This window comes from Thalia democratica, chromosome 2, assembly GCF_965202585.1.
Source record: "Thalia democratica chromosome 2, ktThaDemo2.hap1.1, whole genome shotgun sequence".
Lineage (NCBI taxonomy): Eukaryota > Metazoa > Chordata > Thaliacea > Salpida > Salpidae > Thalia > Thalia democratica.
Window position 1 is genome coordinate 24,364,152 of NC_139166.1, and position 60,948 is coordinate 24,425,099.

The window sequence follows — 60,948 nt, forward strand, 5'->3', positions numbered from 1 at the left end:
AATTTAAATAAAAAATGGTAAGAACCATTAAAAAAATCAGTCACAGTTTTATACAAGCACTTTGAAGAGATCTTTCGTTTATTAAAAAACAAATATTTTCAATTCTTATTCAAATAGACTCTATTTGGATTCTATTTGAATAAGAATTAAAAATGTTAGTTTTTTAATAAACAAAAGATCTCTTCAAAGTGCTTGTATAAGACTGAGACTGAACTTTTTAATGGTTCTTACCATTTTTTATTTTTGTTTATCTAAAATTCAATCCTGTCCGGTCTTTAAAATCAAAAGAGGAAGACTACCTTCATCCCATTTTATTTTCTAAACCATTAAATTTAACGGAAAATTTTTACAAAACTAGCTATATCTCAAAACTAAAAAAAAAGTTGTAGTGTAACACTAAGCATTTAAATAAAGGGCAATGTAAACCTTGGTTAGAAAAATTTTTGTGTCTTATTATTACTTTAGATTTTTTATAAATCATTCTTTTAATTTGAATTATTTTCTAGGAATGTATGGATTGCACAATGGCTATCATGGATTCAACTCATTTGAAAATGTAAGAAGTTTACCATTTATTCTCAAAAAATCTAAAGTTAGGACAGGAATAGTAGGTAAAAAGCATGTAGGACCTTTAGAAACATACCCTTTTGATTTTTCCTATACTGAAAATGAAGAGTCAACCCTGCAATGTGGTAGAAACATAACAAGAATGAAAATATTAGTTGATGAATTTCTATCACAAAATAAAAAGCATCAAGACTTTTTTCTTTATATAGGGTTTGTGTTTTTTATGTGAAACTATTTAGCTTCAACACTCTTTATTTTTAAGTTACTGATAAACAAATTATTCGTTTATTTTAACATACTGTTTCATGCTATTTTATCGTAAATCTGAATAGAAAAATAAATAATAACAAATATATTTTTGCTTTATGCTTAAGAATAAGCTTAATCAGTACTATTGTTACTAATTTTAGTAAATTTTTTTGTAAAGTACGTAAGGTGTTTTAGTTTTAGTATCAAGGATTTTTTTTTTGTTACATGTTAACTCTTTTTAGAAATCTAATCAAATAAAATAACTTATTTGAGTTGTCTTTAAATTTGAAATACTGTAATTATAAGCTATATTGTCAAATAAAAAAATGTTTCAATGTAATAGCATTAAAACTGAGATAAATTTGATGCAATTAAAACTTTAAAGTTTGGATTTTTTACATCAACAAAAATATTTTATATGATGATTTTTCTGCTGAGCGTTTAACCTGTTTAATAAAGAAATTTTACTGCCATAAAACGTGTGAAAAACAAAACAAGTTAAGTTATTAAAACAGGGTTGCCACAACCTAAGGATAAAAAAGGATGACTCAGGCTAGTTTGAAGTTTACAAAAATTCAGGATGATTTAGGCGAGTTTGGATTTTCTAATAAAAACTTGTATTACTCATTAAATTTTTTGAAAGTCTCAAGTCCTTTTTTAGATTTTAAATGAAGTTTATTTTTTCAGTTTTGATATTTATATACTTCATTACTAATTTTTCCTAAAACTTGATTCTTATTCTTTTTGAAAAATTTATTTAATTTTTTTAATTTATTTAAGATTTCCTTTAGATTTTAAATTAACTCAAGATGACTCAGGATAGTTTTTAGTCACAAAATATTTTTTTTTGTTAGACTCAGAAAGTGGCAATCCTGTTTAAAGGGGGTAGGAGTCTAATATACACAAAAAGACACTTTTGCACAAAGGGTTGAATATGCACAAAGACACTTTTTCACAAAGGGGCATTTTCGCACAATAACACTTTTTCACCAGGTCAATTTTGCATAAGAGGTCGGTTTTGCACAAAGACACTTTTGCACAATGGGTCACTTATAGGTTGAAAATATTGTTAACTTTTTTTATTAACTTTAATTTATAATTTTTTTACTATCACTATTACCCTAACCCTTACCTTGATTGGTATGTTAATCTTTTTTAGTTTTTTTTTTTTTTCATATTAATTTTTTATTTTTTTTTTAAATAATTTTTTTAAGGTTTCGTTTTTTTTTAATAACTGTAACGCCTAACCCTTACCCTTGGTTTGTAACTTTTTTTTTTGTATCTTTATCAGTTTATTTTTTCTATACTAATTTTTTAATATTTTTATTTTTATGTTTTTTACTCTTGTGCAAAAAAGTCTTTGTGCCTATTTGACCCGATCCTGTTTCAAAGATAGTAATTATTAAGTTAAATTATTATTCAGTTATTGTAAAACTTTTTAACTATAACAATTAATGGTACAAAATATTTTCTGCTTAAATATATTTTTAGTATCATAATATTTCTGATGCAATCAAAATTTATTGTTACTAAAATTTTTGAAACATTATTTCCCTAGGCTTAATATTAAATCAAAAACTAAATTGACAAGTATCAAAATTTAAAGTATTCAAAAGTTCATATTCTAAAAAAAATACTATTTAGTTTATGAATTTAACATTGTCTTAATTAATTTTAGTCAAAGAAAATTTATAATTGTTTCATTAAGTTGTTAAATTCTAGTTACAATTTTAAATAAAATGTATATTTTACCTTGTTTAATTTAAATTAATTAACTATTCATTTTAAGTTGTATATTTTGTTATAAAGTATGTTCAAAAAAAGAACAAGAAACATAACTTTAATTTATATTTACTTTTACAAGTTATAAATAGTTTTTATAATGTTTCTTTACATAGTAAAACTTTTAAGTCCTGTTGATATATCAAAAAGGTCTTTAACTTACTAAAGCAATTGATTTTAAGAAAAATTTTCATACTAAGCCTTTTTTTATAATTTAAACACAATTCAAATATAATCTCTTACGAATTTATGTTGCTTATTTAAAATAACTTAACACATAATAAGACTTTTAATTATCAAAAATTAAATGTACTGAAACATAAAAAGTTTTATATATTCAAAACAGGTTTCACGACCCACACAGATGTGGACACACTCACCCGCAGTACGGCAATTTTTGTGAAAAGTTTGGTGATGGCAGTCCTGGCATGGGAATTATCGAGGACTGGACCCCTTTGTATTATGACCCTTCAAAGGTAAAAGTTCCTCCGTTTGTTCAGGACACGCCTGCGTCCAGACTTGACATATCCGCACAATACACTACTATATCGAGGTTAATGTAGTTGCTAGCTATTTTCTTTCCTGCTGTTCATACTTAACACATATATAACAACTGTTTGATATAAGATTAACATGTTTTTTTTACAACTAACATTAATAATTCTTTTTTTTTTCTAATATTTTTAGTAATTTTCTATAATTTTTTTTAAACTAGTATCTGCAAGTTTTTTAGGTTTCTCTATGTTATAGGCTTAAAATACATGTTTTTGCTGAACCAGAAATAGTTTTTAACTTATTCTTTGATTATTATTTTCTTTTTTGTATTGATTCACAATTTTATTTGAAAATATTTCCGCAGGTTAGATCAAGGTGTTGGTCTAGTTATGAACTTGCTGAATAAATATGGCTATCATCAGAACACAATGGTTATGATGACTTCGGACAATGGTATTCCATTTCTTAATGGTCGAACAAATCTGTATAAGTTAGTCTAAAATGTGTTGTGTCATTAACTAAATTTAAAACTGAATTCACATATAGTAATTGTTTTTTAATGTTGTAAAATTATTACCTTTAGTAATATATCTTATTTGATTATATTAAATGTTTTTGTTTTAAGAAAACAAATAAAGAGATCTTAACTACTGGAAGAGAAATAATGAATTTATTTTACAAACTAAGTTTCGGTCAAAGACCTCGTCAGTGCTTAAATAAATCTTATTCAAATAGAAAATAGAATTATATTTGAATAAGATTTATTTAAGCACTGACGAGGTCTTTGACCGAAACTTAGTTTGTAAAATAAATTCTTGAAATAATAAATTCATTTTTTGTTTATATTTTAAGTTATTACACGTTCAAGTTTTACTTTAGTCATTAATACTTATTTCCAAAACCTTATAAAGGTATACAATACAAAGTTAACTCAATTTTTTTTATGTTTATAAAAAATAGTCTTAGGACTTAACAATAAGAAAAAAATATTTGATAAAAGTTTTGTAAATGTTCAGGCCAGGTACAAAAGTTCCCTTCTTTATATCATCACCTTTCCACAAACCAGGAGTAACAAACGATTTCACCTCACTTCTCGACATAACACCAACTGTGCTTGATTGGTTCGGAATCAACTATCCCAAGTACAAGCTGTTCGGCCATCCTGTTAATTTGACTGGTAACTAAACACTATTTTGTTTGCTGTCTAACAAAAGCTGAATAGTTTTTTTTGTTGTTTGTTTTATTAGTGATTTTTTATTTTGTCATAGTAAGAATATTATAGTTTAAAATATCTCAAATCTTCCCTTAGAGTTTTAATACAATTGCCTACTAAAGACGAATTTTTTTTTGAAAGTACTTTAGGCAATGTAACGAGTACTTATAACTTAGTGGATTTTTTTGTAAAATAAAAAAGACTTTTTATTTAAAACGATAATTTTGTTATATATACTTCTAGAAACAGGGTTGCCAAAAAACTTGGAATTTGAGAAATAAAAAAAAAACTTAAAATTTCAAATAAAAATCACTAAAAAACCTGGAATTTTAAACTATTTTTACATGGAAAGTAGCAAAATTTTGATAAGATACGACAAATCTATCATAGAGATAAACAGTTTTTTGTATCATTTAATTAAGTTTTCATTAAAAAACACATAAAAAGTAGCTTACAGTATCTTTTCAATGTTGTTATGAGACAGTTTTTTTTTAATTTAATTTCAATTTTATACTAAAATTTGACCAAAAAACCTGTTTTTGAAAAACCGGGAAGAATTTTCATAAAACCTTTGGCAACTCTGTATGTATATACTTCACGTACCAGAACAAAAAGCATAACAAATCTAAAACGTTTCCTCAACGTGCAAAGGCAGGTCCCTGCTGCAGCCCTCCGAAGACCGGCGAGTCGTTTATTCGAGCCACAGCCTGCACGAGGTCACCATGTTCTACCCGATGAGGGGGGTGAGGCTGGCCAACTTCTCCTTCATCCACAACGTCAACTTCAGGATGCCCTTTCCGGTGGACCAGGACTTTTACCTGTCGCCGTCTTTCCAGGACCTGCTGAACAGGACGCGGGAGAAGCGGCCCACGAAGTGGTTCAAAACCCTCGACGAATACTATTACAGGTACTTCCTACTGCTGCTTGTTGTTTAGTTAGTCATTTTACAGAATAATAAAAACTAATTTTAATTTACTTGTTTTATTTTTTATTTATTTTGTAAGAAAATTTATATATTTTTAACAGTTGATTTGTAAAAAAAAGTAATAAATTTAAATATTTTTGTTGAGCTAAGAATTTTTCATAAACTTTAATTAACTTTGAAAACTTTTAAACAATAAGCGCACAATTTTTCAGGGTTACCAAATAAACCTAGAATCCTGGAAAAAACTGGTAGTATTTGAGAAATTTAAAAAAAAACTGGAATTTTGGACAAAAACCTGGAAAAAACCTAGAATTTTAAACAACTAAATGTAAAGTAAATAAAATTCAATTTAACACAAAAAAATTGTCATATAGATCAAAAATGTTGTTATTGTCAAAAACTAATATATTTAAAACAGTTTTAAAGTAGATTTGAAATATATTTTCAATGTTTTTATAGTAATTAGGACAGCTTAAACCTTAAACTTAATTTTATACTAAAAATAGGCCCAAAATCTTTTACTTTTGAAAACTGGGAAGAAAATCGGATAATCTGGAAGAAATTTCTCAAAAACATTTGGCAACCCTTATATTTTTACATGATTTTATCATTTACAATATATGACTTAACAGGCCGCAGTTCGAGCTGTACGACACATCAAAAGATTCGCTCGAAAAAATCAACCTGGCTTACGACGAAAAGCACCAACCGCTGCTCGGCAAAATGAAATCTCTGCTATCTGATTGGCTAAACGCCACTCGCGATCCGTTCAGATGCGCGCCCTCGGCGGTTTTGGAGGACGCGGGCCGCTTCAAGTTCAGTCCGACATGCATGTCCATGGACAACAACTTGTAAAAATTTTCGTTTCAGGGGTCTTTTTTTATATAATATTTTCCTGTAATTAAATGCTGCTTTATTAGTTATTTGATGTTTTCATCATTGTTTCATCTGTAATTTAACCTTTTTTGTATTATTTTGAAGTTAATGACGGTTTAAAAAGCTCACGTTTTTTACTTTGTTATAGTTTAGTTCGACAACAAAAAGTGTTAATCTTTTACTTAAGTTTCAACTATGTCTTCGACTAATCTGAGTTGTTTGATCGTTTCGACATACTTGAGCTTTATTTAAATTATATTTTTATAATTTATTTTTACTTTTGGATAAAACATTTTTAGTATAGACATTCATCTACTTAAAAATATTTTACCAATCATAAGAAAATTTTTAGATTCTTTTTAAAGCCCTAGTTTTTAACAGAACATTATAGATCATAAATTCATTTTTTGTCTTTAATCGTTTTTTTAATGTTTCAAAGTTGTATAGAACGTTTTAATGTGTTATAACTGTGTTAAGTATATTTTAGAAAAATTAAGTTTACATAGTTATTCTTTAACCTGTATGAAACACAAAATACCTAGTTTTTTTTTTTTTTTTCAAAATATTATATTATTTAATTTTTGTATAATTGTAAAAAAAAACGTTTTGTGTTTTTAAACAGAAAAATATATTAAGCCTAGAATTGCTACTTATACATAAAAGTACAAGATTTTATAATATCTCAGTACATAAGTTTTATATTGGGTACAGCTGTACAGTATAACACTTTTTCTTTTATAATTTTAAACTAAGCAAAATATTCTATACAACTTGAAAATACTTATTTTTATAATAATTTAGAATACATCCAGTAGCAAGTTTTTATATCTAAAAACATTTAATTATCTAAAAAAGTTGTCATGAATCGAATACTAAATGCCAAATTCTCATGAATCTAAATACAAGCTTGTAAATTTTTTAGTAATTGTCGTTGAGGAAAGTTTTCAGAAACAAACTTTAAGACGTTAAAAAACTATTTCAAAAGGATGTTGTGGTGGTACAAAAAGTAAATGCTTATAAAAACGCTTAATATACACTTAACAAGTAATTTTAAATTAATTTTGAAAACTTTTTTATGTAAAAATGTTTTGTTACCTTCGAAAATGTTGTGTAGTTGAGCTTAAAGTATTTTTAAACAAGGTTGTCAAAAAATAACACAGTTAGCTTTAATTACATTAAAAAAGTAAATGGTTTCATAGGTGTTTTAAAGCAAATTTTGTTGACTTACTTAAAACACATTGCAGCAGTTTTGTTTTTATATATTTAGGGTTGCCATAAAGCCTGGAATTTGACAATTTAAGAAGAAAGCTGAAACTTTAGAAAATCCTAAAATTGAATAAAAATCACTAAGCAACCTGGAATTAAAAAGAAAAGTTCTATGTAAAGTAATGAAACTTGGATAAGGTACAAAATATTTATCATTACATACTATTTTTGTGATTATAGAACTTTATTTATTGTAATATTACAGTATCTTTTAAATATTTTATTCTTTTTAAAACAGTTTTTTACCTAAAATTTAGTTTCATACTAAGAATGGAAAAACAGATTTTTACCTGGAAAAAAATTTAACGTTTTGCAACCTTATGTAAACTGCTTGTTTAAAACTACTTAGTTTGTAATTTTCTAATGCATATTCTGCTAGACTAGCTAGTAAATAAAGCATTAAAAAAAACTATATAACTTATTAGGGATAGATACTTTTCATAAAAACAAAAAAATATCTTTTAGTCTTGTTTATTTAGTAATCTATTAGTTTTTTGATGTATAGCTGATTTAGTCTTTGATTATTGTTATCAGTATTTTCAAAAAAAAAATTCTTAAAACATTTAACGAGTAGTGTACGACTCGATAACTGAAAGGTTGCTTTGTACACCAGGTCCTTAGACCAAACATTTTGAGCGTTTTTTTTTTGTCGTTCAACAAACAATATATATTTATCAGTGGTTAAAAAATAATTGTATAAGATTTATATTTCAAGTTATGAACTTATAATATTGAAACTAATTAATTTAAGGATTTGTTTGATAAAATTGTCTAAAAACATCAAAACAAATACTTCACTGAAAAGATTAGAAAAAATAAATCATTCCATCTAAAGGATTATTTTATAATGTGTTAGTAATCTTATACTCGACTACTGTCAAGAAATTTCAAAGATTAGTAAATTAATTTTGAAGTTTTTTTTTTTCATTAAATTTAACTTAAGTCATACAAACTTTATTACTAACAAAGTATAGATGTAGTAAGCTAGCTAACATTGAAATAAAATTTAAACGTATTTGTACCATTAACGTATTTTATTAAATTGTAAAGTTTTTACAACTTTACTATAAAACTGTTTAAAATTTTGTACAGAAATCAATATGGCTTAGAACAGGTTTAAGATGAATTTTTCTTAAATATGCAATAACAGAAATGTATATCAAAATATAACTTTCTAAGTTTTAAACTTTTATAAACTGACCAAAAATACTATAGGTCTTTAAGAGCGATTCACTAAAAAGTATTTTTAGGGTAATAATACTTGAAAATTGTACATAAGTTTGTTTATTCTTTTTACCTTTAAAGTAGACAAATAGTCAATTTATTTATTAAATTTTAGAATAATTTAAATATTTCTTAGAGCATTCATAAAAATTTTATAATACCAAGTATCTAGTTTTATTTTTCAACTCTACTTGATCTACCGTTATGTAAAACACATTTTTACTTAAAAAATTTGACTATTTTTGATAAAAGTTTAAAATAACTCTAGACATAATATAATTACATTGTTTAAATACATTTTAGTATTTAAAATCTTTTTAATATATATAAATTTTGCTAGATATTAAAACAGTAAAAATAAAAGTGTTCGTGTCGGTAGTTTTTCTTTTTTGTAGAAAATTTTTGTAACCTACTCTAAGTTTTTATCATTTTGTTTTTAACAATAAAACGAATTAATAAGAAAAAAATTATAAAACAAATGACTTTTTGTAAAGTAATTGTTTAGTTCAGCGGTTCTCAGAGTTTTCAAAGCTGTTTGTAGTAAATTACTAAGAAATTATTCTGCATACTAGGAAATTTGGTTAATACTTTTTTACTACTAAAAGTAATCTTTGAACAAAAAGTAGTTAGGATTTGTCAGAAATTAGCACTTAAAAAATTTAATAAACTACAAAACATATTTTTGAAACATTTTTACTACTCTATTAAATTACCGTGCTCAGTAAAACAAGTATGATGCAAACAACTTTTTACAGATGCACTTTTTTTGTAAACACTTGTTTATTTTGAAAAATTTTTGAGAGCCAATGCAAGCAAACAATAACACACTGTTAAGTTTAAACTTTCAAGAAAACTAAAAAACAAATATTTTACTAAAGTTTATTGAATGACAAAGAAAAGACGCTCAAAATGTTTGGTCCTAGGACCTGGTGCACGAAAAAACCTTTCGGTTATCGGGTCGCACACCACGGACACCTTTTAACGTCGTGACCAGGACAACATGCCATCGTTAAGGTGTTTGATGAGAAATGTAGTGTTAAAAAAGTATCTCAACAAAGAGGGGGTTGCTTATGGGCAACTGGGTAGATAAGGTATTAAAACATACAGATTAATATGCAATTAAACTAATCTTTTATTTACATGAACTAAAAAGCACAAAAATCCATGATAACTGCATCACACTATACTAAAACTAAAGTTGAACACAAATAATCAAATAATACTAATAAGTATCTTAGAGCTAAGTCAACGAAGCATCTTAAATTTAAAGTTTTTGTAAAATAACACGCTAAAGAACATCGCCTTCACTAATTATTGCAAGAGATTGTAAAATACTCTTTTATAAGCATTTCAAAAAATGTAGCTCCTTGTAATAAAACCAATTTTTTTTAATAATATTTGTTTATGATACTTCAAAGTGACAGTTTAATGATATTTAATTTTACAACAATCCTATATTTATAAACAGGCTTTAAAATTATAAAATGAAATGTTTTGTTATTTATTTATTCATTTATTTTATATACCATAGTGTTGGTATATGTTTTAAAAGTTACACAAAACATATTTGAAAACATTTAAAAGGGTATAATGAGTGTTTACTATGTATCACCCTAGTTAATCATGTTTAAGTGAATCTAAAATGCAGTGCCAATAAGTAAGTATTTTCTTCTTTTATTTATACTTGAAATATTGTTTTAGGTTTCAAATAATTGTTCTAATAAACAGTACAAAAAATTTAGCTAAACCAAGACTTTAGAAAACTTACACTAATAGCCACGAACTCCCAAATAAAAAAATACTTTTTTTTCTATAACACACTGTAGCTAAAAAATACTTCTATATAACGTAATAAACTTTAAAGTATAAATGTGTATATAGGTTGTTTGTCTCAAATAAACTTTTCTTTTATTTTGTAGAAATAAACAAATAGTAAAAAAATCCCATATATATTTGCTGTATCTATTTAAAACTGTGTAATTTTGTAAATGAAACAAAAAAAATTAAAAAAACAATAAAATTAAGAGGATTGACACCAGTGGCGTCGCGTGGTATTTTTTTTAGGTGGTGCAGAATTTTTAAAAATTCCCTACTTTAAAACTCTTTATCTTAAATAAAGACTTTTTTCTATAACAATTACATTAAATTGCTAATGTAATTTGGGAAATTTTGTTAAAAAATTAAAAAAATATTTAAGAAAATAAATTTTAAAATAGGTAAATACTATGAAAATTAAAGTAAATATAGGAATAGAAAAAAAAAATTAAGTAATTTAAAAGACTCAAAAAATGTTAACTTATTTATGAGTATTAATTTTTAAGAAGGCTATAAAGTTTAAACTAACAGTAGAAAAAATTTAGACAAAACAAATTTTTATTATATTGAAAAATACAGCAACTTTATTAGTTCTATTTTTTTTTGTCTCAACTTTATTTAAAAAATATTTGATTAAGCATCATACTAAGAATGGTTATTTTACTAATGTTTGATTTAACAAACTAATGAATGTCTTATTAGACTTGGCAAGAAAATTAAAAAGTCTACGAACAAAACAAAAAAAAGGTTTTGTACAGACTGCAAGTTTATTTTAAGTAAAATTTATTTTACTAACTAGAAAATAATTGCTTATTTACTGCTAAATATTGAAAAAAATAAACGAGTATCAACTTATAACTAATTAAAACTGTTGATGTTTGAAAAAAAAAACAGCTTGACTACTAAGTTGAAAACACAAAAGTAAAATAAGCAAGCTCATAAATATCAAATTTTACGAAGTCTCTAACTTAAAATTTAGATTAAAAAGACTAATATTATAATAAGAAAATACAGCAAATGCAATAGTATTTCTCTTAGCCTCAACTTTAGTTAAAAAATATTGGATTAATTAAACATCAAACTATTTATATTTAGTTTACTAATATTTAAAAAAAATCTATTTATACTTGGAAAGTATATTAAAAATTCTACAAACAAATAAAATGTTGTGTACAAATCGAATTTTTTTTAAAGAATAACTTACAATACTCAGTAGAGAAATTTTAAAGAATTTTAAAATACAATTGAGATTAAAAAAAAAGTTTGACTAAGTAAAAAACTCAAAAGTAAAACAAGCAAACTAAATAATATTAAGTTTAACAAAGGCTCTAAAGTTAAAACTTAAAGTAGCTTACAGTTTAGATATAACAAACTTATATTTTAATAGAAAACACAGTAAGTATAATAATATTTCATTTTAGCTTCAATTTTACTTGAAAAATATTGGATTAAATACCAAACTAAAAATAATATTTTACTTATTTTTAACTAAACAAAAAAGGAATGCATAATGAAGCTTGGCTAGTAAATTAAAAAGTCTACAAACAACGAAAATCTTATGTAGAAATTACAACTTTTCAAAGAAAAACTAAACTTGCTTAGTACAGAAAATGGGTACTACTGAATGAATACCTTAAAAATAAATCTGAAGTTCTAACTTTGCAAACATAAATACTTAAACTCTTACTTTTCTCCTTTGTAACTAAAATTCATTCTTCTCTCCTTTTGGTTGATAAACTTCTCCATCACCTCTTCCTTGAAACTAGTACAGTTTTTAAGTACGTCCCTACCAATTGAAATTACACTTAAAGAATTTAACCTTGACTGACCCATGGTGTTTCTCAAAAGTTTTTTGATCCTTTTCAAAGATGAAAATGTTCTTTCAGCTTCTACACTAGTCATGGTAATAGTTATCAAAATTCTAAGGAGCTTTGCAGTCTCGTTTAATATTTTAGTCAGGTTATGTTCTTCAAGATTAACAATATTTTCACTAAAGCATCCTGATGCATTTCTGTACGTGAATAAAATGTTTTGAGTTCTCTTTCTAACTGTTTACATTCAACTACAGGATATCACTTCTTCACTGTTTCTATAAACTTTAAAGGAAAACAATATTTATAAACAGTAAAATATTTTGCCAAAAATAACTGTGAAATTCTTAAATGGCCTGAAAACTTGAACCTTTCAGTAATGTTGAAGCTGACACTATCACAGACTTCTTTTGCTGAAGAAGAAAGGCTTTTTTTAACATTCTCTGTACTACTTGAATTTCTTATACTGTTGACTGCAGCTTGAAATGTTTCCAAATGTTGTTTAACTTTTTGAACAGTTAAGTCTATGCATTGCATGATGTTATACAAAATTTCAACTGCAGGCATAATTTCCTCTGTTAACTCTGATAACTGGCATGATTTAAGCTTAGAAACTGTCCAATTTACTTGACTAGTATTTTCACTGCATTTTCCTAGTTATAAAATCTAAAAAAATAGCATTTACCTTGTTCAACAAAAAAATGTTTTAGCTATACAGAGTAAACTAATGAACAGTTTCAATATTAAAAAAAAAGCAAGGTTGCCACTCTAAAAACAAGTTTGCCACTCTTTGAGCCAAAAAACTGTCCTGAGTGACCTCGAGTTGGGATGAAACACTTTTTTCACAATTTGATCTTATTTATGTAGTTTTTACTAAGCTACAAGATGCTTTTTACAGATTTAAAAAATTTAAAATATTTTTTTAGATATAGCCGGTCAAAGTCGAAGGCAACAAAAGGTTCCTTATGGGAGGCACAAACTAAAACAGGGTTGAAAATGTTTTTTTAGATGTTTCTTTTATAAAACAAAACAATTTGCTAAAATAGAAATCCAAAACACTAAGAAAAAAAAAGTTATAACAAAAGTAATTTTTTTTTGTATATATAAAAATATATATTGATACTTCAAAATTTAAAACTTCTCTTCAACAAAAGTATAAAATTTTATAAAAAGTAGGATGAAAAAATTTGATAAAAATTGCTTTAAAAATTATGGAGAATATAGGTTTTCAGTAAAATTCTATTTTTTTGCTGTTTTGGTTTGCTCCTTGTATAATAAATCATTGTACTCTCTGGCTTTGACCGGTTTTATCTAAAAGTTTAATTGGAAATTTCAAGTTTATTAAAGAGTAACTATTAGCTTTCTGAAAAAGTTAAAATAAGAACAACATAAAAAAAAAGAGCCTATACACCCCCCTCCTTTACCCCTCACTATTTTGCACAACTTTTTTTTACAAACATTAAGATTTTTATTAATTTTTTTTCTAAATTTAATGTTTTTTTGTTGGAGGTTAAAAATTCAATAGTTCTTTAAGGGTATGTTTTCTTTATTTAAATTTAATTTGTTTTACATTTTTATGACAGTATTTTTATCAGGAGCTCAACTTTTTTAAGTTTAGTTGGTGAGGCTGTTGACTTTTCAATAAATTTAAAGATAAATTATAAATATGTAACCATTATAGCAGTAAAAAAAAAATGGTTAGTTAGTTTTCATGTGGCCATAGGGGTAAAACACTTACTTTTTTAATTTTAAATAAGCTTGTTATTTTCAGAGTAAAAAACTAAAACTGCTTTAGTCAGACTGAACATTTTTCTGATTTGGCCTGTTTTAATTTATCTTGGGTCATCTTGAGTTTTTTTTTAATTTCTAAGTTATCCTGATTATGAGGCAAGGCAACCATGTTTCAACAATTTTATCTAAAATTTTTGCTTTGTTTAACAAAAAAATTAAACCAAAAGTCATATAAAGTAGACTAAATTTTCCTAAAATGTTAAACTACTCTAAGTAATCAAAGTTTCTAAGTTAGGTCTATTTACTTTATTTAAATATGTGACTGTTTCAATAATACTAATTTTTATTTAATATAAATCTAAATTATTTTTCTGTATGAGTAAACTAAAAGTTTATAATAAACTTCTTAACATTTTTTTTCAGAACTCAAATTTTACATTTAAATATAATTTAATTAAACATTTTATTAACTTTTTGATAACAATAATCAGTTATAGTTAAGTTTATGTATGCAGATTAAAATAAAAAATAAAATTTTTAAGACTTTGGTGATTTAGGTTTTTTATCTATTTTTTTCAAAATATGTAATTTATGACAAGTTTTGTTCTTTTATTGTTTCGTTTTAATAGAAGTGATCTCTTAAATTTAAAATATTATGTGGGTACATAAACTTAAGTTTAATCCATTGCAGTAGCTTAGCTTTGTTTTTAATTTATGTTTACAATAGCTTGTAGAATCTACAATGTAGATGATACTTAAGCAAGTTCTGTTTTAGGGAATTTTCAACTTAACTTACTTACCGCAAGATATTGATTTTGCGGTAATTCTTGAAGAAATTTTGCTATTTTGAGTTCATTTGCGGCAGTCAGCTAAGAGTTTGCGGCAGTGAAGTGGGCAAAATGGTCGTTTTCAAAATTGGAGTTTTGAAAGAGATTTCGTTCTAAAAAATAACGAAAACGTTATAGATACTTTTTTTTTTCTTACAAAATTTCAATGTGGTGCAGTTGCGGCAGTGCAACACCCCACGCGACACCCCTGATTGACACTATTTTACGATTTTTACAATTAAATTTGCTTCGGTTATAGTTTATCGACAATATTTTTTTGAATTATAAAAGTGTAGTAACGGTTTATTTTTATCTTTAACAAAATCTAAAAAACAAACTACGAGTAATAAAAAAAAATTTATAAATATTTCCAGCAAAAACAAGAAAGTAGTATAAAACATTTAAGCATTTTATAACCATTTTTAAGCAAAAATAAAAAGTCTTTACTCAGAAACATAGCCATTTCTTATATAAGTCAAAGTGATGAATTGTTATGATACATAAAATCTTACAAATTTTTTTATAAACCAGAAACGTAATACATAAACACTAAAGATCTAGCAGACAAACAAAATCATAAAACCGATAAAACTGTTTAATTATTTTAAACTAGTGTAAGAGCAAAAAAGTTTTTTTTTTAATTTAATGATATGGTATAAAAATAGAAAAAAAATAAACAGATATTCAACAGATCAACAGTTTTTAATAAAAGCATACGATAGTTCTTTGTTCAATATAAAACTAAAATATTACTTTTTTATTTGCAAACAGTACAAAGTTGTACCAATAATAATAACAATGATTAAATGTGTATAACAAAAACCTAGATAGAACTACATTCGAGTATATTTTGTTACTAGAAATTGAAAATTCTACTTCATCATAAATCGAATGAGAAATACTTTGACTATCAAAAGTTTTAATCTCCTTAATTTGCTTCAACCATTCACTTTCTTCTGCTTTGTCGGCTGAAAAATGCTGTTGTAAGTTCTATATTAATCAATAGGGTATAAAAAAATGTTTAATGATAAAACTTATGATCATGGAAAAATAGTTACGTAAAAGACTGGTATGTAAAATAAAAACTTATAATTTTTTATTCAATAGTTTTCAAGTATATCGTACTTTATTAGAAAGTTTTATAAAATTCAGTACTAAATGTTTTATCTATTTTTTTTTAACTTTTTATTACTTTGAATGACTTAAACGGTTAAAATTTTTGTGTTAAATAGAAATAAAATAAATTTTAATTCCTTTTTTCTTTTTGTTTAACGTTTTTAAGTTACTTTTTTAATTTATGGCTTTCAAAAAAAATTACAAATGTTCAACTGAACAACTTCACATAACTAATATCAAATAACTTATAAGTTCTCACTCAGACATTTGTTATAGAAACTTCTCAAAGCTTTCACATCACACAAAGATGTAATTTTTTGGTGATGCGTGATAAATTTATTTTCTAATATTTTCTTTACTTTAATGCAATTACTAAAACTATTTTTATTTTTTTCTTTTGTTGTTTGAGGTTTATTTACTGCATATGCAATAAGTAAAATAAAATAAATTTTGCCTTTCATTTATTTTTTTTCTGTAGAACAAAAACTAAGTTTAAATTAAACTAAAATATATAAAAACTTATACCGCATTTTATACTTATTTATGATTTAGAGTTTTTTAAGTTTTTGTCTTTTACACAGTTTGATTACTATGAATAATTACTATAAACAAAGTACAGTTTGATTACTATGCAGTGTTATTCTTCACTTAGTTTTATCAAAAAAATGCTCAATGATTAGTCAAAAATTTAGTCTTTTATATTTGTTCAAGCTAAATTTAAAAACTGAAATACTTCAAAAGTACTTAAAAAAAACTTCATAAACTATTTAAAAATAAGATCATTAATCGAACCGATTTGTTAAAAAATTTTGCAAGATTATTTTTGTTTTGAAACTGTATAAAAAGATACCTGACTGTATAAAAAGGTTTCCATATTGACAGAAGTTAAAAGTTTAAATGTCTAATAAACGCTTGTTTACTTTAACTAAAATATCGTTCTCGAGGAATCTTGTGGCGATTTCTTAATAACAATCTAAAACGCCAATGTTACTACTCCAACTGAACACTTAATACTTAATAAACCTTTGTGTGTTTTATGTTATAGTTTAATGACCGAGTAATTGTGTGGCTGTTTGCTGATTGAAACCTTACAATTATGTTGTAAAGTGGGGGGTGGACAACGTACGATCCGGCTCGTGAAGTAAAAATGACCGGCCCGCCAATATTTTTTGAAATTTAAGTTTAATCTGACCCGCGAAAGGTAAGACTGCGGTCCACTAGCATGTAAATCTGGATAGTATACTAAACTTTTAAAGTTAAAACAAGGCTATCTGATATTTGATATAAGAAGCAAAAAAAACGGTTAGAGGTATAATGTTATGTAGATTTTAAACTCACATAAGATATATAGTAAAAAAAAATTCATGTAAAATTTTTATTTGTTTTATAGAATTTGTATGTTGTCAAAATTAATTGGATAGTTTTGTATTTTTCGTGAATTTAATGAAATTAAAGTTCTCCGGCCTGCCAAGGAAGGACAAAAGTTTTCTTTATTTGGCCAGCCGACTAAAAGCATTGCCAAACCCTACTGTAAAGAGTAGTTGTCAGATTTTAGTTAGCTAAAATCCACACAAGATGAAACATACAAACGTTTGGCATAGCAATCTGAAACCTAAAGTAAAATAAGTCTGTAAAATGTGACTATTTAAAGTATAAACTAGTTATTAAACTTATTTCTAAAATTTAATTAGTGGTAACCTTTAAGGAAAAGTTGAGCCGTTTTTGAAAGAAAAACTATAAGGATACTAGGGTAGGGTGTTTTCTATTTTTTTTAATCTAAGTTTTAATAAAACAGTATACAAAAATTAAATCACAAATATACAAGTGTAAAAAGAAATACATGTGTATATATAAACAATTCAGAAGAATCTCTAAACGCTCACTTGGGCGACAAAGATAACTTTTATGATAAATCAGGCAATAGTTGACGTAAAAACTTTTCGTTTAAATCGTCAATTAAAAAATTATAGAATATTCATGTAAAAAAGTTTTACTCTTATTTTATTATTTTTTTAAAATCATTCAAAACTCTAATCAAAAAAAAAAAGACATTCTTAGGTTTAACTTGTACTAAGACTAAGGGATAAAGTAATTTGTTACAATTGTAAGGTTAAAAGTTTATTGATTAGATTATTACAAAACATTTAAAAATTCTACTTTATACTTTCTTTTCTGTCACTTAAAAAATTCAAATACTTCTAACGTAAATTTCTACTTTTTTAGTGATATTATAAAAAATCCGTACAAAAACAATTAGTTGGTTAGTTTATAAAATGATTAGAAATTATTTTAAAAAATCACTTAAAAACATAAAGTGGTTTTAAGTTTTTTGAAAAAAGTAAAGCTTATTCAAATGTTTAGTTTTTTACAAGGATTCAGATAAAAACAAAAAAAAATTAACTGCATATTAACTGACTGAAGCTCTATAGAACACATTTGTAGACCAAACTCATTATTATATTAGAAATATTTCTAGACACGTGTTCAAAACTATTTGTGCATTCCCCTGAACAATTTTCTATATAGAACTTTATAATTAATAATGAAAAACTTCTTAAAAACTTTAGAAATTTGGCATTGAATCGAAGAAAAGTATTCAATAGTATTGTATATCTTGAATAGTTTCATTTAAATTATTTTTAACTTTTGCAGCACTTTTTATACTATTACAGTACTCTATTAAAAACGTTAAATAAAAAACATTTTATTAACTTTATAAGTTTTTCTAATTAAGTTTATGTTTTTAAATAACTTTTCAGTTATAGTTTTGAATTACACGCCTTTATTTTGTGTTTAATATGTACTTATACAGTATTGTTTATTGAACGACAAAAAAAGCGCTCAAAGTATTTTGTCCTAGGACCTGGTGTACGAAGGGACCTTTCGGCTATCGAGTCGTACACCACTTAGATACAATTTAATTTAATTGACCAGAACATATATCCCTTTTTTAAAATATTTTTTCTTTTAAATCCTACATATTGCATTAAACTTATATAGTAAGCTAGGTATTATTCAAAATGTATATAGTTAGTAAAAACTTTGAAAAAAATATATAAAGAAGCAAGTTTTTATTTAAAGTTTTTCTGCTGTTGTACTTATTTAGAAAATAAAAAAACTACTAAATCTTATAACACCTTGGAAAAATAGGTAAGTTTAGTCCTGCACCAATTACTAATATCTTTTATTTGTTGAATGAGCTGTTAAAATGAGCTTAGCCACATTACATGAAGTCTTTAAATATTTCAAGCATCAAATTAAAAGTTTTTACCACGGTTTGTTTTATGTAGCTTGCTTAAAAGAAAGTAAGTTTATGAACTGAATAAAACTAAACATTTTAAATTTTAATTTAAAAAAAAGTTTTATTATCTATTAATATAATGTAAAATGTAACCGATTAAATATATACATTAGTTTGTTAGAAAAAACTTAAACACTTTATTGGTATCAAACAAAAGATTTAAGTCAAGTCACGGATTGGCAAACCACGGACCGCAGTTAAGCAAAATCTGCCACGGATTTTTGCACCTGTACTATATCATTTTACTTTCAACCTTGGTGTTGTTTAGTTGTATGAATGTACTACTGTCAGAGATGTGTTTTTATAAAAATATTTTTTACTTTTAACATTGTTTTTAGTTTTAAAAAAGTTTTATTGACTTGCTTTTTTATCATATAGCGAAAATTAATTAAAAAACAAAAATTTGCGAAGAAACGCGCATACTTTTTTATTGTTTTATTAAAAACAGAAATATATTGTACAGAGAAAGAGTTTAAATATTGAAAATAAAATTTTATATAGTTCTAAAGTTTTTTATACTGTTTAGCACTTCTACTATATAGCAAAAATAATTTTAAGGTACATTTATTATGATAAGAATTTTTTTTGTGCGTTTGAATATATCCTTTTAACTCGTTTATAGTGATAAAAGCTGTATATTAGTCTATAACTTTGTTTTTTAAAGGTTAGATTTAAAGAAAAAAAACTTTTAAAATCAGTGGTTGAGTGTAAATATTGGATTAAGATTTTGTTTATGTATTTTTTGATGTTTGTTTTCCTTGAATACATATTTTGCAATCTTTTCTGTATAATTTTGTACTCAAGTAAATTTATCAATAAATTAGTTGTAGCATTTATTTTATTTTTATTTTTTACTATTTTTTTTGTGAGTTTTTCTTTTATTTAAGTTAAACTTCTGAGTGTCAGGTTTTGTCTGTTTTTGGCTCAATATAATTTCAATTTAAGTTTGGTGTACGATTCGATAATCGAGAGACCTTTTCGTACACCCAGGTCCTGAGACCAACATTTTTTTTAGCATCTTCGTTTTAAATTTTTGTTCAATAAGTTTGCTTAAGACCACAAAAATAATTGATACTTTAAAAGCATCTGTCACTCGAAGTAAATTACAAACACATTATGATGACAATATAAGCTAAAATTTAACGAGAGCATGTTTGAAAAACCAAACCCTGCATTAATTCGAAAAATCAAATTCAGTTGTAAATACCAGCATATGTAGATAAATTAAGATTATGCACTATTCCTAAGCTATTAGTTGCAATTCTAATAAAAAATATACAATTATATGTTGTTAATGTTAAATTATTTTTATTTGTGCTAATAATTAACTTATGTGCATCGAAAGATATATTAAAATTATACTTCATTTTAAATAATTCAATTATAGTTTTAGTACTAAATTCTTTATCACAAACTAAGTTTTTGTAAACATTTGTAATCTGCTCAAATATGTAACAACAGTTTAGGTGCTGTAAATATCTATTTCTTTTATTATAACAAAAATTTTACAAGAAAAGTTTTAAATAAAAAGTAAGGGTCGGTTAAGCAACTGCAGAAGTTTAAATTACACAAAAAAACCAAAGAAAGATTACCTTTGATTAGAAATTTAGTAAAATATTATAAAAAAGATGTTTTAAAATGCAAAGTTAAATAAATCAAAGCATAAACTCAATTTTTGTATTTTTATTGTATGGTGTGTGATAACAAACTTTTGTTTTAAATGTTACAGCAATAAAAATATTCAAAACGTTTAATTCAGTTTCTATGATAAGTATAGTTTTTATTAGGTCATAGTATCGTTTAAGTCTTTAGTGTATACAAAATTTAATCTAAACTTAAGTTAATATTTTTAGTATTAAACATGGTACATAAAGTTTATGATTACTTGTAAAAAGCCTTTAAACTTTCATACAAATTTTAGTTACTGAAATAACAAGTTAAAAAATATTTTGTATTATCTTTCAAACTATTAAAAGCTTTTAGTGACTTTTAAACAAATTTTATTGGTACTTTTTAAAACTTCTTTTGTATACGTTTAAAGATGTTGACTAAATCAATTACGAGAAACTGTATTTCAAGTTAATGAGTAATTAACTTAAAATATACACTATATAAAATAAAGTAGTATTTGTTGTATTGTTATTTTGCAAAAATTTTGAAGCAAAAATAGACAAATTGTTTTAAAGAAAGCTGTTAAGTCAAGTTTACTGTTCTTGACAAGACATTAAAAGGTACCCGTGGTGTACGACTCGATAACCGAAATGTTTTTTTGTGCACCAGGTCCTAGGGCAAAATATTTTGAGCGCTTTTTTTGTCGTTTAATAAACAATATATATTGAACGACAAAAAAACAAGCGCTCAAAAAATTTGGTCTACGGACTTGGAAAAATCTTTCGGTTATTCAGTCATACACCAAGATACAGTTAAATTTCTTGTCCAAAATTACTACAGCAAATACTATTAAGAAATAAATTAAGTATGTGCCATACCAGTTTAAAAATTCTAGAACTTCCCCTGATCTAGATCATAACTAACCAACCAAAACAAAATAAATGTTTAAATTAGTTAAAAATAACTTAAAGTATCATTCAGCTTTACGATTTTATTGCTTAAGCAAAACTGTTTCAAATTTTCGATAAAAAAAGACATTTTACAACGGAACACCACCTATTAACAGTAAGTCTCGATCGTTTTTTACTGATTAACTTTTTATAAGTTGAATAAACGTTAAAAACTATGATTCAAAAACCTTTTCTTAGAGTTGCAAAAACAATTTAATCTCTAAAGTATTTAATAATTAGCTGCTATCTTAAATGACATTGAAGCACTTAAATATCTATAATATAAAATAACTGTATAAAAGTTAGCTACAAAAAAGTAAAGAGTGAAAAAAAAATGTGTAAATCATAAAGTTTAAAAATTTTTCTTCTTTCATATTTTTACAAGTATGCTTTCAAGAAATTTTTTAATGTTGCAGAAAAATTCTGCTTTACTTTATCTCACACATAAACTTCCGGTAAAGCTGCATGCATGAAAAAAAATATGAAAACTTGTTTGACTGTCATGCAATCGTGTGTTTGAAATATTTTATTACAGTAAGCGAAGCGAAGCGTAGCATACGAAACAACTTTTATATACTTAAAGTTTTTGGTAAAAAGCTGAGTTTTGATTTTATGTAAGTCAAGTAATTGTAGATAAAACATTTTATAAAATGGACTTTAAGCAGTTTATTTGAATAACAAACATTGTTTACACAAAGGGTAAAACAAGTGCAATGTTATTTTGATATTTCGTTTTTCATATAGTTGAACAAAATAAGGTACTTTAGCAGGATATTACATTAGCTAAATTTTACTACTTAATTTGTAAAGTTACATATTAATATTTTTGTTTAATTGGTTTTTTTACATTAACTAATACCTTAATATGAAAATATTTACTTAATACTACTTTTGTAAAGTTTACCTTACTTTATTAACGATAGACTTTTTACGGTTTTCGAAGCATTATTCTTTAAATTGTTTAAATTAAGATATTTAAAATATACATATATTAATTAATTCAAACAGTTCTAATAAAGCTTAAGTTTATGTTATAGTTTTTATAATTGTTGTTACCTTTTTTAAAACTTTAGTTAATAAGAATTATTTTATGTTTTTATGTTTGTAGTGATCTGGTTCAAAAATCACAATATACACTAATGGTTTTTAATAGTTCAAAGTTTTTGTATTTATTTAATTTAATCGAAGTTAAATTGTTTATTTTTATCTGTTACATTATTTTTTATACAACTACTAAAGAATTTCGTTAGTGTTGTCATCTGTTTAGTTTGTTACAGAAAAGTAAGCTTTGTATTAAAGTATTTACATTAGCTTCTAAACGTAACATTAATTTAATGTTCAGTTTAACTAAAATTGACAAGAACGACGTAAAAAAAGCAAACCTGGCAGTTTGTAGTTAATTATGACTTGAAAATCATTCGAAACAAAAAACAATGGAAAAGCAAGTCATTCTGACATGGGTGACCTCCATACTCGAAAACCTTTTGTTTTCCGGATTCGTCTACGGATGGGCCAATATCCAGCCCGTGCTGGTCAGAGAAAAGTACTTCTCGTCTCACTGTGACGTCACTGAGAACGCAACTGCCGCGAACGCAACGTCACCAGTCTGTAACCGACAAATTGAACTGATGAGCCTCGTCTTCACCCTGTCCACCTCCCTGGGGCAGTTTTCCTGCGTAGCCACCGGGTTCGCGCTGGACAAGCTGGGCGTGTGGACCACAAGAACCATGCTAGTGTTCGCCATGACCTTCGGCTTCCTCTTGTTCGCGTTCTCCACCCCCGAAACCTCGTACCTCTTGCTTGCGGTGTTTCCCCTCATCAACGTCGGCGGCACCGGTCTGCTGGTTTTGAACCACCAGCTAGCGGGCTTGTTCAAGCAGCTTAAAGGTTCGTACTCCCTGACATGCCAGGGCGCGGCCAATTCAGCGCCGGTCGTCTTGATGGTGTGGAACAGGCTCTACTATTCCGGCGTTTCCCTGAAGGCCATGGTTTGGTTCTACATATTTTTTACCTTGTCGCTGCACTTGAGGACGTTGACTCTCACTCCCAGACGTTCTGTTCCTCGGAGCTTGCGCGACGATTACAGGTATGGGTACAGGGCAATAAGCTGTTTGAGCTACGAGAAAGCTAAACCCTTGCAAAGTAATGTGGAGAGTGAAAATTTAAATCAAATCGTCAAAAACAATAGTAGCCCTGACAGCATGGACTTTGTAAAATCGTTAAAGAAAAGTTACTTTTGGACCAACATGTTCGGAACGAGCATGGTTTGCTTGCTGAGCACGTTCTTCGTTTCTTCGTTGGACATATTCTTGCCGCAGGTTCTTGATAACAACGAAGGTTTGGTCATCGAATACACGCGAACATTGGGTGCCTTCGCCGCCTCCAGCTTGATCTTCGCTCCACTCAACGGCGCTTTGTTGGACTACATGTGCCGCAGGTTCAGCAAAGGTTCACGATGTCAACAATCCGCAACGTTCAAAGCGCTGGCGGTGTCGTTTGTTCTGAGCAACACGTACGTCATCGCAACTTACGCTTTCGTGCTCGTTCCCAACGCCGAGCTCCAGTACTTGACGTTGTTCTTCTCGGTCATCGCCAGAACGACCTACGTGGGCTGCTCCACTTTCCTGATCAACTCCTCGTTTCCGACGAAGCACTACGGCAAGCTCGCGGGAGTCACGAGGGCGGTGGTCGGCGTGACGGTACTGCTGCAGTACCCTCTGGTCGTGCTGGTCACTCGCTCGCTGGACGGAAAGCTGACGCTGGTTCACGCGGTTTTGCTTGCTGTTTCTGTTGTGTGCTTGCTTCACCCCGCTTGCTTGTTCAGGCGTCAGTCTGTTGTCATTTCATCGACGCAAAACCAAAATAAAACTGTTGAATTTTTAGAAAGCAGCGGAAATGTCGAATTAAAAAGTGGCGATGAACGAGTGGAAATTTTAAATTAGTATGTAAGCATGAAGGTTAAGTAACACTTGAGCTAAGCTTGATGAGCAGAGTGATTTGATCGAAACCTATTCAAATAAATATCTATGAAACAATTTTGAATCCAAAGTTTATTGCTTAACTTGCTGTGTTTCATGCGCTTAGGTAATGATCACATTTAACAAAACCTATTCAAATAAGTTTTTTTGTTTGTTTTAAAGTACTTGAGTGCTAAATTTATCATTTTTAAATCTTTCAAACTATCAAAATGTTTAAGTTGTATATTTTTTTTTGTTTTATACTTTGAAAAATTATGTGTTTTATTTGTACTTTTTAGTAAAAACAAGTTTTTTTTAACTGAACTGAACGTATGAAAAGAATAAAATTACTTTAACCACTTGATTTTTTTGGTTTGATAATTTATCATTATAAAGTTTTTGCATTTCTTAGTGTTTGGTTACACAATTAAATTATGTTTACTTAGCAAAATTTTTGGTCGTTTTCAATAACTTTTATACGCTTTTAGCAAATTTAGTTCATTACAAATATTTAATACACTTTTTTATTTTATAATTATCATTAGATTATAAACTTTATTTAAGGTTTTACGAGAATATAAATTACAAAAAAATATTGTTTTTCCTATCTTTTAGTTTTGTATGACATCAGTGGTCGTTTTATATTGTTGTTTACTGAACGAAAAAAAAAGCGTTCAAATATTTGGTCCAAGGACCTGGTGTACGAAAAAACTTTTCGGTTATCGAGTCATACACCAGGATACAGTTTAATGTCATGTCCAGGACAATTACTTATAAAACAATCAGTTTAACAAAATAAAAAAATGAAAGAAAATAAAATGAATAAAATAAAACTGAATAAAAAAAACAGAAAGAAAACTAACTGAAGTTTGTGTTTAATAATGTACTATGAATCTTGTTTAGTAACATGAGAACAAAAAAAAGATATAACTTTAAATTAACTTTTAAAAGCAGATAAACAACACTAATAGCAAACGTGTGGATATTTGAATTATATTTTACAACCTCTAAAAAGAAAGTAAAATGTAATACGCTGAAAGATTTTTACGATTTTTTTTTTTTTTAATTATTTTGTACTAAAAATGTTATTTTTATTTTTTTTATAATTTCAATTGAAAAATAAAAATATTTCACATTTGAATAGTTAAAAAAACTATTGTAAAATCTTTTACGAATTTTAGAGAATTGATTTTTACAATAACTGAACTTAACTTATATAAATGAAAATATGAAGATAAGTACTGTAAAATTTATGCTTTCAATAAGAAAAAAAAACAATAGTAATTTTAACAATAATGATATTAACAACAAGAATTTTTTTTCTTTAAATCAGTTAAAAAAAAATCTCTTTTTTGAACACTTGTCTAAGTCTTAACTGTAATGTTAAAAAGAAAACAACATTTGCAAACATAAAAAGGAAGAATTTTTCTTTGATTTGCTCAAAAAGATACTTTTTAATATAAATTAGCTTGAAAGAGGTATCTCAGCTTACTTTTTAAATACTTTATTTATTGCTAAAATATAAACATCTTAAACTATTCTTTTTACATTTGCATGCAAAAAAAAATTATATCATAATAATAAATTATATATGAAAAGTTTGTAAGCAGAAAAAAAAAGTTTGTAAGTATTCTGAACTTAATTCAAAATAGTAATCTTAAAGAACAATCTTGAAAATAACTAGACGGAAAATGCTAAAATCTCGACTAAACCAATGTTAATGTAACCAAACAAATCTACATTCCAACAAAAATAAAAATAAAAATAAAAATTTGGATATTAAATGAATTATTAAATAGTAATCTTAAACTACAATCTTGAAATAACTAGATAGAAAATGCTAAAATCTAGACTAAACCAATGTTACTGTGACCAAACAAATCAACTTTCGAAAAAAAAACTAAAATATAAAAAAATTAATAAAAATTTGTATATTAAATGACAAATACTATTAACTCCTTAAACAAAGTAAATAGGCGAGTAGGAATGATCACTAATGACATTGAGAATCACTATTTAAAAGATAACTTCTAAGTTCATCCTAGAACTTTCCAAAATGACTTATATTTTTTAAATATAATGGTAGCTTAGTCCATAACTTACTACCTTGGAAGGATAGTGATTTATGACCTATTTTGCTGTTGAATCTAGGTTAAAAAAATTTGTTTCTGAAGACCTGGTATGATAATTTTGGACATTTTTTACACTTTTATAGTATTTTTTAAAGTTATCTGGTAACAAATTGTTGTTAAACTTAAAAATAAATAGACCAAATTCATATAGATACAGACTTTTAACATCTAATATTTTTTCTGAATTTTTAATTCTCTTACACTGTCATCATATTTCTTATAATGTATGCATCTAAGTGCTCTGTTTATGAGAACATTAATATCATTTATACATTTTTTATTTGCTCTTCCCAAGCCAACAAGCCATATCTAACATTGCTCATAAGCAAAGAATTAAAGATCAAATGTAATGCTTTTTCATTTAAGAAGTGTCTGGTTTTATATAATATACCCAATGTTAGTTATAATTTTGTTTTTATAGTTTCTATGTGTTCTGACCATTTTAAATTTCTGTCTATAATTATTCCGAAATATTTATAGCTTTTTGTGTTTGATATAACTGTTTCACTTATTTTTACATTAAGATCTTTAATTTTCCAAAAACTACTTTTTAATTGATATAAAATCATGCTTCTGGTTTTATTTTAAGTTTGTTTCCCATAAGCCAATCTGATACCTTTTTTAGTTATGTGTTAAAATTTTACTGTTATTTAGATATGTGTCTTTTGTATAAGTTTTATAACATATAACATTGTGTCATCTGCAAAGTTGAGGACGTTAAGACCAGTATTCTTCTGTAGGTCATTTATATGTAGTAAGAATAACAACGGTCCTAATACTGAGCTTTGTGGTACCCCAACTTCACATTTTTCACAGGTTGACTCATATCCTCCCAAGCTAAAGAATTGTTTCCTTACATCTAGATATGAGCTGATTAGTAGATACATATTTCTACTCACACCATAACTTGTAAATAATATGACAAAATATTAGTATATCATGTTTGATAAAAACTTTTAGTTAGTTTTATATGACGAATAAATGCTAAACCATTTATAATATACAGTAATACGAAGAAGTTTTTATAGTTTTATAGTTTTTCAATTTTAAATTTTATAATATAAAAAGTTTCTATAAAACAATGTTTAACTCAGTGAATCTATGAGGTTAATGAGATCCTTAATTAAAATTAGCTAGAATCTTCTCAGATTTAATTTGAGAACTTGGGTCGTTGTTCTTGAAATAAGCTAAACAGTTTGATAATTAAGATATTTTTACTAAGTTAACATTTTATATTATCAAAAAGTAAATAGCTATAAAGAAATAACTTTAACATTAACAATTTTAATTTGCTACATACAACTGTCAATAATTTATAAGGTTTCTATTTTATTTTCAGACATCTTGGCAAATAACAGTTGTTATTGACAAAAGCAAATATTTATTTATAACAAATAAGTCTCTTAATTTTCTTTCTCAAGATCATATTTCGAAACATTTTATTCATTAATAAATGTTATTTTTAAACACATAAAAATATATAATTTAAAATCATCTAAAATTTGTTTAAGTTTAAACACTAAAAAAATATCTGTAATACTATATTTTTAATAAATATACATCAGAACTAAATAAAGTTATTAGATATGATAAAAATGTTTGTTTAAACATTAGACTTTTTGATATACGACTTTATAATGTTAATGACACAGTTCTACGTAATTACAAACTAGTTTACAATGGGCCCCTGAATTATACAATAAATTATCAAGACTTTTAAATTTTGTTTTAACACTTATTTTCTATATTTTTAAGTTTATTTTATATTGTAAACCTGGATTTACATAAAATAAATCTTGAAAATTTTCTTTGATATTTTTTTATATTATGAACTTAATAACGCTATTTATTGATTTAAAACGAGTTATTAAGTATTATGATAAAAATGTTTGTTTAAACATTAGACTTTTTGATATACGACTTTATAATGTTAATGACACAGTTCTACGTAATTACAAACTAGTTTACAATGGGCCCCTGAATTATACAATAAATTATCAAGACTTTCAAATTTTGTTTTAACACTTATTTTTTATATTTTTAAGTTTATTTTATATTGTAAACCTGGATTTACATAAAATAAATCTTGAAAATTTTCTTTGATATTTTTTTATATAATGAACTTAATAACGCTATTTATTGATTTAAAACGAGTTATATTCTGTCTTAATTGCTTTATTCAAAACAAAATCTATTCAGAAAATAATTTTTTTACTTACCTTTGCTAAATAATACTTTTACAGCTTTGTGAAGTAATTTAATAATTTTTTGATAATTTTGAATGACTGAAAAAATTGTTACGGATTTTTCAAAAAGCTTATAACTATATTTTATTCTTTATCAATAAATAACATTTTTAGTAATTTTTTACTCTGCTAATTGCATAATCAACTTAAGTAGTTCTTTGAATGAATTAGTTTGCTTTTAATCTATAATTTCATCACATAAGTTTAAGCTAGCTTTCGAAATTATCTTGTATCATCTATAAAAAGAGGCATAAATTTGAGTAAAACTAAACAATATACAGTATAAATTATACAAGCGATAATCAGGAAAAATAATAAAGAGAAATAAATTCTTAAACATTATAGTAACTTCTACGAAATTAACAATTGTTTTAAAATCGCATAGTTAGTTGTAGTAATACGCTTTTTATTCTTAAAAATAGGGATAAAGGTCTTCTTGTATTTGATTTTTATTCTCCTTTGTTTCTTAACTTTTCAAAAACAATTGATGAATAAAGCTTAAAAATGTATTTAGTTAGGTTGGTTTACAAGATTATAAATCTATCAAGTTCACATAGAATTAGATTTAAACTTGAACTAAGTAATAATAATATTAAATTTATTTATTTACACAAAGACAACGATGTTTCACTCCTATGGGATCTTCAAGCCTGCAAAATAAAATAAAAATAAGACGACGGATAACTAAAACTATATTGTCTCCGAAATTAGTTTTGTCAAGACCTGTTGTGTTTAAGGAATACTGCTTGCATATACTTATGTAATAATAATAATAATAAAAATAATAATAATAATAATAATAATAATAATAATAATAATAATAATAATAATAATAATAATAATTATAATAATTATAATTATAATAATAATAATAACAATACCAATAATAATAATAATAATAATAATAATAATAATAATAATAATAATAATAATAATAATAATAATAATAATAATAATAATAATAATAATAATAATAATAATAATAGTAATAATAATAATAATAATAATAATAATAATAATAATAATAATAATAATAATAATAATAATAACTATAATAATAATAATAATAATAATAATAATAATAATAAAAATAATAATAATAATAATAATAGTAATAATAGTAATAATAATAATAATAATAATAATAATAATAATAATAATAATAATAATAATAACAATAATAATAATAATAATAATAACAATAATAATAATAATAATAACAATAATAATAATAATAATAATAATAATAATAATAATAATAATAATAATAATAATAATAATAATAATAATAATAATAATAATAATAATAATAATAATAACAACAATAATAATAATAATAATAATAATAAAAATAATAATAATAATATCAATAATAATAATAATGATAATAATAATAATAGTAATAATAATATCAATAATAATAATAACAATAATAATAATAATAATAATAATGCGGCTTACGAAAAATAATTAGGTTTGAAGTGAAGAACAAAAAAAAAAGTCTATTAGGTAAAACTTACGGTTACGGTAAATTCAAAACTTATATTTAAAATTTTAGGCCTGCTCTCAATAGTAATGATTGAATGAATCTACAACTCCGGCCGCGAATGTTTTTGTTATCAAACTTTGGCCCACGACCACAAATTGCCTATGCCTACCCTTAGGTTAGATGTTAGAACAACATTGTAGTAGTACTTTAGTAAAACACAACATTTTTGATGTAATTTTTGAATATTGTAATCAAAATATTTTCATATAATGTTAATAAGTTGATTATTATATTTTTAAACAGAGTTAAAAATAATCTATTTAATTAAATGACTACAGCAGAAGCCCTAATGCTATTAAATATAACTAGCCGTAAAGAGGGAAGCATTTGCTTGCATTATAAAACATTAGGACTTGTTTTTTATATGGGACTGTTATAAAAATCGATCAATGTAGGGGTAGCATCAAAAATCTATAACAAATTTACATATTTGCTTAGTCAGCAAATTTTTGTTAATCTAAAATTTTCACTTATTTTTAATTTCAATTATATTTTTATTTATTTAAATGTTATATGTTTAGGTAAGTGTGGGAAGAATGAGGTAACTTTTGAAGCTACTCCATCATAGTAATAATATATACAGAGGATTAAAAAGTAATTAAAAATGATTATGAATATTTATGAAATCTTATTAGTTTTAAAGAAAGAATTTTAGCCTAGAAAAATAAAGCTCTAAGAGACATTAGTTTTTTAAAGCATTAATATAGAATATTACACTAATAATCTTTTCATTAGTCAATGTGAAGTTTTTTTTTGTTATGTACTACTAAAGCTACTAAAGCTTTAAACATAGAATTTTTGAAAGTAACTAATGATAGTTTATTTTGACATAAATTATGAAAACTTGATAGTATACAGGGTTGCCACACACTCAGGGAACTCAGGGAACTCAGGGAATCTCAGGGAATTTTCAAACTGTAGAAAATCTCAGGGAAACTCAGGGAATCTCAGGGAAACTCAGGGAATTTTGGCATTTTTCTTTTAACTCAGGGAAACTCAGGGAAGTTTTGATTTTTTCTCTAAATTTCAGGGAAGTTTTTGAAAATCTCAGGGAAATTTTTTTCTAGATCTAGAATGAGGTTTAGTTCATCCAGTTTCAATATTTTGTTCAAAAGTAGTAATTTTTATTATTTAAGTGGTTATTTAGAATTTTTTTAGCCTTGCGGCTAGTTCTTCAATATTCTTAGTATTAACATTGTAGTTTTTTTAAGTTTTAAATTTATATTTACTTAAGTAAAACCAAACAGTTTAGAGAAATGAAAGTTGTTGACTATTCATTGAAAAGTTCTAATAAACTTTTTAATTTTAGTTACTTATGTAGTTTAAAAAACACTATATTGTACTATTAGTCCTTTATCATTTTGCGCCACAAGATGGTTAGAGTCAAAGCAGGTAGCTGACAGAACCATTTTTATTTGGCCTAATGTTGTTAAAATGGTACAGTACTGGAAAAAACAGCCACCAGGTCAAGATTTTATAACTATAAGCAATGCTATAAAGGATGATGTATTAATAGTTGTGAAATTGAATTTTTTTAGCTTAGTTGCCTCAATTTTGGTTCCATATTTAACAAGGTATCAGGAAAACAGCCCAAGCATTCCTTTCATGTATGATGATATACAGAAGTTAGTATACAAGTTAATGAATATTGTTTTTACTACTTCTTTCATGGAAGCCCATCCAAATGGAAAAAAGCTACTTGAACTAAATAATGAGCATTTTCAAAATAAAAGTTTTCACAAAAAAGATGTAGAGTTAGGATGTGCTGCTTCTACTTTAATTCAAGATTTGCTAAATCAAGGTAAAGTTTCTAACATTTTGTTCAAGTCATTTCACAATGAATGTAAACTTTTTAAATTTGCTATAATAAAAAAAAAATTAAAACAAGAATGACTGTTGGTTTGAACTTTTTAAGAAGGGCTGCTGTTTTAAATCCGGCATGTCTAATTGGAATGGGTAAAGACCGTTGTGTCAGAAACTTTACAAGGTTGGTCCAACAACTTGTCAGCATGAAGATACTAAAAGCAAAAGAGGGTGATGACAGCATTAATCAATACATTGATTTGTTAAGTTCTTCTAACACTCAAATACTTTTTGAAATTTTTCATAAAAAAAGTCACAGTTTAGACACCTTTTATTTTGACACACTTGATATCCCAAGCAAGTATAAAGATTTAACAAGAGTCCTTGAGGCTGTTTTTGTGCTTCACAATGGCCAGGCAAGTGTTGAACCGGGCTTTAGCTTAAATAAGGAAGTAATATCAACTAATATGGGAGAGATGACAATAAGGTCCTGAAGAATGATCAAAGATCACTTTGTAGAAAGTTAACTAACAAGTTTAAACAAAGTTGTGCAAAAATTTAGTTTTTAATTTTTAATTGGTTTAAACCTTTTAAGATTGAGTTTTTGAAAACAGTTTTTTTCATAAATTTAATGCAGAAGCATACACATACAACCTTCCTTTTATTATTAAAGAAGAAAAATGAGAATGAGGTATTAATAATTTGTGTTAGAAGAGAAAATTTTTTTTTTAAGATTTGAAAAATACTCAGGGAAACTCAGGGAAATTTAAGGTTACTCAGGGAAATTTTTGGTCACTCAGGGAAGATTTTTTGGCTCAAAGAGTGGCAACCGTGAGTATATTAATTGATATTGATAATAAAGTGCTGTAAATTTTATTGTCACTTATCTACCTATCAATCAACTAAACAAAGTATTTTTAAATAGAAAAGAAAATTGCATGTAAAAATATATGCCATTTTTATCATTTTTATAATAACAAACCTGATAACTTAAACTTAAAAAAGTTCTTTGTTGTTCAGTTGTTGTAAAATACTATTGATGACCTACTGATTTAGCTTATAATTTTTTTATGTTTTCTATAACTTTTTAAAACTTAAAAAAGTTTTGTTGAAGCAATAATTTGTTTTTTGTAAAGGTTTGTAACAGTTTTGTAAAATGAGTCTTCATTCAACTTCATTTGTGAACAAAGAAGATATTAAAAATATTGTTGAAGTTAGTTTTTTTAAAGATTTTCCTATTAAGTTTTACTAGTTGAAAGTTTACTTTTTTTTATCAAAAAACTTGTCTTTAAAAACAAAAAAGCATAATGGTAATAAAAAGCTGTGTTTTTGACAATTTAGGAAGTTGTAAAGATCTTAAATAGACTTTTGTCTTTTATTTTATGGTAATTTATGCTATTAATTTTTTCATTCACTTATTGCTGTTATCTTACAGACCCAGAAATCATCATTAAACACCCTTGAAAAGTCATGTCAGATGCTTGAATCCTGCAACAGAATTGCTGAATTACAATTTTGCTCAAGTAAAATTAAAAATCACACTGAAACTTTAACAACTTTAAAAAAAGACTTGCAATCAATTCACACAAGACTAAGGTGACTATATAATGTTGTTAAAATTGTACATTTTACAAACCTGTTTAATTTTTACCTTTTCATGCAAACGTTATATCAATTAGCTATAAGACACCAGTTGTGTATAAATTTATAGTTTGTCTATTGATTTAAAGTAAAATATAGCACAGACAATAAAAGTTTTTTCCTTTTAAATATAAGTTTTAAATTTAAACTGTTTATTTATTCAACCTATATAAAAATATTTTTTATTAAACTGAATTTTTTTTTTTTTTTGCTTTTAGTAAAATAAGTAAAATTTGAACTATGTTTAAAAAAAAAAGTTTATTAAAATAAAGACTTAATAAAATATAAAAGACATAATTTTTCTTTCTGTTTAATAAAAATCATTTAAAGAAGTAATTGTCTTTGATTACTTACTAGTTTATTTATTAAGATGTTAAAAGGTATTCAAGTATTTTTTCTTTTTGTAAAAAGAGTTGGTCAGCAAAAACTTTGCAAATAATTTTTCAAAACTCAAAAAATAAAACAAGACCATATGAAGGTCCAACATTTTTTTTTACAAAAACTAATAATGCCAACATAGGGTTGATACCATCAGCTATATAGGCTGTGCACTTTTTATCACCTCCTAAGTAAAGTTGTTCTAAAATCAATGTTCTTGCGCTTTAATTCACAAGTATACTTAAAAGGCTCAGTCTCATTTTCATATACAGCCCCTGCTTTAGGTTGTGCTTAAAAAAACCAAGTGTTGTTATGAATGTGTTGAAACAAGAGGATTGCTTAAACAGGAGAAGCAAATTTATATCGTTTACATATCGTGAAAAAACATATCTTAAAACTCAATAAATTAAAAAAAAATTATGTCATAGTCACTTATTTGTGGTTTTGTGATCTTTAGTTGTTTGTTTAGAGAAGTTTGATTTTTGTACTGAAGTTTGTCCAGTACAAGTTTTTTTAGTTAGGTTTTAGTGGGTTTTCTTTTTTTTTGTAATTTGTGTGTTAATATAATGTACAGTGCAATTCATTTTGAACTTAAACAGTTGAAGATTACAAACAATAGCTTGTATGAAACAATTGTACTGTCTACTGAACTGTACTGAATTCAACAATTTGTAATAAACTATCAAAAAGCCCTTTAAGTGGGCTCTGTGAAAGTTGATTTAGTTTTCCTAATTATTTAAATTTCCAAGTTTTGTTAAAACTTATGGATACAAAAGTATGATGAACACATTTTTTCGGTGTCTTCTGTCGCTGCATCTATAAGCTCCCTAATACACATACAACCTTCCTTTTAATTATAAAAAAGAAAAATGAACATGAGGTATAAAAAGTTTGTGTCAGTGGGAATTTTTTTAAATCAATAAAAAAAAAAAACTCAGGACAGTTTAAGGTCACTCAGGGCAATTTTTGGTCACTTAACAGTTTTTTTGACTGGAAGAGTGACAACCCTGTTTTTGCCTTCTAAAAGTTACTTCTCACAGTTTGCTTGTATATATCTCAAAAGCTACTTCAAGATAAAAGTGGTAAATTGAAACTAATAATTTATTATTGACATAAAAAATAAAACTTTTTTTACATGTTTTTACTTTAACTTAGTAAGGAGTTGCTTTTTACTGTTTTGTAAAATTCGGATTAGTTTTAAAGATATAAGGGTACAAAGTGAGAGAGCTCAAAAGGTTGCTTTTAGAAGGATCAAAATAAAAAGGCATAAAAAGTCTATTACATAAAAAGTTTATTTACTCCTATAGTCTTCAACCAATTGTCTAAAATGAAGTTTTTGACTAATTTTAACTAAATAAGAAAATATTTATATTGTATCTTTTTTTTTGCACATATCTAATTAATTTTTTAAAATATTTATCACAAAGTTAATAAATTTTAATTTATTTGAAGTTTTTACAATGGAATTTTATATATTATAGCAGAGAACATTTTCTTAAATTTTATTTAGAGAAACTTTAAAATCCTAGAAAAACCTGGAATTTGACAATTTAGGCTAAAAAAAACTGGAATTTGGGAAATTTTGAAACTAATCTGGAATTTTGAACAAAAGTCACTAGAAAAACCTGGGATTTTAAACCACATTTACATGTTAAGTAGTAAAATTTCAATTAGGCATAAAAAATCTATCATATATTATTATTTTTTATTATTATTAAGAAACACATTTAAAGAAGCTTTAAGCTATATTTTCAATGTCCTTGTGCTATTTAACAAAATTTTTAATTTAAATTTAATTTTAAACTAAAAATATACCCTAAAGTCTGCTACTTTAAAAACCTAGAAGAAATTTTGAAAACCTGGAAAAAATTGCCAGAAACATTTGGCAACCCTGTAATAAGCAATGGTATATATTCGAAAATGCTAGTTTAGTGAGCACAGCCAAAAACAATTTGTTTATTTAAATAGTTGGCTTTAGACTATTATTATATTAGAGTTAAAATGTAAACTAGCTAAAAAAAACTAAAATAAATTTTATAACTTTAGACTTTTTTTTTTGTTTTAAGGACCTAAAATAATTTTTTCAAATTTGCTCAAAAACTTAACTATAGATTTTTCTAGATGTGCAAAGCACATTTTATAAAAAAATGAGTTACATGTTTTAAAAAACGCTGAAAAAGATAAGATTTTAGTAATTTCTGTTTATTTTGCACTTTAGTTTTCTTTTCTAATAAAAACCTTTTGCACTCTCAAACTTTAACTGCCTGTATTTCAAAAAAAAATTTGAATATAAAAATTCTTTGAAAGTATAGCTTACTTAACATTCTACAAAATAAGATCGGGTTGTATCAAAGTGATTTATACCTCGTCTATGCCCTTAACATGTTTTTTTTTACAAATAGCACAAGCTTACAAACTACATTTGTATTAATAAAATTAATCATTATTAAATAAATCTTATCTAAAAATTATGAAGCTTTATTTTAGTCTGAAGAGCTGTACTTCAAGGAAAAGCATTTCTACTTAGATTAATTCTTGCAAAAAATTGTATTTTGTTTTCTAGGATGTAAAGATAATTTGTAAACACCTATATAATAACCTTATTTACCTTAAAATATTTTATATTATTTTTCTTTAAAAAATGTTTTGAAATTTACTAAGTTTTTTAATGCATCTTTTAGGTAGAACAGATTCTACCAATTAGAAAATATATTAAAAGTTAATTTTGATACTAGAGTTTACCCCCTCTTTTTTAAAAATGATAAAGTTGTAACTGAGTTTAGAGAGTAATTTATTTCCAAGTTTGATTAAATGTATCTTTTTTTTTCGAGAATATTCTTATGGTTAAACTGTCTAAATTTTATTGATTTTATTCTATAATTACATATTACTTCAATCATCTTTACAGAAATTTTGCAAAATGCTTAAATGTAGGTTTACGGTTTTACATTATCTTATCATTCTATGTATAGTATACCATATTAATCAAAGGTTTTTTGAAGTCAACTAATTATATTAAGTGTGTTGTATCAGTTTTTAGTTCTAGTAATTTTAATTATCAGGAAGCTGAAACAAAAAGTTGATAGAAAAGTTGAAGAAGAAAAACAACAATGTCAAGGAGTCGAAGAGAAAGACCAGGAAAAACCAAACCAAGACCAAGAAATAAAATGACATTAGTTTTGTTACGCAATTGCTACAGATCAGATAGTTCTAGTAAATATTATTGAATAAAGCTAGAAAAGTTAACTTCTTAGAAAATTTACTTTGAATAGACTCTTTTCTTGGTATTTTAAAACTTTTTTAAACAAAATAACTTTCTGAGTACTATTGTTTTAGTCTTTGAAATTTAAGTAGGCATTTGTATCAGAATAGATTTTGTTTTCTTTAACACTTTTGTTTAACACTTATTCTATTCAGTTTTGGATACTTCGCTCAAATTTAGAACTTGTTAAAAAGACTAAAGTTTTATAAATACTATTTTTAGTGCTTTTTCAATCGATTGTTTAATTGCAGTAAACTATATTTAACTATATTATTAGATTTTGATAGCCCTAATATTTCCACACTAATAATTTAAAAAAAATATTTTTAGTGATATATATATACTCTTCATTGAAGTTATAGTTTACAATATACAACTTGACACAGTATTTAAAACAACTTAATTTGACTACATTTTGGATAATCTTATTCTCAGGGACATAAATTTAAAAAAATATATCTGATTTCTTATTATGCTTTGTTGATATAATAAAATTTAAATTGCTTAGAAAAATATTTGTTTCTAAATATATTTAAAACTTTGTTAAATACTTATTTTTCAGATTAAGGATTTTTAGAAATTAGTATTTTAAATAGCTTTTATAAGTTGCAAACATAGTTAAAGTAAATATAGTTTATCAGTTAATACCAATAAAAATATATAAAGCTTAGTATATTCTTTTGAGATTGTCTTGTAAAATTTTCTTGTGTAGTTACAAGCTTGGGTTGTGCAATTATTTTATGTTTGTATATTTTCTTACCTTAAAATATTTATTTTGATATATTTATTATTATTTTATACATAATATAAACACGTTCTTATGTAAATATATAATGAATGTCAAATATATACTAAAGATTTTTAATAATGTTTATCTACTTACATTAGTTTTTTGACTATGAAAAGTGGTTAAGACACTATGAGTAAGTGGTTATTTCGATTGTGTAAAAATACAACAAAGTGATAATAAATTTTTCAGATCAAAAAACTAAATACTTCATGCTATGCTTTAAATTTTTTTTATTTATAAAAGTCATCTTTTTGAAAATTATAGATTAATTTTTGAGTTTAAGCGTAACTTGTTCCTTGTAACTATTGTTCTGATTATGTGTTTAAAGGTTTTAGATTTTAATATTTATTTTAAACTTTTTTATTGTTTTCTATAAATTTTTGTCTATTGAAAGTTATGTTTAACTGATTTGCTTATTTCATTTGAGAAACTTAAGATTTTTTTTTTAAAGAACACAAAAAACTCAAAAACATTAATAATCAAAATGCACATGTTTTAACTTCAACTTAACAAGTGCGAACTCAAGCAACCAGTAAGACATTTTTTACTTTACTATAAATGTTGCTAAGAGTGTTCTATTTTCGCAGGTCAGTTTAACAAAAACTTAAATGGACCATTGCAGCCACGACTGCAGCACGCATGCCGGTGTGGGAGGCGTTTTTCAGAACATTGACGAAATCGACTTTCAACGGGGACCTTGGAACGCCGCGTCTCTCGGCGATTATGACGCCATAAAGAGTTACGTTGAAAGGGGAAAGGACCCGAGTGTGAAGGACTCGTCCGGCTACACGCCTTTGGTTAGTGATAGAGAATGCAAAATTTAAACAGTTATGGTAAATGAGTTTAACTATGTTGTTTACTTATATATATTACCTATGTCCCTGAAGTAAATTAAATTTAAACTTCAAAAAAATCTTAAACATAAGTTTTGTTTAATGTTTTTTAACTTTTTGTTCACAGCATAAAAAGATTATTGAAAATGTTTTTTATGAACTTAGTTAATAGACTGAATTTTTCAAATAGTTTTTCTTTAAAAGTATAATTACATTCCACAGCACTACGCCGCAAGAGGTGGTTATTTGGAAATTGTTCGTCTGTTACTAAGCAATGGTGCTGATGTCATGGCAACAACCAAGGCGAGCCTGTCAACTCCCCTGCACAGGGCCGCCACCACAAACCATCACAAGGTCGTGTCTTTATTGTTACGTCATAACGCTGATCCGTGTTGTCAGGATATGGACGGTAAAACGCCCTTACATCTGGTTAGCTTGCTTACTACTTCTAAATATATGATTTACTTTTTTTATTTTAATGTTAAAAACTTGTTTGCAAAATTCAAGCTAGCTTTTATTTTCATTTAAACGGTATCTATCCAAACGAGTTTTATTTGAATTGTGTATATTCTACAACTGTTTACTTTTTATCTTCCTTACTTTTTAATTTTCTTTACTTTATTATTAATTTTTTTTTTTCATAAGTACTTAATATTTTGTGTTTATTTAGTTATTATTACTTGAAGAAAACCATATAATTTATATAGGAGTAAACAGGGTTGCCACTTTACCTGGAATCCTGGAAAAACCTTGAAAAACCTGGAATTTGACAATTTAGGCTAAAATAACCTGGAAAAACCTGGAATTTTTGTCAAAAAACCTGGAAAAACCTGGAATTTTTAATAGTTTAGACATTTTCAGTTGTAAAATTTTGATTTGACACAAAAAATCTACCATACAATTAAGATTTTTTTGTCATCATCAAAAATTTTTTTATTAAAAAACACATTTAAAGTAACTTTACAGTATATTTTCAATATTTTTGTAATATTTAACACAGTTTCTTAAAAAGAAATTAATTTAAAACTAAAATAGGCCCAAAATATGTACTTTTAAAAACCTGGAAGAAATTTAGAAAACCTGAAAAAAAAATTGAAAAAACGAGTGACAACCCAGAGTAAAGTTAAATCCACTAGAAGGGAAAAATTAGAAAACCTTATATGATCTTGAACATAGGATTTTTTTTTCTTCAATGACCGACACCAACATTTACAATGAGTAAACATAAAACTAAAATAGTTCTTAAAATATGTTTTAGTATTTTATTTTTACACCATTTATTAATTTTATATTCTTTGTTTGTTGATTTAATAAAAATCAAGCATAAATACTAACTTCAAATATATTTTAACGATTATAACTAACGATTTATTTTATAGGAAGGGAAAATACATCAAACTAATTAACTTGAATACTAGACTTACTTTACTTTTAATCAGTTTTTGAGTATTTTAATATAACAGAAAAGTAATTTAAAATTTTATATTTTATATGTTGCATATGAATATGTTTAATATAAAGTGGAAATGCTTCTTCATTAAAACAATGAAATTAAAAGTCCTTTTTGCAAAGTGTTTATTAAAACTAAAAACAACAACAGGCAGTGAAAAACAAAAGGATGGAAACTGTCAAGAAACTGCTACAACACCAACCTAGGTGCGCAGAAATAAAAGACAACAACTCAAAAGTGGCTAGAGACTATATAAATTACAATGTGCTGCCTGAGTTTTCAAATTTGTTTAAATGATGTTAATTTGAACATTAAAGTTTTTATTTAATATTTATAAAGTATTTTGATTTACGCATATAAATGTAAATTTAGTTTATACAAGCTTTTAAAAGTTTGTTAGCTGATTATAAAAGTTTATAAAAAATGTAGTTTTTAGGCAGAATTATGATCAGTTAGCAAAAATGTTTAACGTTTTTCTTATAAGGTTATGTAGAAATATTACTGGACTTCTAATCATCATATTTTTGATATAACTTTTCTTTTATATTACAAAAATATTTATAATAACTCATGTTTTATACAGCTAAAAAGTTATTTTAACAACTAGAACTACAACTTTTATAAACGAAATTAGTCAATCTTAGAGTTATTCGTATTTTGTAAAATTTTTATTAACTGTTTATCAAACATTACTCTTTTTTTATTTGGTACATATTGTGGTGAGCAATCTCAAAAAGTCTATTTAAATTTAAGTTATATTAAATAACTATTTTGTAGCTAGCTGCTAATATAGTTCTATAGAATTTGCCAGTTCATTTATCTAAATTTATTTTGGTTTTTCTATATATTTGAGTAAAAAAGTACGAGGGTATATATAATAATTGTTTTTCTTTTATTGAACTTTTAATATTAGTGATGTAATATTTCAACAATATTTCTACTTAGTTTATAAGAAATGTTATTTCATTCTAAATGCTTTTACCAATTTACAATAAAATTTAGTTAAAAAGATATTCTAAGATTATTTTAAAGTGTGTTTAAAAACTTTCATACTTTGTTTGTGGCAAGCTTTTTACCTTAAAAACTCAATTTTATTTTATCACTTGTAAAAATTCGATTAAAAAGTTTTCAAAAAGTTAAAACTTCTAGCAAAACAAAATCAACCTATGAGCTTTTAGACTTAGTAATGATACAAACTCACTGCATTTAAAATGTCATCGCAAAAGTCGTCAGCAACCGAACCACCTTCGCTGAAGAACCAGCCATCAGCAACGCGCCTGAAGCAGCAGCGGCTCAAGTCAATTTCGCCCACTCCAAACACGGCAACGACCATATTGGTACTTTTTTCACTTTCGGTGGTTTTTGTGCTGGTGGGAGTTTTGATTTTGGTGACGGCGCGTGTTGAAGAGCTGGCGATAGATTACACTGACTGTGAATCTCTTGAATTTCCAGGTTAATGCTTAAATTGTTTTATTTCAAGCTTTAAAGTTTTATAAATAAACTTAAAAAGCAACATTTATATAGTGATGCTCGCAAAAACTTTGTATTTTTAGGCAACTTCATGTTTCTGATACTTTCTCCTTCTTAAAAATTAAATACTGAATTTAGTTAAAAGTAAATTGTTTAATAAAAAATAAACTACTACTAATTAATGTCGTGCTAAATGTAAGCTATATTTATAATTAACACTTTAGGAAGGTTTAGTTGCAATCAGTCATAAACTTACACTGTAGTTAATACAACGCCTACATTGTTGTTAACTCATAATTAGAAACTTGATTAAGTTAGTTGTTAGCAACCAGCATTATATTATGTTCAGCGTTTTAAAATTTTAAACAAAATAAAAATGACGAATCTTCTCGTAACTGATGTTATAAAAAAATTAATAATCCTTTAAATAACGGATTTTCGTGGTAGATTAGAAAATACTCTTTCATTTTGCAGTCCTTTTTCCCTGCGGAATTTCTATCTATTTGATTATTTTTTTACGAATATTTTTATAAAGTAATTATATTAAAAAAATATTTAGATGCTGTTTGAAAACAGGCCCTTTAAACTTGATTAAAGTATGGCAATGATTTTTTTAATGTAAAACTTTATCAATTATAATGTGTATGTCTTTGTAATATGACAAATCATAAATTTAGTTTGTTTTTTCACATATCTAAAAAATAATTTATAGCTTTAAAAAATAACAAAACCAAATTATTTTTTAACACAGGTTTTAAATAAAAAGTTATGGATATACTTAAATAAAATTTTACTTTCGAGAACAAATTCTCTACAATTTTTAACTATATCAACTATTTCCACGGTACTTAGTTTATTGAACTTCGCACATTTTCTGTGCTAAACTAATAGCACAGTTCCATGAAATTTTCATCATGAAAAAAATAACTACATACGTAATTGTACATTGACGGTTAGAAAGAGGTTTCGGTGTTTTGTCGCTGGCTGAAATTTCATTTGTTAAAAGTCATACAAAATTAAAGTTTCATTTAATTTAAAAAGTGGTTGTTTTAAATGCTCTAGTTTTTTTTTCCATAATGAAGCTTGGTAATTACCTTTATGAAATGTCTATAGCTTTAACACACCTCAAACATTTTAGCACATTTTTTCATCCGAGAAGAAGAAAGTACAAAGAAGATTTTTTTTTAGATTTTAATTTTTCAGGTACAAAGTGTTCTGAAGTAAGAGGAAATCGTAGTATAATGAATGTAACTTGCACTTGCCTACTTCAAGTGAAACTTCAGACAACTTTAACAAACGAGATTGTTATTTACTACAAACTTGAAAACTTTTTTCAAAATCACAGGAGGTAATAAAGTTTTGTTTATCACAAGCGGAAATAAAAACTATTGTTAAGAATGTTATTTATAATTTAATGCTTATAAAAAGAACTAAACAAATGGTTTTCAATACTTTTTCTTATGTTTAACTTTTTTTTTAATATTTAAAACCCAACATGTTTTTCAAATTACTCTTTATAAACTTTCAGCGCTATTGTTAAAATTTTAGTATAACTCAACTTTGAAAATTTTCCTAAAGAGTTTAAAATACAAGTAAGTACATTTGTACCTCAAAGATACGTGAGGTCGCGCGATGACGTGCAATTGAACGGGAAGCTGAACGTCACTTCCGGGGTCAACACCGAGTTTTGCAGCCCCTTCGACCTGGACGACGGGGGAAACCCCATCGCCCCGTGCGGCGCCATCGCAAACAGCATCTTCAACGACACTTTCTCCTTGACAGCGTCATCTACCGGAAGTATAGTTACCGTCGCCAGAACGGGTTTGTGGATGGTTTTGATGGTTACATATTTTAAGGCCATAGGGGGGGGTAGGCCATGTTTTTTACAAGTTGATCTTATTTTATAGAGTTTTTACTAAGCTTCAAGTTGCTTTTTACCGTTTTTAAAAATTCGAATTAGTTTTTGAGATATGACCGGCCAAAGTCAGGCCGCATAACAGGTTCCTTATGGGGAAGGAAAAACTAAAACGGCGAAAAAAGACTAATGCATTCAAAATCTATCTCCTCCTTCATTTTTTAAGCAATCTTCTTCAAACTTTCACAGTCTATTCTTTATACAATAACAAAAAAACGTTATTTGTGACTTTAAAAAATTTTAAGTAAAAATACCTTTTTTTCAAAAAAAAATTTTTTTTTTGATAAAAAGTCACTTTTTAATTTTTATTTTTGTCATAAAATTTTTATTTTTTTAAATTATTAAAATTCACAAATAACGTTTTTTTCTCATAATGTAAGGAACATTTCCTGAAAATTTGAAGAAGATTGCTTGAAAAATGAAGGAGAAGATAGATTTTAAAGCCCGTTTTTAAAAACTTGAGAAAAACGGCTTTAAAGTTACCCTATATATACTCTTTTTAAAGACAACCCTTTATATAACCGGTCATAAAAAAAAAGTTACTTAATATTTTTAAAATCTAAAAAAAGCATCTGAAAGATTATGAAATTTACTATAATATAAGTCTATATGTTATTTTTGGTCAAAAAATGGCTTCTACCCCCCCCTATGGCCTTAAACTAAGCTATCATATTGATTTGGAGTTTTTGATAATGAATAAATTAATGTGCTAAACTTCCTCAATTTTCAAATTGAAAAATAATTATTTTAAGTAGAAAAGTTAAAGTTGAATTGTTGTTGACTAAATACTAATTCAGCTTATTCTGTTAAAATTTTGTTTAAGTTGATGATTAATTTGCTTTTAAGTCATTTTGCTTTTACGATGAACTATCAACTATTCTTTTGAAAATTAAAAAAAACTTTCTCTTCTGTGACCGCAATTTGATTTCATAGAAAGTTCCAGACCTTAAAACACCTTAAAAAGTAACATTTTATTTACAAAATTTCAAAAGTTGTTCCAGCAAACCTAATGCAACAAAATTCACGCAGGAATCGTCAGGGAGCGGGAAAAGAACGACAAGTTCAGAAACCCGTCGGGATTCGCCACCCTCTCCCAAGCTTTCAAGGGGTTCGGTAAACCCCCGTATTGGGAAAGGAGTGTGGACAATTTAGACTCTGAAGAAACAAACAACGGTTTCGTCAACGAGGCCCTGATCGTTTGGATGCGGCCCGCCCCGTTCGCCACTTTCCGAAAAAAGTACGGAATAATAAAGGAAGGTCTCGCTGAAGGTGAAAAACTGATGTTTTATATTTTTTGTTATATTAAATGTAATACTTTAAAATGGGTGATACAGTTTTAGTTTTATAAATAGTTGATTAGCTTTAAAAAACTGAAAGTCTTCGTAAAATTTTAATGTAAGTAGTTGATAATCAGCGTTGACCTGAAAAAAGGTTCAAAGTTTTTATCATCATGTTTTATCAAAAAGTTATTCATTTTGTTTGTGTAATTTTTTAAAGTATAAATATTATATATGTACTACTTTTATTCAAACATTATTAAAATTTGTTGACATTTTTTCATTACTTCACTGAAAAGTCGTGTAAATCAGGGTTTCCCAAAGTTGGGCATATAGCCTCCTTGGCGGCAATTTCGTAAATTTAAGGGTCTATAAGTGGCCAAAGGGGGGGGTAAGTAGTAAAGTGGCTGTGAGGCCAAAATTTGAAACTTACACTAGATATTCTGAAGATGATGATTGAAAGCAAAAAATATAAAAGTCTTGGGCCTTTTTAAGGGTAGTTTTTTTTTAATTATCTCGTTGGAGGGGGCCGTAGCTTTTTCAATGTTGTCAAAGGGGGCCTCATGAAAAAAAGTTTGGGAAACCCTGGTGTAGATTATGTTTACTACTCTTATTCATGAATAAAGTCTTACTTTTGTATATAGTAAATTGAGTAATTTGAATTGTTTGTGAATAAAAAACTGCATAACTTTTGTATTCACTTGTAAGAAAACATTACTTTGTTGAAGTTCTTGATTTATAAGAGTTGTAGTTGAGTAATAAGAATACTTTTTGAATAAATTTATTTAAAAAACAAATATTTGAAATCTCACTTAAAAATATACAACCTTTAATTACTAGTTTTAACTTAAATAAAGCTTTTTTTTTTAAAGTGATCATTTTTACATTTTCAGGTAATTATGTCGTCACACTCAACTACAACTTTCCCGTTTCTGGCTTCGGCGGCCGCAAGTTGCTCGTGGTCAGTCAGGACAGCTGGTTGGGGTCGAAAAACAATTTCCTGGGCGTTGCTTACACGTCGCTAGGAGGCTTCATGTTTGTCGTCGCCGTGTTGCTAAGGGTCGCCGTCAGTTTGCGAGGGGAAAAACCCTTCGGTGAAAAATTTCATGATTGATTTCACCAGTTTCATTGATGGAAGTTTGCAGTTTTAATTTTTTGTTGTATATCTGCATTTTTTTATATACAAAAGTTGTTTAAGATAAATAAAAAATTATAGTTTCAAAATTTTTAGAAGTTTGTAACAACTTATCAATTTTGTTTTTTAACAACTTGCCACTTTGAAATGTAAGAACTTGCTTTTTTTAATTACTTTTACTGAAACGACACATTGTAATGATTCTGCCATTTATTTTTGCAATAGCTTTTCACTGTTAATCAAACAAAAGTGTCTGAAATTTGTTGATGTTGCCTTCTATACTTTTATAGAATTTATCAAGCTAAATGATTTTTCGATTTTTACTTTATTGTTATTTATTTCTTCAGTTCAGACTTAACATTCTTTTCTTGAAATAGGATAACAACTTAATATTACTTATGTATAATATTTACTTAGTTTATGAATAAATCCTTTATTTTTAAATTTTATTTCTGATGTATAAAATAAAAATCTAAAACTACTTTTTTTATACAAACATTCCAATAAGTTTTATACGTATATATTTTGTAAAAATAAGTTATCTTAATTAGCTCAGTGTATGAAGTCTAAGTTTTTAACTAATATTTAAAAAAAAGTACTTTACAGTTCAGTTGTTCAGGCTATATCGTTTTTTATCTTATTTCAATTAAAATAATTTCACAATGGTTTAGGGGCTAGCGTGCCTCCTATAAAAAAGAAACGAAGAAAAAAAAGTATAGAATTTACTATCTTTATTCAAGCATTTAATTTCCCTGCTTAATTTGTTTTCTTTAACTAAGTATATTTAATATTCAAAAAAGTTTATCTAATTTTTTAAATACCAAGTATACAGATCCGGTGCGTAGACAGCATTGTGTACCGGCTTTGATTCATTTGTGCAAAATTCCATATTATTTTTTTTTTGATTTGTAAACTTCATTTAGATTAAGATTCAAAAAGTGCGAGTGATTTTTGTGCTCAGTAGTAGTATAACTGTTATAATATATTTTCTTACAAGGTAAAATACAAGGGAAAAAAAGTAATAAATAACTATTAAAAAAATTAAAATAAGCTAATAAAGAAAAGAAATAGCTATTATAAAAATTAAAATAACTTTATAAAAATATAATTAATATTAAACAAATAAATAAATAGTGTTAACCTCACTATACAAATAGACTAAGTTAAACTTCAATAAACTTAAAATATTTAATAAAAGTAGTTTTTAATTACTTATAAAGTGAACAAATCAAAAACTGAAAACGTACTAACCAGTAGAGTTGACACGTTCATCAAATTAACAGTCTATTTGTTTTTTAAAGAAAATATTCCCGGAGACGCGTAAATTCTTAAAATTAGTTTATTCATACATTTAAAAATTTTAAGTTTAAATACTTTATTGGTTGCTAAATTTTAGTAAGTTTAAAATTACAAGTATTTTTTTCATAATAAAATAAGTATTTTGTTAAAAAATCCATTGTTACAAAAGAAGGGTCTCTGAATACTGTTTAAAGAAATATATTTGAAAAAAAAAGTTAACAAGTTTTAAACAACTTGTAGGAAACGAATTTTTTATCTAAAACAAAAAAAAAAATTTATTTCTAAGTTGTTCCTAAAATTCAAAATGTTAATTTTAAAAAACTCTTTCCAAAAAATATTTTTTGATAACAAAACAACTACTGTCTAAAAATTTTAAATCTGTTCATTCAAAAATTAATGAAAAATCAGATTTTTAGTATACTTTAATAAATTCTGAAAATTCTTTTTTTCCTATACATTTGTTTTTTATTAGAAACTTATAAAGAACTTGTTATATCTCAGTATTGCCACACACTCGAGATTCTCAGGATATTTTAAATTTTTTTAAACTCAAGCTGAATCAGGATAGTTGTGTTTTATATGACTAAAATTAGATAGTTTTGGTTTTTTTTTTAAATTCAGGATACTTTTTTCTTGCACATTTTCAATGTAATTGAATTGCATTTTTTGTTGTTTTATAACCGACTTTGTTAAAGAACTCGACTTTTTTTTTACTTTAGAGAAAGCAAAAATGTTTTTTTTTTTAAGAATTTGTAAAAGCTCAGGACAGTTTAAGGTCACTTAAGAAAGTTTTTAATCAACTCAGGAAAGTTTTTTTTTGACTCAAAGAGGGGCAACCCTGATATCTTAAAATTAAGTTTATTTTGCTGTTTTATAAAAAGTATGTAATGGCATATTATGTAAAAAACTATCTTTCAGATTTTTAGTAAGAAAAATATAGAAAGTAGTATCAGTGATATTGTATTGGACTTTGCAAAAAAATAATAACAAGCTTATTGTCTAAGGTTAAAAGATCATGTTCTAAACTAGCTGACCAACACCAGATGTTTCTATCACTAAAGAATGCAGTTCAAATGGTATGAAAATTGTTCTATTATATTAATTAAAAAATTATCTATATTATAATTTTCCTTCTACAAGTTTTTACAGACTTATAGTGTAAAAAAGCTAACATAAACACATAACAAAGTAGAAAAAATCTATTAATTTTAGTTTTTCTTAACTTCTACTAAAAAACAATTAAAATTTTTCAATTTGATAATTATTTTTTTGATTTAAAAATTTTTTTAGATGTTTTTGTATTAAAGTTTATTACTATTAGGTCTTAGTTGTTATAATTTTTTGAAAATTAATTTTGTTAGTTTGCAAATAGTGAATTACTATATATTTTTTGATTTACTTGTTTATGCTGTGTGTTAAAAGCTAAATCTGATATAATTTTGTTTTCAGATTTTTTATTTGTTTTAAAAAAGTTGTGTTCATTTGAGATTAAAGTTTATATATGTAAAAATCAAAATTGAATTTTGGAAATAGTTAAATCTTTTTTATACGCTATTTTACACCTTTAATATTCTTAGTTAGCAATTATTAAACTATTAGTCTATTTAAAGGAAAGTCTGACTAAACTTTGATTTTATTTTTGAGAATAATTATTATTGATTTGTTTGAAAAACGTTACATTTTTAATATAAATATTTTATGTTAAGCTAAGCCTGATTTTTTTTTTTACTTTGCTATTTATCTGGAAAATTTTAGCTGTTATATATATAAAAAATCTTTATAGTATACTAACAACTTTGGTAATGTTTTCCTAGTTATTTGCAAAAAATATGTTTGTATTAAAGTTTTTGATTATTTCTAATTAGTTAAGTATTAATTTTATGTTAGTAAATTTTATTCTTACAAGAATAGAATACTAATTGGAATCTTAATTTGAAAAATTTATTTGTAGTTGTTTGAAAAACGCTACGTTTTGAAATAAATAAGTACAGTAACAGTAACTTAAAACTTTTCATATTGTAAAATTATTTTAATTGAAGTACTTAAAATAAAGTCTTTATATAGCTGAAAACAAAAGTTTTAAATAAAGGAATTGTTTTTAAATAAGTAAATTTTGCGCACTCTTTATCAAAATTACCACGCTACGCCACTGGTATGGTTTAATAGTTAGAGTGTGTAAAAGCTTTTAAGTTAGTAGCTGTTATAATTTGTCGATTTTGCTTCCAATGAGTTATAGTTTAAAACAAAAACTTTAGAGATAGTGCACAATTAAATAATAAGTCTTCCATTCGCTTGTATTAAAAACAGTTGAAATTGTAAACTATTAAATTTTTTTACAGTGCTTACTTGATAGAAGTAGAAAAAAAACTTTGAAGTATAGGTTGTATTTACTTTAGAACAACAACGGTGGAGTTAATATATCTTTAAAGTACCAATATAAACCGAATTCTAAAACAGTAAGTGGAGGTTTATTTAAACATCACCATGAATATTATACTTAGTTTAGTGGTGTATGACACGATAATCAAAAGGTTCCTTCGTACCCAAGGTCCTAAGACAAATTGTTTTTAGCGTCTTTTTTGCCGTTCAATAAACAATACTTAAAATGATAGGATCAGCATAAGTAACTCATTGGCTCCAACATTAACTAATTTTATTAAAAAGTATTCTTTTCAATAAAAACACAAAAACAATCCAATCTTATACTTTCGCTATGTTAATGATATTTTTCTAGATGTTACGATTAAATTTAGTGATAAAATTAAAAGTTATTGAAAAAGAAAGCCATACAGATGTTGTTCTGAACTTAAGTTAAGAGTGCAGTCACAACAAAAAAGTTAAAAAGAGAACTAGTTTTATGGTTTCTGAAAGGAACTAAGAATATTTTATTTAAGACCATGCAAGAAAGAAGTATTGAAACAAAGAGATAATTTTTTTTTATGTACTTGGTGCTGGGTAGTTATATGTTTGTTAAATGTTAAGTAAATCTTATTAATTTATAAGATTTTTTTTGTGTATAGTTTATACTCTTAACTATTTGTAATGGTTAACTAATATTTTTTAATTTTAATTTTTTTGCGACAATTTTAAATGTCAAAACCATAGTCAAATAAAACTTAGAACACAAAATTTGGTTTCTGTGTAAAATGGTAAGTGTCAAATATAAACGAGGGACACTTTTGTGCAAGGAGCCACTTTTGCACGAATTGAAATTTATTTACTATTTTTATTTTTACTATCACTGTTATCCCTTACCCTTGGTTTGTAAATTTGTTTTCTTATCACTATTTTCTTTTTTAATTTTTAATATCTATCACTGTTACCCCTTATCTTTTGTTGGTTTAATTTTTCATTTTATTGATTTTTTTCTCTTGTTCAAAATAAACCCATCATGCAAAAGTGTCTTTGTGCATATTTGACCCGTCCCCGTTTAAAATGGCATATTTGTTTTGAAATTTTTCATGTTAGCTGCACGTTTTATTAATTTTCATGTTCAGGTAAGTTACATAGTTATAATAAAATAGAGGTAAACCTTCAACGCAATCGAGATTACTTTGTTTAGGTTCCTTGCGGTCATAAATTACTTTTAGTAGTACAGTTAATTGTAAGAGTCAATTACAAATTTTAAACAGAAAGTTTTGATCATATTACTTCGTTCACCAGACAACAGTTCTTTAGGCTAATACACTAGTTTCGTTCTTATTGAAACTCGTCAATTAGTCGCAACATGAGAAAGTCACGGTTTCCAATCTACAGTTATCATTTTTTACCTCAAAGCTACTGTTTGCTGAAATGATCAGTACTGTAAGTTTGTGTAGTTGTCCTGCAGAGTAAAATTAATTGTCCACTATCAAAAAAACCAACTCGCTCGTTTTGATTTGGATAAAAGAGAAAACACCGGCGAAAGTAATCGCAGCCAAAGTCTGGACTTTAACTTTTTAGGTTTTGGTTCTTGGTGATTTTCGCCGATGTTTTTTTTAATCCTTATATCTTGTAAACATAGAACTTATTTCAAACCATTTAGCTTAAAGTTTCTTTTTAAAGTGATGATGTTAAACAAAAAGAATAGAAGCCCGCTGGCAGCCAACTCTTACAAGCGTGACTTACAATCAGGGTACAAAACTTACCCGTACACAAAAAATAATGTACTAAAGTACCTAAAAATACTTATAATCTCAATAAAAGAAAGTTTATACATAGTATAGTACTGTTAATATGTCTGAATCAGATATAAGAAGTGTCCTTGAAAACAGTAAGTTTAACAAAAAGTAAGCCACAAAAGAAAGCCTGATACAACTTGAAAAAAAATTTAAATATGAATACATTGGAAAAAGAAATCAGTAATTTAAAAAAGAGTACGAGAAGTAAATAAATGAACTAGAAGTTAGCATTCGAAAAACGCAGGAAACCCATTTGGAGATTTACAAAAAACAAACAGTTGAGCATTCTCTTGAACAGAAAATTTATTTGCTACATAAGAGTCTAATGGAATTTAGAAAAGATTTTACCAGCAAGTTTGAGAGTCTTGAAAAGAAATACTCAGTAAACGCAGAAAGATCAAATAACTCAATTACAAATCAACCCGACATCATTAGTAACATCGACAGTAAATTGACACTAGAAACAGAAAAAATAAATGCTGAAAGTGAAACAAAACTAAAAGAAAAAAGTTTTTAAATGTCATAACTTTTAATGTCCCTGAAAGTTGTAGCAGTCCATCAGTTTACACAATTGAAAATGCTAAAAAAGACCTTAACTTAATTCAAGATAGCTTAGGTTCTAACAAGTTGACTGAGACTGAACTAAATACTTTATACCGCGTGGGTAAATATAACAGCAATAAAAAAAGACCTATTTTTCTGAAACTAAGAACTCTATCTACTTGAAGAAGACTATTAAGTCTAAAAACCTTAAAACATTCCACCATGGTAGAGAAATTAACATATACATTAATTTTTACCGTACAAAATCAGAAATGGAACAGTTTAGAAAATTAAGAGTTGAACTGAAAAAAAAAACAAGCAGAAGCTGAAAGCAGAAATTTAAACATAAATTACATGATTATACAAAACAGAATAATTGAAAACACTGGACAGCCCTTTCGGTTCAACACCCAGGGTCTCTGGGTCTAGTAAGTCAAGTTTCTTAAATTCTTACATACAGCTTTTTAACACAGAAAATTTAACAAACAACTACAGCAATAACAAATGTAGTTTTTGTTTTGGATGTTGTACTAAGGCTTTAAGCACAGTTAGATGTAATAAAATAAATTTTAGTTAAAATGTTTTATTAAAAGTTTCATATACAAATATAAGATCTATTTTAAATAAAATCAGTTCTGTTGAATGTTATATGTGTACAAAAATTTTTTATTTATATTTCTTTACTGAAACATGGTTTAATCCTAATATTATTGATCCAAATTTTTATCCTTTAGGGCAGTGCTTCTGAAATGGGGTTCCGCGGAACCCTAGGGTTCCGCGACGCCTCTCAGGGGTTCCGCGAAACCTTTCGAAATTTCAAAAAGAGCATTTATTTAATTAAACATTTTGTGTAAAATTAAAATTAGGGGTTCCGCGGAAAAGTTGAACTTTGGAAAAGGGTTCCGCCACTAGAAAAAGGTTCAGAAGCACTGCTTTAGGGTATAATATTATCCGTAATGATAGACTAGGCAGGGGGAGGCGTTGCTGTCATTAAAAAAATTCTCTTTAATTATTTAAAGTTAAAACTAACATTATTTCCTCTGATGGTTTTGAAATTATACGATTTGATTCTTAATAGACTAAAAATAAGATTTTTATGTGTCTACATCCCTCCAAATTTTTCTAAATTTCTAATAATTGTTTCAACGATGATCAATCTAATCAGACACTTTATCACAAAAAAGCTTTCTTTTTCATTCTTGGTGACTTCAACTTACCAAATATAGACTGGAATATTCCAAGCACAGCATACAATGACTGTCACATAAGCTTAATTAAATTATGTTCTGATAATATTTTTATTTAATATGATTCTCCAACACATAAAGACGGTAACATTCTTGATTTACTGCTTTGTAGTTGTATGGGTTTGAATAGAGTTTAGTTTTATTCGGTTGATTCACCTTTAATCGTTGCTAATGACCACAGCGTTATTTCAGCTGGTACTAGTGTTGATAATTACAAAGCCAACTTCTCGGTCACTTTACCTAGATTTTTACAGCGCAAATTTTAATAAAATTAATAAATTTTTGTCGGAAATAAATCGGAAAGATAAATATAACAACTCAAAATACTTACAAGAACTTTATGACGAATTTATAAACACAATAAACTTTTCAATCAAACAATTTGAGCCTTTTACTAAACATCAAAGAAAATCAAAAACATATCCTTTTAGTATAAAAAACTGTTGAGAGAAAAAATAAAATTCTATAAACAATGTAAATCAGATAAGCAGATGATACAAAATACAAAAAAGTTTCAAATGAATATCAAAAAGCATTTAAAAGTTATAATATGGAACATGAAAAAAATTTTCTCCAGAACAATAATGAAAAAAAAATACTGCTATGTAAACTCTAAGCTTAAGATAGCACCTGCTTTTTCTGTTTTGCAAGACGAAAACAGTTTACCAATGATATCCGATTTTGATAAAGCCTCTTTTTTTAATAGAGCCTTTCAAAAGGTATTCGTTAAAGATGATGATAAAAAAAAAATTCAACAGAGTTGCCACTTTACCTGGAATCCTGGAAAAATCTGGAATTTAACAATTTAGGTTAATAAAACCTGGAATTTAAAAAAAAATTAAAAAATCATGGAAAAACCTGGAATTTTTAAGAATTTTAATATATTGAGTAGTAAAATTTCGGTTTGACTCAAAAAAGTTACCATATAGATAAAAAAAATTTGTCATCACCAAACATTTTTTTACTAAAAAACACATTTTAAGTAGCTTTGCAGTATCTTTTCAATCTTTTTATACTATTTAACACAGTTATTTCTTACCTTAAATTTAACTTTAAATTTAAAATAGACCCAAAATTGTGTATATTTAAAAACCTGGAAGAATTTTGAAAAACCGAGTGGCAACCCTGTTTAAACCTTATTGATAAGTACTGCCAAGAAATGCAAAGAAAAATTATATACAATGATGAAACAGTTAATTCTATCAACCATTCAAAAGATAGAAATAACAAGAACACCAGATAATATTCCTTCGTTTTTTGTTAAACGTACTATTTATTCTATAAATTTTCCAATATCACTAATCTTTAATTGTTCCTTGGCTACATATTCTGTACCAAAACAATAAAAAATTTCATATGTAATACCAATACACAAAAAAAGTAGCAAGTTAAACCCTTTAAATTACAGACCAATTGCTTTGACAAGTTGCTTTTGCAAAATATTTGAACATATAATTTCTTTCAAAATACTTGATCATCTTTTTATAAATAACCTTATTTCGTCTAAACAATTCGGTTTTCTCCCTAACCGAACATCCTGTTTTCAATTATTAGATTGATTACACTCTTGGTTGGTGTCTTTTTTAATCAGTAAGTATACAAAAGTAATCTACACAGATATCAAAAATCTTTTGGTTCTGTCTCCCACGCTAAATTAATTACAGCATTATCGCAATCCAAAATTCATAGCAGTCTAGTTAGTTGGTTCAAAGATTTTCTAAATGATAGAACTCAAAAAGTAGTAATTAACAAAACATGTTCAGAATATTTACCTATTTTTAGCGGAGTCCCTCAAGGAGGCTTTATTGGCCCAATACTATTTATTATACTATTTATCATTTAAATAAATGATATAGCTTCAGAATTTGATGTTAGCAGCAATATTAACCTCTTTGCAGATGACACAAAAAACTTTAACCAATCGAACACAACTTTACAGAATTTCATTAGGTAAATTTACAACTGGCTAAAGTAAGACAAATTAAACTTAAACCCTAGTAAATTTCAAGTTCTAAGTATTCAAAAAAACATTACTATCTCTACTTTTTACTTTAAAATAAAGAATACAAACTTATCTCCAACTAAAGTGTTTAAAGATCTCGGAGTTTTTGTTGCTGAAAATCTAAAATGGAACTACCATATTATTCACCTTTACCGAACTGCATCAACTACATCTTTTTAAGTTTTAAAGAGCTTTAAATATACGTATATAAACATCCTTAAAAAGCTGTTTCTCATATACATTCGTCCTAAGTTGGAATATAACACACCAATCTGGTCTCCACACTTAAAAAATATATTAATCATATAGAATCTGTTCAAAGAAAACATACCAGGTAAAAATACAACCGCTGCAATATCTCTTATACGGCTTACCTTGATAAATTAACAAAACTTAATATAAAATCTTTAGAATACAGGATACTTAAATTTGACCTCATTGCTTTTTCTAAACTAGTTAACAGTGAATTTACAATTAATATACAATAAATTTTTGAACCTTATAGAACTATTTACTTACTGAGAGAAAATAGCAAAAAAATTACATGCAGACATCATTTCAATAATGAGGCCTAGCATAATTCTTTTTTTTATCGGTCAGTTCAAATATGGAACAAACTTCCAAATAAATTAATTTCTTGCAAAAAAGTTGAAGAGTTTTGATCAAAGTTAAAAAAGTTAACTTAAATAAATCGTTTGTTAGTAAAGTTAATTAGTAATTTTTATCAACCGTTGATTTAATTTTGAGATTTAACTTAGTCCATAGTTCAATATTTTAAGCACCGTCTTTCCTCTACTAATCATTAATGACGAGTCTTTTTTCAATATGTTAATGTGCTTGGAGCTTTAGACATTTATTTTTTTTGTTAGTCAATGCGTTTAAGTTTTTTATGACTGATCGTTTTACATCAAAGCATAAATAAGTATAAGTTAGTGAATAAAAAACTTGCTTTTTATGTTAGTATATAAACTTATATATATATTATTAAAACATGTTTTCATTTTTGTTTTAAACAATGTACTTTTTGAGTTATTTTTATTTTTGATATATTTCGTTATGTGTATTTCTGTTTAAGTGGCTTAGGTTTTGATGGCTAGGTCCATCATATGGACAAAAAACTTACAATAATAATAATTATTATTATTAAAAAAAACTTTATTATTATTTTAATCGTGCTTCCACAGCTCTGACGATGGAGGATACTAATGTAGTCATTTGTAAGCTTCATAGTATAGTGCAGTGTTCATACGCGTCAGGCTAAAATTTATTTTGAAAAAAATTAATTTCTCATGCTTAAAAACTTTTGACTGCTAACTTTTTGTCAGTTTTGTATAAGTAAAATATCAATTTGTGAATGGCTTTTTTAAAAATTTTGCTTGTGTAGTTTTAATTTTACTAAATTTAAGTCAATACTGAAAATTATTCAGTTTTTGTATTATAAGAGCTAAAAATTTTTTTAAATTGAGCATGTGTTTTTTTTTTGAGTTGTTTACAACTTGTGATTTTTTTCTGAATAAGAAATTAGTTTTTGCAGGCAATGTGTCATTATTTACCAATACAAGTGCTTTAAAATGTTAAAATTTTCATGTTTTTTTTGTTTTGAATAGATAGTATTAACTTTCTTAAAATTAAGATACTTTTCAAATGATGATTTTAAAGATGTTTTGTAAAGAGGTTAGTATAATTATTACTGAGAGGAAGTATCATAATTCGCTTTTATAAGTGTGCTACTGTTAATAATTTCTTCAAATTAATTAAGATTAGTTGATCTAGCACTCTGATATTAAAATATTAAGCAATTCTGTAACAGTTAAATAATACCTCAGTTTCCGAATACTTGAACTTTTGTGCTATATCTGCTAGAAAAATCTAAGATTTTAAAAAAAGGTGCGCTAAAAACTTTCATTAATAGTAGGCTACGCAGTTAAAAGTAATCTGATAGGTTATTTTGTTTCATCTGATTATAAGACTAACTGGCTGCCAACCAACAAAAAAACGAAAAATTTCTGTATAAGTTGCAGAATGTCAGTCTAAAATTGAAAAGTTAACGCGTGCGAACCCTGATAATGCAATAACAAGTTATCTTAAACTATTACGGATAACAAAGGGAAACTATATAATTTTTAACAGCTATTAATAAATCTGAAGCTTGAGCGAAGGTAGACATTATCTAAAGGAGTAAACGAGTCATGTGTCAACTGTTTACTGATGAACGATTGTTTTTAGTCAGTCGTTGGTTTTAGTTGATCCCTAAACAAGATATTTTTAAAGTGGGCGATTTTTTGCTGTCAGGGGGCAATAACTAATAAGGGACAAAAAGTTAAACAGGTGATTAACTGTTAAAGGGCAATTCTATTAATATAGGTAATGATAAAAATGAGGTTGCAAAACCATGCTCTAAACCAGGGGTCGGCAAACTGCGGCCCGCGGGCCAAATGCGGCCCGCGAGTACGCTAATTTTTTGAATGGAATGCGGCCCGCGAAAGAAAATTTTGCGGCCCGCGAGCATGTAAAAGTGGCCCGCTAAGCAAAAATATATTTTAAGTTAAATTTGTTTGATTAATTCTGTTTTAAGTTCCTGTATACCATTTTAAAACAACTAATAGACTTTACTGATTTAGCTTAAAAATTTGGAAATGACAGGTTAGCATTTCACCAAGTTTTTTTTTCAATTTCATAGTAATTTTCTTTTTACAACAGCAAACTAGTTTCTATAAAAAAAGTGTAAAAAATGCTTTGAATTAGTAAAATAGTTATATAATACCTTTTTAATAAAAACTAAATGCAATTGTTTTCCGATTTGTACAAAAGTGATGCACAGTAATTAACTAAAATGTTATTTTTTTACTGTTTGGTTTTTTTACACGTTTTTTATACCTAAGTTTTTGTAACAGATGTTTTATTACTAAATGTTATATTCTAGTGCGCACAAAAACATTAAAAATAACAATTATAATAAAAAGAAATAAGGTTTTTTTTTTGATTTTGACACTATTGTTTTAGAATTTTCCTTTGCATTTTAAATTAATTCCTCTGCACACCTATGAACAAAGATGCTCATATTTTAAACCATTTTTTATTTAATACTAAACGAGATAAAAATTAGTTTATGCATAATTTTCTAACGTTGTTGTTTCTACATATAATATCACAGTTATCTACAGACACAATGTATATGACATAAATTTAAAAAAAATTTGTTAGGTATACTTTTTAATTTTTCAAAAATGTCTTTTGGCAAAATAAGTGAATTTTAATGCGTTGCATACTAATATAAACAGTTGCTGTTTTTTGGAGCTACCTATTTAATACAAACTAGATTGAGAAATGCAAATTTATTAAGTTTGTACCTTTTCAATCAAATAGTTCAAATTCGATCAAATAAACAAAAAAAAGTTGCTACACTCAGACTATGACTTTTTGAAGACTTCAAATCTCAGGCCAATTTAGTCATTTTTTAGTTTTTGGCTTGAATTGCTTTGCTAAAATATCAGGCTAATTTCGGTCACTCGGACTGACCTTTTTGCTTTAAAGAGTGGTAAATTAAATATATGATGTATGTTTTGTTCAATGCACGGTGTTGGTTTGAATAAAAAAATATTTTAGATTTTAAGTCTTGCAGCTGATATAATTTAACTATTATTTATACTAATTGTATACATATAAGTGTTGCCAAAAAATACCGAAAAAGCTTTGAATTTGACAATTTATGCTTAAAAGATCTGTAAAAGCCTTGAATTTTAGAACTATCGAAAAAACCTTGAATTTTAAACAACTTTTACATGTAAAGTAATGAAATTTCGATTTGACACAAAAAATCTACCATAGAAATATTTTTTATTAAAAAACACATTTAATGTAGCTTAACAGTATCTTTCAAATTTTTCTATATTATTTAAGACGGTTTTTTTTTTAATTTAACTTAATTATATACTAAAAATAGAAGCAAAAGTTGTACTATTAAAAACTTTACATTGGTGCATTGCACTTTTGCTTTTAAAATGTCTTTACCTATTGTTGTACTTTGTATTGGAACTAAACCTATAAATTCTTCTAAAATGTCAAAATTAGTAAAAACACCTCTGACAGAAATTCTAAAATGAGCAATATCTGTTTTATCAGTTCTCTCATCTTAACAGATTGATATAATTCCTAATTTGGTTTATGCGATTTTATAGTCTTCAGACATTTCCTAAACAAGATTTCTTGTTGATATTGTAGAAATAAACAAAATGATTTTACTAACCCCAACACAAACTATTAAAATAAGTTTTCAACTCTAAACAGTATCTTTTTTTTAGTAATTACAATTATTTTTGCTACTTTATAACTTGCCTTAACGGTTTTTTCTGATCATTCTGTAGTTACTGTAAATAATTATGTGCATTGTTGAAACTGACTTAAGCAATTTACTTTTTATTTTCGTTTCTCGCAATAACTCCAAACTAACGTATTATAGTTCTAACAGCTCGTCTTACAATTCACATTTGCTCTTTTTAAATGCAATATCTTTATTGCAGATAAAGAATTGCTATAATGCTCAATGAAAAATATTTTTTTTTAATTCTTAATACCTTGATAAATTTTTATAGATTTGTTAAAAATTATTAAAAACTATATTGCACACTCGAGCTGAATAATAACGTTTTTATTTATATAATTAATTCACTGTTAATAAACTTCGGTATTTCTTTATTTTGTGAAATTTATTCTAAACAGGGTAGCCAAACAAATAGGCTAGTTCAATTTATTTTTTAATTCAGACTATTTCTTTTTAATTTAAGAGTTTTTTATAAAACTCAGGTGTATCTAAAACTTTAATTCAAAGACTTTAATCTTCTAATTATCAGAATAATTTTTATGATTGTAGTGTAGTTTACTAATTGTATTTTTTTGTCTATTTACGTATTGTGATTTTTTATACTAATGATATTTTAGTTATGTTTTTAAGCTTGATTAACAGAAAGTTTTTAGCTATTATTACTTTTAGTAAACTTTCCGAAATTTTTGCTTTTAAAGTGGTAGCCATGTAAAAGACTAATAAATTACTAATAATGTATTTTATTAAAGTATTCCAGCACTTATTATGTTATAGCTTAT

General features: G+C 26.1%; 5 protein-coding genes across 6 annotated transcripts in view; all 5 read left to right on the top strand.

The window, feature by feature from the left end:
• The window catches only part of LOC145849655 (N-sulfoglucosamine sulfohydrolase-like), an 8,196-nt gene extending 1,581 nt beyond the window's left edge, over nucleotides 1–6,615 (top strand). The window contains exons 2-7 of the mRNA XM_082954664.1: nucleotides 507–777; nucleotides 2,945–3,151; nucleotides 3,458–3,583; nucleotides 4,110–4,270; nucleotides 4,958–5,213; nucleotides 5,864–6,615. Of these exons, the coding sequence (XP_082810790.1) occupies nucleotides 507–777; nucleotides 2,945–3,151; nucleotides 3,458–3,583; nucleotides 4,110–4,270; nucleotides 4,958–5,213; nucleotides 5,864–6,086 (1,244 nt within the window). The 3' untranslated portion in view covers nucleotides 6,087–6,615. The remainder of the gene's footprint in view (nucleotides 1–506; nucleotides 778–2,944; nucleotides 3,152–3,457; nucleotides 3,584–4,109; nucleotides 4,271–4,957; nucleotides 5,214–5,863) is intronic.
• A 16,577-nt stretch (nucleotides 6,616–23,192) lies between these two features.
• LOC145828474 (equilibrative nucleobase transporter 1-like) lies at nucleotides 23,193–24,701 on the top strand. Its single transcript, XM_082936230.1, has one exon. The coding sequence runs from the start codon at nucleotides 23,193–23,195 to the stop codon at nucleotides 24,699–24,701; it is 1,509 nt and encodes a 502-aa protein (XP_082792356.1).
• Nucleotides 24,702–33,579: 8,878 nt separating this feature from the next.
• Nucleotides 33,580–39,242, top strand: LOC145849550 (kxDL motif-containing protein 1-like). 2 transcript variants are annotated; one of them, XM_082954491.1, is made up of 4 exons: nucleotides 33,580–33,659; nucleotides 33,882–34,042; nucleotides 37,528–37,678; nucleotides 39,105–39,242. In XM_082954491.1, exons 1-3 carry the CDS (start codon nucleotides 33,603–33,605, stop codon nucleotides 37,634–37,636), a joined length of 327 nt encoding a protein of 108 aa, XP_082810617.1. In that variant the 5' UTR covers nucleotides 33,580–33,602; the 3' UTR covers nucleotides 37,637–37,678; nucleotides 39,105–39,242. The 2 variants fall into 2 exon arrangements, with proteins under 2 accessions (XP_082810617.1, XP_082810616.1); XM_082954490.1 differs by lacking the exon at nucleotides 39,105–39,242 and having other exon boundaries at nucleotides 37,528–37,802.
• LOC145849548 (uncharacterized) lies at nucleotides 38,575–41,516 on the top strand. The gene is made up of 3 exons (XM_082954489.1): nucleotides 38,575–39,314; nucleotides 39,573–39,779; nucleotides 40,951–41,516. Exons 1-3 carry the CDS (start codon nucleotides 39,126–39,128, stop codon nucleotides 41,095–41,097), a joined length of 543 nt encoding a protein of 180 aa, XP_082810615.1. The 5' UTR covers nucleotides 38,575–39,125; the 3' UTR covers nucleotides 41,098–41,516.
• A 154-nt stretch (nucleotides 41,517–41,670) lies between these two features.
• LOC145849547 (cell cycle control protein 50A-like) lies at nucleotides 41,671–46,970 on the top strand. Its single transcript, XM_082954488.1, has 5 exons — nucleotides 41,671–42,252; nucleotides 43,474–43,618; nucleotides 43,886–44,091; nucleotides 45,215–45,454; nucleotides 46,356–46,970. Exons 1-5 carry the CDS (start codon nucleotides 42,012–42,014, stop codon nucleotides 46,574–46,576), a joined length of 1,053 nt encoding a protein of 350 aa, XP_082810614.1. The 5' UTR covers nucleotides 41,671–42,011; the 3' UTR covers nucleotides 46,577–46,970.
• Nucleotides 46,971–60,948: the final 13,978 nt, after the last annotated feature.

Bases quoted from the DNA above. Each gene is read 5' to 3' on its own strand.
- LOC145849547 (XM_082954488.1), top strand. From the start codon at position 42,012: ATGTCATCGCAAAAGTCGTCAGCAACCGAACCACCTTCGCTGAAGAAC. The intron at 42,253-43,473 runs GTTAATGCTTAA...TTAATTTTTCAG, and splicing joins TGAATCTCTTGAATTTCCAG to GTACAAAGTGTTCTGAAGTA. The intron at 44,092-45,214 runs GTTTGTGGATGG...AAATTCACGCAG, and splicing joins AGTTACCGTCGCCAGAACGG to GAATCGTCAGGGAGCGGGAA.
- LOC145849548 (XM_082954489.1), top strand. From the start codon at position 39,126: ATGGACCATTGCAGCCACGACTGCAGCACGCATGCCGGTGTGGGAGGC. The intron at 39,315-39,572 runs GTTAGTGATAGA...TACATTCCACAG, and splicing joins CGTCCGGCTACACGCCTTTG to CACTACGCCGCAAGAGGTGG. The intron at 39,780-40,950 runs GTTAGCTTGCTT...AAACAACAACAG, and splicing joins GTAAAACGCCCTTACATCTG to GCAGTGAAAAACAAAAGGAT.
- LOC145849550 (XM_082954491.1), top strand. From the start codon at position 33,603: ATGAGTCTTCATTCAACTTCATTTGTGAACAAAGAAGATATTAAAAAT. The intron at 33,660-33,881 runs GTTAGTTTTTTT...GTTATCTTACAG, and splicing joins ATATTAAAAATATTGTTGAA to ACCCAGAAATCATCATTAAA. The intron at 34,043-37,527 runs GTGACTATATAA...TTTAATTATCAG, and splicing joins TCAATTCACACAAGACTAAG to GAAGCTGAAACAAAAAGTTG.
- LOC145828474 (XM_082936230.1), top strand. From the start codon at position 23,193: ATGGAAAAGCAAGTCATTCTGACATGGGTGACCTCCATACTCGAAAAC.